This window comes from Bubalus bubalis, chromosome 4 (genome assembly GCF_019923935.1).
Source record: "Bubalus bubalis isolate 160015118507 breed Murrah chromosome 4, NDDB_SH_1, whole genome shotgun sequence".
Classification (NCBI taxonomy): domain Eukaryota; kingdom Metazoa; phylum Chordata; class Mammalia; order Artiodactyla; family Bovidae; genus Bubalus; species Bubalus bubalis.
The window spans coordinates 3,678,840-3,742,139 of record NC_059160.1 but is presented as its reverse complement, the minus strand read 5'-3'; the positions used below and the strand labels follow the sequence as shown (position 1 = coordinate 3,742,139).

The window sequence follows — 63,300 nt, the reverse complement described above, 5'->3', positions numbered from 1 at the left end:
AGGGTGCGGGCAGGGGCCAAGTGCACGCAGCCACAGCCCCCGTGTCCTGTGCCAGTGGGTCTCCAGGGGCACCAGGCACAGCCGGGGGCAGGGCAGTGGTGGCAGGGAACCCTCTCCTGCTCAGACCCACCTGGGCCTTCCTGGCCTTTACAGCGCTCACGCTGTAGGCAGCCTCCAGCCCTGACCCCTCCTGGGCAGCCTCGGGTCTCCCCATCTTCTCGTTTGCTCTGATGTTCCTGCAGTTCCCGGAAAAACACCACCCACATTCTGGACTCTGGGCTTTGGGCTCCTGGTGTTCCCTCCACCCGGGGCCCCCTTCCCTGCTCTCAGCTTCGTGCTGATCTGGGTCACTCTGATAGTCACTGGGTCACGAATGCTCACCCCATCAAGGAAGCCCTCGATAGGACTCCTGGCTCCATCATGGAGCCTGTTAGAAATGCCCTGCCTCGGTCAGGGGCCCTGGGGGCCCTGAGTCGCTAACACGTGTCCCTGGAATATGAGGTTCACTCCAGAGACTCTCACGTTCCCCCCCATCCTTACCCCACCCCCAACCCCCACAAGCCCATTTCCAGGTAATGGAAGAGACGGGTTGAAGGGGCCAGGGTGGCCCAGCCTCGCTCTCTCGATGAGGAAATAAGCCTGGGTGGGCTCAGAGTCCAAGGGTGGAGGCTGCCAGGCATGAGGGGAGACCGCATTGGTGGAGGGTGGGCAAGGGTGGGCCTCAGCTCCCCGAAGGAAAGTCCCAGCACACAGAGACTGGCACCCAGAGGGCCCCAGGTCAAAGCTGGTGCAGGGTCATCGTAAGAAACGTGAATTTCACCTGAAGTAGTAAGCCCCCTGTCCTGGGAAGCATACAAGCAGCAGCACCAGGAGCTGGAGAAGGAGTTAGAAGTTGGACAAGGTTGAACAGTGCCTTTAAAGGGTTTCCCTGCAGCTCTCAAGGTCTGGGCATGGCCCAAGGTCGCAGGCAGGACCTGAAGGGGGCCTGTCCCACCCACCCAGGCCATCCCCCCTCGCAAGGCCAATCATTAATTGGCACCGCTTGAGTGCCTGCCTGCCCGTCCAGAGCCAGGCTCCGATCCCGTGCCCAGGGCACCCGCGTGCTTCTGACACGGGCTGGCCTCACTTCCTGCTCGTGACTCCCAGCAGCTGAGCCCTGGCAGGAGCAGGGTGCCAGCTCGGACCACCACTGCAGCGCCCAGCGGGACTCTGATGGCCCAGGGCTCAGCCTGGCTTGGCCTGCGGCCAGGCCCCCCCTAGTTGAGAGCTGGGCCTTCCTTAGAGGTCAGCAGGGGGCCGGGGAGGGCGCCAGGCCCCGGGCGGAAGCCAGTCTGGTGGGAGGAATCCTGGCCACTGCGGGCAGAGTGCAGGGGGGCCTCGGGGCAGGGGCTGAGCGACCCTGGGAGGGTGAAGCTCCTGGACGTGACTTTGGCCTGGCTGTGGACAAGGAAGAGCCAGGGACGGGTGGACAAAGGCGCTCCCTGGCCAGTGGGGTAATCAGACACGAGCAAGCAGAGCGGAGGTGGAGGGCCTCCCAGGGCGAGAAGTGGTGGGAGCAAAGTCCCAGAGGAGGGAAGGGGCCTGGCCGGCTCAGGGAGGGGAAGGCAGGAGGCGACGGCTGGAGCTCGGCTCTCAGAAGGGATGGAGGGAGGCAGGGGTGAGGGAGGCAGGGGTGAGGGAGGCAGGTGCTACTCAGACTCCACGCTAAGAAGCTACCTCCATCCTGGGCAGTAGGGAGCTACTCCATGTTTTGGAGGAAGGGAGTGAGTGATAAGGCTGGGGTAAGTAGGAGGCAGAGGGAGGAATTGACAGCTGGAGAGGCAGACCCGGGGTCGGTGTGGAGGGAGGGGTAGAGACGGTTACTGCCAAGATGATGGGGCTGTCAGGCCAGCAGGGGGCTGAGGATGGAGCTTTCAGGGGCAGGACGCTGTGTGTTCAGCCGGAGGTGCCCATGATCAGCGTTACCTAGCGGTCCACGGCTGGGGGAAAGGGGACATGCTGGTCTTGACCCTAGGATAGAGCTGCCTGGGGCGGGGCTGCTGCTGCCGCCAAGTCGCTTTAGTCACGTCCGACTCTGTGCGACCCCATGGACTGCAGCCTACCAGGCTTCTCCGTCCATGGGATTCTCCAGGCAAGAACACTGGAGTGGGTTGCCATTTCTAGGAAGGAGCAACTGGAGAGCCAAGAGGAAGCCCATGGAAGCTGAGGCCAGCCAAGGAAGAGGGTCGGTCGGCCACATAAAGGTAATGAATGGCCTGGCAGAGGGTGCCAGGGGGCATCCCAGGTGGCACAGTGGTAAAGAATCTGCCTGCCAAGGCAGGAGGCAGAGGAGAGGCAGGTTCGATGCCTGGGTCTGGAAGATCCCCTGGAGGAGGGCATGGCAACCCACTCCTGGATTCTCGCCTGGAGAATCCCCATGGACGGAGGAGCCTGGCGGGCTATTGCCAAACGTCAGACATGACTGAGTGGCTGAGCATGCACAGGGATGACAGAAGGAGGGGAAAATGAGGGATGCGGATGGTGGGTGGACATCTCTGCCTAAAGTCTGCCTCTGAACTGCTCCTGAGAGTGAAAGGAGTGAAGCAGAGCCGGAGAGGCCTGATCCCAGAGGAGCTCAAGGCATGAAGAAGGTCACAGGCAGGGCCGCCCGCTCCCCTCCACCACATTGAGCAGTCCTTAGCGGTAGGCGCCTCTCTCCGTGGGCAGAGGGCTGGTCTCCAAGAAGGAACAGCTGGGAGCTGTTAGCCAAGAGCCTTGGAAGCACCAGGGGATGCTTTCAGGAAAAGTGATCTGGGTTCCCTGTTGGGGGGGTGGGCCAGTCCCTGGCGGGAGTTGGGGGGCAACATCACTCCTCTGGGCTTTGCAGGGTGCATCGGAGCCCAGCATTTCCTGGGTGCTCTTGGTGAACCTCCCCGCCCGGAGCGTGACCCTGAGGAGAGGCGCAGAGTGGCCAGCTCCCTCTCGCCGCCTGTGTCTCAAGGCCCTAAGTGCAGGGCAAGCTCCTACTTGTCTTCAGGCCATGGACCACGTCCACCGAGGTCCCCTATGCCCAGGGAGGCAGGCAGGGCTATCAGAAGGGGGGCAATCTGAACCCAGCTCCCCCGAGGGGCCACGACCACTGCACACCTCCCTTGGCCTCCATGTTCTGGGAGCCCAGGGTCTCGGGGGGGGGTGCCAGGCAGCTGAGTGGGCACCTGGCATGAAGTGAGCACCAGCGCCCATGCCCGGCGCCCACGCCCTCCCAACCGCGGCGGGTGTGGAGGCAGCCCCGCCCTCTCCCCTGGCGCCTGGAGAGGGGAAGCCGCTCTTGGGTGGTGGGCCCTCGGGAGGGGGCGGTCTCACCCTCCTGGCGCTGCCAGGTGCCACCCACAGGCTGCTCACCGCAAAGGGGCCCCTGGGGGTTTCCCCTGCGCCTCCCCCAGCCCCACGAGCTCAGAGCTGGCCTGGGTCCCGGCGGCTGGGGCTCCGCTCAGCAGGCAGGCCCAGGCTCCTTAGGAGGGACCTGCGGTGCGCACACATTTGGAGGCCCGCCCTGTGCCCGCAGCAGGGGCCTGGGGTCACAGCGCTTCGTGCCGGGCACTGCGCCCCGTCCTCACTCCCCGCCCTCTGACACTCCTGGAGGGGGCAGGCCGGCTCGCCACCCCAACCCTCACCCATGCAGCAGCTGATTATTAAGCACCCGCGGCTACCCAGGCGGCGCTAGTGGGAAAGAACCCACCTGCCGATGCCGGAGACGCAAGAGATGCGGGAGACTTTATAGGTGTGATCCCCAGGTCGGGAGATCCCCTGAAGAAGGGATAGGCTATCCACCCCAGGATTCATGGGCTTCCCTGGTGGCTCAGACGGTAAAGAATCTGCCTGCAGTATGGGAGACCTGGGTTCGATCCCTGGGTAGGGAAGATCCCCTGGAGGAGGGCATGGCAACCCACTCCAGTACTCTCGCCTGGAGGATCCTCATGGACAGAGGAGTCTGGAGGGCTACAGTCCACAGGCGCTCAAAGAGTCGGACACAACTGAGGCGACTTAGCCCACCCACAGGCAGGCCCTGGGAGAGGCCCTGGGAGGGGGGCCCGGACAGATGAGGAAACTGAGGCTCGAAGCCCCGAGCGCCAGGCCAAAGGTCACACAGCAGCTCCAAATCAGGTCGGACTCCGCAAGCCGCACGCGCTTCTCCCTTTAGTCCTCAGTCTCCTTCCCCGGAGAGCAGGCTCGAGGGAGCCTGCCCCTGGCCCACGCGGGGAGCCCGATGCTTGGACATGCATACACAGTGGGGCTCGGCCCCCTGAAACCCTGCCTGGCTGCTGCGGTGTCCCCAGAGGCCCACTCCTTCCCCACCCCCGGCTGCCCTGCACACCCACCCGCTCTGCCGTCCCTCAGCCGGATGCCTCCCTGCCCCGTGTATCCGCTGTGGTGTCCTGCACCCTCTGCTCGTGCTGACCCCTGCCTACAACCCCTTCTGCTCTCAGAATCACAGTGGCATTTACACAGCACATCTTGGGGGCCTTTCCCATCAAGGCCCCGGCTCACCCCCTGCAGGAGCTGCTACCCTTAGCTCATTTCCAGACACAGATGCAGAGACAAAGTGGGGAGACAGAGCCTCACGCCCAGGACTGCCCAGCGGCCACCGATCTGCAGGGCGGGCCTCTAATTGCCACCCCGCATCACCCCGCAGCCAGCCTGCTGCACACGTCCGCCCCAGGACACCGCAGAGCATCCATTCACAGGGGCTGGCTTCCAGAGACACCTGCCTCGTCCCAGAGCCTGGAGGGCCGGGCAGGCACAGAGCAGCACCGGGACGGCAGAGGAACCAGCCAGCAGGCGCAGAAAAGCGAGCGGGCGCGGCCGGCCTGGCCTCCCAAGGGCGAGGGTGTGCCTGGCCCCCGGCACCCACAGCCCGGACGGCAGGTTCCCACGGGCCCGGAGGCGCCCTTACCTACTCGGAGCTCTTGCCCAAAGACGGTCTTCTCGCCGAGGGCGGAGCAGTTCCAGCGCCCGAAGCGGAACTGGTACTGGCACTCGTTGATGCCCATCTGCGCCCCCTCCCCAATCACGATGATGGCATCGGGCCGGCTCTGACAGATGGCGCGCTGCCTCGGGGCCAGGCCAGGAATCTTGTTGCAGATGATGTTGGCTCCCAGGGCCACGACGGATGACAGGGCTCTGCGGAGGGGAGAGGACCGAGGAGGTGAGCCGCCTGCTGTGCCCGCCCCGCCCAGCCCCTCGGGCCACGAACGCGTTCCCTCGCCACACTGCCTGCTGGGGAACCAAGCGCAGACCCCTGCCCTCAAGGGACCACGTCCCACTGACCCCCGCAGGACTCTGTTTTGAAAAGACATGCATGCACCTCTTGAGTCCCCTCAGCCTCAAATTCACAAGAATGGGATTGGAAGGACCAGAGTCACAAGTCTGACGAACCGACAATCCTCCAAACACAGGAACCGCGCCTCTCTGAATCTCGGGATCAGACACACAGACTCTGCAGGCACTTGACGGCCATGAACTTGGGACTGTCTGCAGCTGCCCCCAAGCAGCAAACCCCAACTTCCCCATCACCTGGAGACCCCAACTCCCCTCTCCCCCAGGGGCCCGAAGCCAGGCAGGCTGCTAAGGGGGCCGCCCAGGCCAGGGGCCAAGCCCACCGGGTCCTGACTCCAGCCACAGCCCATGTGTAGCCTGCCCCTCTGAGCCTCAGTTTTCACACCCTCGATGTGGGGTATAAAGCACCTATTCCCACCACACAGGCTCAGACCAGAGAAGCATGGGGGAGAAAGGCTGCACACATGGGGGTAACCGTCATTATTTTATTCTTGTTTCTGGAAGTTGGGGTGCATGCGGAGAAGACAGGAGCTGGCATGAACCGAGCCGTGTGCCGGACTCAGCAGGCACTTTACTGCGGCGAGTCATCCTCAGAGCGACGCTTCCTGAAAATGCTCTGAGTTAATCCCCCAGCACCCTGCAGGAACCCGGGGCACTTTCTGGGCTCTTTCTCTCTTTGCTTGGGTGTCATCAGCCTGACTGTCTGTTTAAGGAGGTGGAATTCACATGGCAGGAACTCTACCGGTTTACAGTCCTGTGGCATCCAGCACATCCCCAACGTTCATCAACCACCGCTGCTGCCAAGTTCCAGGGCATCGTCACCACCCCAGAAAGCACCCCCTACCCCTCGGCAGTCACCCCCGAGCCCCCTGGCAGCCAAGACTCTGCTTTCTGCGCCTGTGGACATTTCATACAGACGGAATCAAACAACACATGCCTTTTTGTGTCTGGCTTTTCTCACTTAGTATAACCTGCTCAAGGCTCGTCCTCGTTGCATCAGGAACTTCCTTTTTCATAGTTAAATAATATTCCATCGTTTGGCGAGATCACGTGCTGTTTATCTGCTTGGCACTGACGGACGTTGGGTTTGCTTCCAGCTTTTGGCTCCTGGGAATAACCCTGCTCTGGACACACACGCGCAGGTTCAGTCTGAGTCCTCACTTTCCGTTCTCTGGGGCAGGTGCCCAGGAGCAGAATTGCTGGGTCACCGGGTCATTTGTCACTCTTTGAAGAACCCTCTGACTGCTTCCCACAGAAGCTGCACCTGCTGCTTGGCTTTAAGCACCCAGGGAAGGGACAGCAAGCTGGAAAGAGGGGAGCTGGTTTTCACAGGCCCATGGCAACAGCTGGTTTTAAGATGGAGTCTGACTTCCAAACAGCAGACCAGAGGGCAAGAGGCGGGAGTGGGGAGGCCACGAGGGGCTCCCCAAAGCCACTGCCCAGGCCCTGGTCTCCTAGCATGGTGAGCTCGCTCCTCCTGCCCAGGGCCTGCCAGCCCCTTTCTGGACAGGAGCGAGTCAGTGTTTTTCCAGGGCAGCTGGGCACCCACAGCCAGCTGGGAAAGTCCCCATGTGGCCTGAGCCCACAGCATGTGCTGTGCCCAGGACACTCCGGCGACACTCAATCCCCACGGCCCGCCCGCCCCACCCGCTAATCTGGCCAGGACCCCCCTGGGTCTCCCACGGGCACAATGGGCAGAAATGCCCGGGTCTGGCTTGGAGAAAGAGCATCTGGGCAGGCGGGGCTGGGAGCGGGCTGGAATCTGGGGAATTCAGCCCAAAGTAACCGTAGACGCTCAGAAAACCGAGCCGGGGAAACGAGATGGATGGGAACTCTGCCGGGTACCGGCCTCCAGGCCTCAGGTTGGAGCCTGGACGTGGAAAGCACATTCCCCGTCCTCGGATTCTTCCAGCAGGTTCTGGTCCGTCAAGGGTGAGAACCCCCGTGCCTAGGGACAGGGCTTCAGACAAACGGGGTCTAACAGGACGGACCTGGCGGCAGAAAGAGGCCGCGCAGCTCCGGCCCCCTCCTCCGGACTGGCCACCCCAGTGCCCCCTCCCCTCATCCCTCAACCCCTACCCCCCAATCATGCCCCTCAAAGCCCACAGCTCTCCAGGCTCCTTGCTCAGAGCCAGAGGCTTCCTGGGATCTGCCCGCTAACGACCCCGCTACTTCTGCTGGTGCTGGTCCCTCTGCCTGGGACGCTGGCCTCCCTCCCTTTTTCCTGTTCTGCAAGTTCTTCTTCCCTCCCAGGCCCCAGGGCAAGCCCCCCTGGGCTCAAACCCCACCGCCCGTTCAGTTCAGTTCAGTTCAGTTGCTCAGTCATGTCCGACTCTTTGAGACCCCATGGATTGCAGCACGCCAGGCCTCCCTGTCCATCACTAACTCCTGGAGTTCACTCAAACTCATGACCATCTCATCGGTGATGCCATCCAGCCATCTCATCCTCTGGCGTCCCCTTCTCCTCTTGCCCCCAATCCCTCCCAGCATCAGGGTCTTTTCCAATGAGTCAACTCTTCGCATGAGGTGGCCAAAGGACTTCAGCTTCAGCATCACGTGGGGCCGTTACCAAGGACAAGTATGGGGGACACTGGTCTCGTGGACACAGACCCCCACCCCGGTCTCACAGTCGTTATTTCCACACCTGGCCTCTCTCCACCCAAGACTGCAAACGTGTCCAGGGCAGTGCAGATGTGAGCTGACCCTGGGGCCTCGGGGCTGCCCCCATGTAGTCGACCACGAGTGTGCAGTGGGTGAATGAATAGACAAATGAGGAAATACTCATGGATTGGGACTTCCCTGGTGGTCCAGTGGTTGAGAATCTGCCTGCCAATGCAGAGACACCGGTTCGATCCCTTGTCCAGGAATATCCCACATCCCACGGGGCAGCTAAGCCTGTGAGCCACAAGAGAAGCCAGCAAAATGAGAAGCCCACGCACTGCAATTAGAGAGCTGCCTCTGCTCGCTGTAACTAGAGGAAGCCTGCACACAGCAACGAAGGCCCAGGGCAGCCAAAAATAATAAAATAATAATAATAAAAATACTCAAGGATTGTGTCTAAAAGAGCACCTACAACTCAGTAACGAGAAGGCAGGGCAATCTGAAAATGGACGAAGGACTCAGACATTTCTCCCAAGAGAGACAAATGGCCCCCGAGCCTGTGGAAAGATTCTAAACATCGCTCATCACCAGGGAGATGCAAATCAGAATCACAGTGAAGAGACACCTCCCGCCCGCCAGGATGGCTGCGATCAGACAACAGAAAACAGCAGGCGTGGGCAAGGACGTGGGGAAACCGGGACCCACTGCGTCGCTGGTGGGTGGGGCAGCCGTTGGGATGGTCCTCGAAAAGTTAAATATAGAATGACCACAGGACCCGGCAATTCCACCCCTAGGTGTGTATCCAAAAGAATGAAGCCAGGTGTTCAAACAAAAACCCGTTCACAAACGCTCACAGCATCACCACTCACAACAGCCGAAAGGAGGAAGCAGCCGAGAGGCCCATCAGCGGGCGAAAGGACAAACAGGACGAGGCCTCTCCCGACAATGGAATATTATTTGGCCATAAAAAGGAATGGGACTCAGATACACACTCCATGGATGAACCTCCAAAACATCATGCTCGGGGAAAGAGGCCAGACACAAAGGGCCACGTGTTGTAGGATCCCTTTGATAAGCAGCGTCGAGCAAAGGCAAACCCGCGGAGACGGAAGCAGCTGGGGGACGGGCAGCGGGGAGTCCCCGCTTCATAGCTGCGGGATTTCCACCTGGGGTGACGGGGAAGTTACGGACTCGACAGAGGCGGTGGCTACGCAGCACTGTGAACGCACAGGCGCCACGGAACTGTATGCTTCAACCGTGGAAGTGGACATTTTAGGTTAAACTCAATTTTAAACAATGCTACCTGTACACAGGACTTGCACACCCCGGCCGTGGGTGAGATGTGTGGAAGGGGCTGAGAGGGGCCTCGGCCGGCTGACTCCCTGCCTGTGGTCGCTTGTCTGCCTCCCCCGGGGGGGTGGTGGTGACGGAGGACGGGGACGGGGGCCCCAGCCGTCCCCCAGATGCCAGCGTGTGCCTCAGCGGTGAGACAAGGGCTTCCCAGGTGTCTCAGTGACGAAGAACTCGCCTCCCAGTGCGGGAGACCCAGGTTCGATCCCTGGGTCAGGAAGATCCCCTGGAGGAGGAAATGGCAACCCACTCCAGTATTCCTGCCTGGAGAATCCCATGGACCAAGATCCCTCATGGCACACCGTGTGGCCATACGTAAATAAGCAGATAAATGAAATGAATCCTCCAGGTCACTTGTTAGTTCATCGAGGTTTCTGGACAGCTTCCGTGGCTGGCCTTCAAGGTCTGGCAACCGGTCCACTCCCCTCCCGCCACTGACCTCCTTGAGCAGGCCTGGCCCCCCACACCCCAGGACTGTTCCTTCTGCCTGGAAGAGCGGGGAAGCTGCAGATGTGAGAGACCAGGGAGTTAGGAAACCAAACCATCCACGTGGGAAAGGGGAAGAGATACATGATCGCAAAATAGCTGGTGCCCTGCAGGAGACAGCAGGGCGGACGCAGGCGGCATGCTGGGGTAACTGACAGTTTGGGGGGTGCTGGACAGGCTAAGGGGACTCTTAGCAAGCGAGATGCCCCACCGGGGGCGGGGTGGCTCTCACCCTCCGAGAGGCTGCCCGCCCAGGTGCCCTGGGAGAGACTGGCAGGGCAGCTCTGTGGGGCCCCGAGCACAGAGAAGCAGGGCGGGGCGCTTGTGTTTCAGTCGCTGACTTTTTCCATGGAAAATTTTGCTCCGGGCTCATCCCCTCCGCTTTCCTGGGGCCTCGGGACACAGGCAAATGCCAGAGGGAGTGGGCAAAGCTGAAAATCCAGAACTTTGCTCACCCCAGCCAGGGTCAGTCCCACGGGTTGGTGGAGGGGAGTTTGGAGGAGGAAGGTTCAGGCCCTGCAGACAGGAAGCCCTCGCCTCTTCACTGGGGGCTGTGGACAGGGCTATCCGGTCTCAGACCAGAGGGTGCTTAGACCAGCATTGGCACAGGAGGCGGCTGCCCCTGAACAACTGGAAGATCTTTTACCTGCCAGAGCGGTCCAAGTGGGTGGGACCACCTGTAGGATGAGGGGCTCCAGTGGGGGTGGGGGAAGGCGTGCTGCCAGGTGACTGATGAGCAGGACATGGCCAGGGGTGGGCGGGGCTTTTGCAGTGCCCTTAGCCAGGCTGCCCGCCTGGCCATGCTGTGAGGAGGGGCTAGGAATGCGAGTGCCAGTGCTGGTCAGCTTTGCTGGAGCCCTGGCTCTGCCTTCCCCCGGCTCTGAGACCTCAGGCAAGTTTCTTAACCATCCCTGGGCCTCAGTTTCCACATCTGTAAAGTGGGAGTAATAATTGCATTGGTACGTCACAGAACTGCCTGGAGGGGTGCATGAGTCAAAGAACACGGTGTTTTGTAGCTGGCCTGTGGGGAGAGGTCAGCGTTAGCCATTAGTAACCAGCGCTCACGGCCTGAGACTGCACCCGTCACTGACGCTCTTCAGTGAGTCCCCAGGGTCCAGCCTCCTTGTGGGGACCAGGGAGAGACCAGCTGTGTCTCTCAGAGGACCAAAGCTTAAACCAGCAGTTCTGCAGCCAATGGGTGCCACACTGGCCACTGCACCCACCCACCAAGGGGTTCATTCCTGGACCAGCTTTCCCGTCTCCCCAGCAATTCCACTCTGGGGTCTATACACCCAGGAAAACCAAGCACTTATGTCTGCCAAAGGACATGCATGCAGGTCTCCAGCTCAAACTGAGAACAACCACCCACAATGACCAGGAGAATGACAGGCAAATTACAGCATATTCACCCTGCGGGACGAGACCACTTACACGTGTGACTCTCAGACGCCATGCTGTGTGAAAGAGGGGGCAATGCAAATGCTGCTACATAGGAGAAGCTCCAGGTCAGGTAAGACTCAGCATCGAGCCAGGAGCCAGGAGAGAGTTGCCCTTGGTGGGAGGTGCTTGGAGGGAAGGGGTGCACAGGGGAGCCTCCTGGGGGCTAGAATGCTCTCTGTCCCGAGCTGGGCAGTGGTTACACAGGTGCCCGTGTATATAGACATGCATCACACCGTCCATCTGAGATTTCTGCGTTTTATGTAAATTATACCTCAATAAAAAAAGTAAGCTGTTGCAGTACAGCAAGTCCCCTACAAACAGACCTTCAAGTTGTGAACTTGCAAAGATGTAAACATTCCTGCCAGCCCCTGGATGCCAACCGTTGTGCCGTACTACTTACTTATCAAGGTACTGTGAAAGTGTCAGTCGCTCAGTCATGTCTGACCCTTGGCGACCCCACAGACTGTAGCCCACCAGGCTCCTCTGTACTATTAGAATAAAACTGTCTTTATTTTTTGTGTTTGTTTTTTATGTTCGTATGGTTTATGTGGAAAGTATCATAAACCTATTACGGTACAGTACTATATAGCCGATTGTGTTAGCTGGGTACCTGGGCCAACTTTGTGGACTTACGAACACAGTCTCAGAACGAAACTCCTTCATATGTAGGGGTCTTACTGTGCAAGACTTTACTGGGGTGGCAGAACAAGGCAAGAATGAAAAATCAAGTTTTCTTACAAAAACTAAACTAAAAAAAACACCCTTAAGAAATAAAATGTGAATATTAGAGGACATCCCTGGTGGTCCAGTGGTTAAGAATCTGCCTTGCAATGCAGGGGGCACAGGTTCGATCTCCGGTCAGGGAACTAAGATTCCATGTGCTGCAGAGCAACTAGGTGCTTGGGCCACAGCTAAAGGGTCTGTTTCACAATGAAAGACCCCGCACGGGCCAAATAAAGAAATAAAGTATTTTTAAAAAACGTGAACCTTAAAGATGATTCCTGTGTGCTTGAAGGCCGCTCACCCCTCCTGCAGCACAGGCTTGTGGGGGCAGCTGTGAACTGGCCCCCTCTGCAGGCGGAGCTGGGCTGGGCCACAACACGGCCCAAATCCAGGCTCAGAGGCTCCGGGATCAAAGGGCACCCCCAGCCTGGCTCTGCTTAGGGCTCTCCCCTGCCTGCCCACCACCCTCTGCCTCTGCCTAGACTCTGTCCACCGATGTGGCCAGCCTGTGGCCATGGGGTTCTGGTCCTCTGGGAACCCTGAGTAGGGAGGCAGGCTCCGCCAGCAGCTCCCGGGGCAATAAGGAAGGTGGGCACAGGGACCCTGAGGGCCGTGGGGGTGGAGGGAGCCCTACGTGGTGGGGGGTACTGCACTAGGCAGGGCCTGTTGCTCTTGGCCTGCGCCTGGCCAGCACTCGGGGCCGGAGGCAGAGCTGCCCACCTGCTAGCTGTCCTCTGCCCAGAGGAGCCAGGCCAGGCCCTGACGGGCAGCTTCCTCCCAGCGCTGCCCACTAAGACCCCTGTTGGGGCCAAGCCCCTCTCCTGCCATGGCCCAGCCTCGGGGCTCTTCGGGCGTCCTTGTGAAACCACCTCAGGTATGCTGAGGACCCAGGAGGGGTCGACTGGGGGGAGCCAGAGTCTCGCCAGCGCTCAGGACTAGAACCATCCTGTCCTCCCCATCCCTGCGTAGGACGCCGCTGCTGCGTTCAGGAGCCAAAACCCTGCAAACCCACCCCGGCGGCTAGCAGTCTAGCCTAAATCCTTCATGCTGCTGGACTCAAGGTGGCATGAGCACCTGCTGTGTGCTGGACTCGGCTCAGAGTCCCCTGAGTAGTGGGGAGGCGAATGTTATAACAATAATAGTAATAGCGGTTGTTGTTATTCCTCAGAATAAACACTGAAAGCTCCAGAAGGTCCAACCACCTGCCCAGGGGCTCAGGGAGGGAGGGAGGGAGGGAGCCTGGTCCCAGGTGGTCAGTACCTCATCGCCTCATCCTTGACCCCAAAGACAGTTGGAGGGTCACCTGTCCACCTGGAGAGCCACAGAAAGCGGGTCCACAGAAAGCGGCTTGTGACGGTGAAGGGCAAGGAAGTCTCGCGTGCTGCCGTCCACGGGGTGGCAGAGTCAGACACGACTGACTTAGCGACTGAACAAGAGCCTTGCCACTTTACACACTGCTGAGTGAATGCCTGCCTCCATGTGAGGTCTAGCACTGCGGGCCCCCGGAGGTGGGCAGCGTGCTGTGATTCTGGGGGGAGGCCACCCCAAAGTGCCCTCCCCTGGGCCCTGATCCACTGGCATCCCTGTCTTCCTGCTGAAAAAGCCAGACAGAGGTGGTGTCACTGCCAGCCTGGCCCACGTGACGGAACAGCCTCTCAGGCCCAGAGGAAGCCTCAAGCCATCTGATCCGTCCATGGGGCCTTAAGGCGACGGCCATGGAGGCGGCCCTGGGCCAGGCACCTCCACCTCGGCATGCTGCTTCGCCTACAAAGTCCCCGACGACCAACCCCACAAACCACAGCCCGGGACAAAGATGCCTCCGCAGAGGGCAAACGCCCGCTGCGGCAGGGACCCCAGGCTCCCCCGTCACAGGACAGACTCCCGGCCCTGATGCAGCCCACCTCCCACCCCAGGGCTGGGGGTTCAGCCTGCCCTGAACCCACCAAAGGATCTTGGGAACGCCCCTGAGCCCAGGACTGGGGCAGCACTCCATGGGGGGCTGGGAGCCAAGGACTTTCCGGAACCCAGACCTCATGACTGAGCCCAGCTGGGCCTCCACATCCCAGACCCCTCCCAGAGCCAGGAGCGTGGAGTTACCGGGGGCGGGGTGGGGGGGCGCGGGAGACCTCTGACCCCTCTTGTCCCCCTGGGGAGGAAGCATGTACCCGTCTTGGGGAGGTGAGCAGTGAAGAAAGGTTTTTCCCGCAGGACGCCAGCCAGCCGGCCCCCTCTTGCCTCTGCGGATGCCCACCCCAGACCCGGCCTGCCCCTCTGCCCCGCCCCAGCACCGGCTGGGCGTGGCTTCAAGGCCTGAGCCCGGCGCTAGGCTGTTTCTCATTGGCCCTGGGTGCTGTCAATCATGAGGCTGCCACACCCCTTATCTCTCGGGTCACTAGCCCTGTGTTCTGCCTCTGCACCTTCACCCTCTGGTCCTTCTCCCAGACCTACTGACCTCCCCACCTCAGAGACCCTCCTCCGAGAGGCCTTCCCACCCCCACCCCGGCCCCCCAAGAGAGCCAGACTCTTAAGCCTGACCCCTCCGGCTTTTCCTGAGGCCATGTGGGGCAGGGTCTATCCACCACCACCAGCTGGGGGGGTCCCCAACATTGCCTGGCACCCAGCCAGACCTTGGACATGACCCCCCCTCCCCACCCCAGCCCTGCCCCCAGCTCCCTGGGAGACAGGGACAGGCTGGCTGAGCTGAACCAGATCCCGCCTCCCTCCAGGCCCCCAACCCTGGCCTGGCCCTGGGGGGCCCAGTGGCCCAGAGCTCCTCCAGCCCACGTTCCTGGCCCCGGGTGCTTTGTAATTCTTCCTTCTCGGGCATCCTCCGGCAAAATATTTGAAGAATGTTCTAATTATCTGCGATCAGCCAGGGAGGCGAGCCTGGGTCCACTTGTCCAGGAAGTAACTGGGCAAATACCTGGGAGGGAGGCACCTGGCCCCCACGCCCATCCACTGCTGTGTCCCCGCCAGCCTCTTCCTCGGGTGGCCAGGGGTTGGCCCAGAACTTGCCAGCCACAGATGAGCCGGAAGAGGCTCTCAGTTCTGGAGCCCAGCAGGGCCCCGGGGGGCAGAGTCGGGGTAAGGGACGCATGGTGGCCTCGGTGCTCCTGCTTGTCAAACGCGGACAAGAATGTCTTCCAGGTCAGGGACCACTCTGCAGACCATCACAGCCCCAGGGCTCGGCACCAGCAGGGTCTCCACAGCCTTCCTCGGTAGGGATCAGGAGGGAATGGAATAGCAGGCTAGGAGGCTGGTGCAGCCAGTGCGAAGGCCCAGGGGCACACAGGCCACTTGTCCCCGCTCTTGCATCTGCCTTGAATCTGCTCATCTCCTTCCCCGGCTGGGGTTCTAGGCTAGCTTGAGGGGAGGCATGTGACTTGGGGACGTCCCCAGACTTCGGGAAGGCCACTCCAAGGCTACTCTTCTGAGACTCAGTTTTCTCATCTGATAGTAAGGCACAGTCAGCCCTCTGCTGGCAAACGGCTTCTTCCTCTACTGGGTCAGGAAGTGCTTTAACCCCCGGGACAATCGGGGGGTGGGGGGGATGTGCAGAGGGCTGGCTTTACTGAAGTCTGCCAGGCCATCTGAGGCATCCCCTTGCCTGCCCTGTCAAAGGGCCTGCACCAGAAGAGAGGAGGGGGCCACAGGACAAAAAGACCACCCTTCCCAAGCAGCCTCCTCCCCGTGTCCCACGCCATCTGCAGCAGGTCTTTTCAGGGTGTGCCCTACCAGCCCCCTTTCCAGAGGGGGACACTGCGATTCCGAGAGGACACCCCGCGGGGAGCTCCGTGGTGGGGGGCAGGGAGAAGGGGTCCCCGATGGCCCCCCCCACCACGCCCAGGCCTCAGTGTCCCATCCGCGCAGTGAGGCTGGGCAACCATCTAGGTACCTGCAGCTGGATCCTAGAGCCTTCTCCAGGTCGGGATCCTGTGTTCGGGTTCGGCTCAGCCCCTGACTCTCGCTGGCCCCTGGGAGCCTCAGTTTACCCATCCGTCCCCTGTGGGGAACGGCCCCCACTCGTGGGCGGGGTCTCCTGCGGACTGGCTGCCCGTGCCCGGGTCCCTGGGCTGCAGTCTTTCCAGGCCACTGCCCCGCTCAGCTCGCTGCCCACAGTGTTCCCGGGGAAGAGAGCAGGGCGTCCGCTGGCTCCCTCGTGCCCCCGGCAGGTGGCGGCCCCCCGCCCTCCCCGCATAACTGGCATTCCTGGCTTGGCATCCAGGGACCCCACCCTGGAGAGAAACCGGGCAGCCTGAGAGAGAGCAGGCGGTGGGCAGGGGGTCCTGGGCAGGGGCTGCAGCCACCAGAGGCAGACATGCATAGCCCGCGCTCTCCCAGGCCCTCCCTGGCCCGGGGAGCTGGAGGATCCATCCAGCCCCCACATCAGCCAAATCTGTGAAGTCCGAACCTCACCTGGTCACTCAGGGCATTGACCTCCGACCTCAGAAACATGCCGACCTCTGCTGGGCGCGTGGGCCCTTCATGACACTCCCGGGGTTCTGGCCACATTGTGCCACAGTTACCCCTCCCGGCCACCCTGTCTCCTCCAGCAGCCAGGCAAGAGTCAAGGCCCAGCTTGACGCCCTCTCCTCCAAGAAGCCCACCTGGGTCTCTCCTCCATTCTCCCTTCCTCTGCCCAACGTGGGCGCATCGACGCCAGGCTCCTGAGGAAGCCTTAGGGGCTGCGATTCAGCAGCTCCTGTCTGCCCAGGCCACGGCCACGCTTCCTGCACCCTCTGCTGTGCCCAGACCTTCCCCAGGCCTGAGCCCTGACCTTTCTCCTCACTCCCCGAGGTGCAGGTGGGAATGTTGATACCCAGAGGTGCCCGGGCACCTGAGGGCCCACGCGAGCTGAGGCCCAAGCAGGCATGAGGCCCCCAGCCCGGGGCTCGGCCTCGGCCCCAATGCCCCAGACCTGTTGGATGCGGGGGCGCCTGCAGGCCTGGGTGACCAGGATGCAGTCTGAAACCTCACAACAGACAGATGGACGGACAGGTGGGCGGGACAGGTGGGAGGAAGCTGGCAGGCCCAGCAGGCCTGTGGCCAGGCTGGGAGTCTGGGCGCCTAGTGGCTTGGCCAGCACCGCGGCCTTCCTGACCACCCTGGACACAGTCTGAGCAGCAGGTCTGGGGGGCACGCTCCCGTCGGACAGTGGACAACGAGCCGTCCCCTCTGGGCAGACGGCGAGGTCCAGTCCCCAACCCGGGCGCCTCAGGCCGGCGTCCTGGAGGGTCCCTCTTCCAGGAGCAGGTGTGGGCGGGGGCCTGCCCTGGCCACTCAGCATCTCTGAGTGACAGTGACTCAGCGAGCCCCACCCACCCAGGCTCGCCCTCGCTCCATGGTCCACCCTCTGCTCTCCCCAAAGCTGGGCACCCCCTCTGGACCAGTCGCCCCTGCACAGCCCTCGCCACTCCCGTCTCTTTAAAGCAGCCCTCTGTTCTGGACTGCTCCCTCCAAGGAGTCCTGGGCCACCGGGGCCTCCCCAGCCAAGGACCTCCCAGGAGCAGCGCCTCCACCACCTGCTCCAACCCTGGCAGCCTGGCTGTAATGACCTGAACAACTGCCCTGAACAACTTCCTGGGGCTAGCCCGCTCAGGACACCTCCCCGAGCTCAGGGTTCTCCAGGGCTTGACCCAGGTGGCCAGGGTCCTCAGCACCAGCCCTGTCTCCTGCAGCCCGCTCCAGGTTAAAGGAGGGGGCAGGACCTTGGCCCCAGCCGCCCAGCCACCTGGAGGGGATTTGGTCTCGGAGCCAAGAGTGGGCTTGCAGCCTTTTCCCCCACTTCTGGCTCAGCCCCAGGCCCCGCCTGTCCCTTCAGCATCCTTCAGCTCCTGCCATCTTCTCCCGCCCCACCCCTCCCGCCAGAAGTCTCCAGAAGTCACCAGGCTGAGCAACAAGCATGGGGTAGCCCCGGGGGGTCAGCCAGAGCCTTCCCTCCTATGCCCACTGCTGGGGCAGAAGCTGGATGTCCAGGGGGACCCCCCCAGCCACTGGGGTCATCAGCCCTCAGCCCCTGCCTGCTCTTGGAGCCACATGGAAGGAAATGGGGAGGGGGAGGGGACAGGGAGGGCACGGTCCCTTACACAGCCCCTCCGGGACCTGCGGCCAGGAATGAAGCCCTGCCTGACCACACAGCCCTGGGCCGGCATCTCCAGGCCGCTGTCCCCCGGGTCCCCTGGGCCCTGGGAGATGAACCCAGAGTCCCTGTGTGCTCTGAACCCCTGGGAACAGAGGGAGTGGCCGAGCCCAAGGCAGCTGACACCAGCTTCACCGCCAGCCCTGGGCTCCTGGCCCGGCCAACCCCTGGGCACACGACCTGGGCACCCCCCAGGCCACCACCATCCCAGCCCAGTCCGTGGACCCGAGGCTCAGGAGGGTCACCATGGGAACCTGGGCAGGCAGGACCCCAAGCTCCACTCCCCGGGGGCGGTGGCACCATGAGAGGAGAGGACCCTGCCAGGGCGGGGCCAGGGGCATGGTTCGTGGGGGCCGCCAAGCCAGCACTTTGCCTGCCGCAGAGCTGACCCAGGGCAGCCGGGGACAGGGGACACAGGACAGGCCGGGAGGATGGGCGCAGTGAGGGGATGGATCTGGCTGCTTCCGCAGGGGGGTGTCAGCAGCCCCCGGAAAATCCCGGGTCTCCTGCCAGTCACCCTGGGAGGATGGGAGTCTGGGGAGCCTGGCTGTCATCCAGTCCCCCGGCGACCCCCTGGGCCCACCTGTGCCAACACACCCAGGGCCAGGAGGCCTCTGCCCCCGCTGGGCAGGGGGCCTTGACCAGGTCCGTGGGCTTTGCTGGGCCCCAGACACGCAAGCCGCCATTGGACCATCCGACCTGTGTGTACTGGGAACCGGCTGAGAGCCGAGTGCTGCGCTGGGCGCTGGGGGATCAGCGGTCAATCCCACAACCACAGGCCTGGCCTCTCGGAGGCTGGGTGCTGACAGGGCTCCCCTCCCACACTCGGCCTCCCAGCAGCCCTGCCGATCCGCCTCCCCTGGGCACCCCTCCCTCTGAGGCTGGCCGGACCAGCCTCCTCCCCTCCCCCACCAGTCACTCTGCACGCAGGGTCTTCCCTTAGCTCGGAAGGAAGCAGTTCACGCCTGCCCTGCAGCTCCCCAGGCCTGGGGCCCCCTGCCCTGCCTCCACGCAGCCCTCGCCCCCCACTGCCCCACCCCACCCTAACCAGGGCCACCTCCTGGCCATCCACGCCCCCCAGACCCCCACCCCCTTCTCCCAGCCATCTCGCTGCCACAGACACCATTCTCCTCTCTGGCACATTCTCTAGGACCCAAGTCAGAGGTCACCTTCTGGTCTACCATCACTGTTGATGGATTAGGGCTCCTGCTGTGGGTACCACAGGGCTTGGCTCAGTGATGGAGAAGGAAGCGAGCTTCCCAATCACAGCCGCACACGTGACCAGTATAGTCAAAGCTATGGTTTTTCCAGTAGTCATGTATGGATGTGAGAGTTGGACCATAAAGAAGGCGGAGCGCTGAAGAATTGATCCTTTCGAACTGTGGTGAAGACTCTTGAGACTCCCTTGGACTGCAAGGAGATCCAACCAGTCAATCCTAAAGGAAATCAACCCTGAATATTCATTAGAAGGACTGATGCTGAAGCTGAAGCTCCAATACTTTGGCCACCTGATGCGAAGAGCTGACTCATTGGAAAAGACCCTGATGCTGGGAAAGATTGAAGGCAGGAGGAGAAGGGGACAACAGAGGATGAGATGGTTGAATAGCATCATTGACTCAACAGACATGAGTTTGAGCAAGCTCCAGGCGATAGCGAAGGACAGGGAAACCTGGTGTGCTGCAGTCCATGGGGTCGCAAAGCGTCGGACACGACTGAGCGGCTGAACGACAGCAACGCGGCCAGTCTTGTTCCCCTGGCACAGGGGCTGAATGGGCCACATTGGTGTGCAGAGTGAGCTCGCAATGTTGGGAGTCCGCCAGCTGATGGCGGGAGGGCTGGAGGGGGCGGGGTGGTCCCTGAGCATCTAGCCCCATCACCTGGAGGGAGAAACTGAAGTCCAGAAGGAGGCAGGGTTGCCCACAGGCTGCCTCAAGTCCATGGCACAGGGCACTGTACACATGCTGACCCAACAGAGGTCACAAGCTGGCAAGCTAGGGCCACCTCCTCTCTGCTCAAGCTGGTCTCAGAGGAGAAAGGTTGGGGCCCTAAGGCAGGGAGAGACCCAGGGCAGGAACAGGCCTTCTTGGCTTCCCGCACCCACTGGGAAAGCGTCCCCGCTGGCCCCAAATCTAAGGCAGCCCTCACTTGGACTCTCAGGACTCCTGGTCAGCGGACAGTGCTAGCCAGCTGGGTTAGCTGGTTTCTCCACCCATGTGAGGTTACAGGCAGGGAATTGGTGGGTGGGGGAGTTTGTGGCAGGCAGGAAGCCTACATCAGCAGGACGCCTTGAGAGACAGCACAGAACCTAAGAGTCAGGCAAGGTGTGTGTATGCTCAGTCGTATCTGGCTCTTTGTAATCCCATGGGCTGTAGCCCCCCAGGCTCCTTTGTTCATGGGGATTTTCCAGGCAAGAGTCCTGGAGTGGGTTGCCATTTCCTTCTCCAAGGAGTCTTCCCAACCCAGGGCTTGAACCGGGGTCTCTTGCATCCCCTGCACTGGCAGGCAGGTTCTATACCATCTGAGCCACCAGGGAAGCCCAAGAGTCAAGCAGATTCAGCTTCAGTCTGGGCTCAGCCCCACTGAGCATGACCTAGAGAGTTACTCCGAGCTCTAACCTTCAGGTTTCTCCAAGTGGGGGGCCTTTCCTAGCTCCCCTTTCTGGCAGGCCAGGAGGAAACAGATTCAGAGCAGACCCCAGATGTGAGAGTAAGCCTTTCTGAGGAGCCCTGGTCCCACAGAAGCGGAATGCGAAGCCCTGGTCCCCCGTCAGGGGCCCACGGAGCAGGTAATGAAGGAATTCCCATTCAAAAGCATTTTTCATCTGTTTTGCAGCTCGGTTCACTGAGGGCCTACGTCCCGGCTCTGGACCCCTCGGCAGCCTTGGCAACACTGCCAGGTGCCATGGGAGGGAGAACCCAGCCCCCATCCAGACTCCCGCCAGGGTGTGGCCCCTTCACAGCTCCAGTGGGCATGGCACTGGGGCTTTCCAGCACAAGGAATACCTCTGGCCCAGGAGGCACGTAGGGAAGGGTCGGGAGCAGGGGTGGCCTTGGTAAGTGGCTCCAGAAAGGGATGAAAGCCCACAGGTGTCACTGGGCTGGGACCACCAGGACGGCTACTTGGGCTTTTTCTGTTGATGCGGGGGAGCTGTTTGCTGGGCAGGGCCACGTCCCCCGGGGCCCGCTCTGGGCAGCTGTCAGGCTTTAGGGTCTGCGGCTGCAGTGGCTACTGCAGAATTGCAGTGTCTTCCACTCACAGCCTCAGGCCAAGCCCTTCTGGCATCCCGGGCGCCTCAGAGGCCACCTGCTCCAGCCCAAGGCTGGGCGAGGCTTTGGTGGGCAGGGTGCCAAGCCTCCGTCGGTGCTCCGCTGCTGAGGCTGCGAGATGACCTGCTGGGGGCCTCAGCAGCCCATCCACAGAGCAGGTCGGCCACGCCACGTGGCTGCCTCGCACAGAGGACCAGGAGTGCTGGCTTCCTTCCAGGCGAGGCCTCTCCCCGTCATCCCTGAGCCTCCCTCCTGCAACTGCTTGTATGCCTCCAGGGCCAGAGAGCTCACTGCCTCCCTGCCAACCGTGGGGCTGGCCCAGAAGCCGTGGATGCCCTGGGTGGGAGGCCAGACTGGGAGGGGGTGCCTGGGCAACTGCAGGGGCCCCTCCGTGAGGGAGATGGGGAAGATGGGGAGAGGGAAGAGCGCGCACCTGTGCCCACCCCCCTCTCCCGCCGGCCAGCCTGGGGGGAGGCCCCCACCCTGAGCCAGGGAAGGAGGACAAATGCTGGTTTTGTCCTTGGCCAGCGGGCGGCCCGCGCCACACAATGACCCTTTCATCAGGCTGAGGGAGCCCTGGGCCCGGGTTTCATCTGACAAGGGAGGGCGCCGGGCTCCCGTCCCCTTGCTGGGGGGGTTGGGGGGAGCGGAGCCCTATCTGAGCCGGACCCAGGGCCCCGCAACTTGGAGGCCTCAAGAGTCAGCTGAAGCCCCACTATCAGCCCCGGGGGGGCGGGGGCCCACGAGGTGAGGGGCTGCCCGCAGGCCGCACGGAATAGCCTGTTCCGGGGATCCCGATCCTGAGCTGACAGGGTGCCTACCTCTCTGCATTCGAGACCCCCATTCCCCACCCCCGCCCCTGCTCCAGAGCACCCCCAGCAGCGGCTCACCCTGGGGCCCCAGGGCTGCCGGGCTCCTCTCCCTATTGGACCAGAGCTGGCAGGGCTGTCATCCTGGGGCCTGGGTGACCTCAGCAAAGGGTCTCTCTACTGGACCCTGGCATTCGTGTCTTCCCACCTCAGGAGGACGCCGTGAGGCTCCCTGGAGAGAAACCCGGGGTGAATGTTTTTGACAGTGAGTATTCCTTCTTCTGGGAGTCTCTCTCCCGCTCCTGTTTAGCCCGGGAAACTCCTATCCATCCGTCAAAACTCTGTCTACATGTCACCTGCTCCGGGAAGCCCTCAGAGATACCCTAAAGAGTTCATTACTCTCTCCTGAACAATTACAGCCACAGGGCTCCCCTCTGTCATGGGTGGCCAGCCTCTCTGCTCCTAATAACTGCAAATGGCCCCATCTTCTGAGCACTAACTATATACCAGATACCCAGCTGAGCACATCCCTGCATTTGCTTGTTGAATTATTACACTCCTCTGAGTTAAGGTTCCCCTGCCCCTCACTGTACAGAGGACATAGCTGAGGTTACGGGATGCACCCAGGCGATAATAGAGCTGTGAGCCTGGTATCTGGGTCACCATCAGGCCCCTTGGTCTCATAAGGACCAACAGGGACAGCTAGTCAGAAAATGGGCCCTCCTGCAGGCCTCAGTACACCGCTGAAGGGCCTAATGCGGCCACAGGAGGACGCATGTGGGAGACCCACCTTCCCCTGCCGACCCTCCACCCCACACACAGGGGGTCGAAGGAGCTATGTCAAAATGCACGCTCCCCCTGTCGTGGCTGCAGAGCCTCACGCACACGTCGTCAGTGTTCTGAAGTTCTCTGTGATCAAAGCACCTCTATTTGTGCATCTTGAGCTGGGGTCCCTTGGGGGCTGAGATTTCATCGGGACCCCCGGCTCCCACTGCCTGTGTGCACACCCTTCTCCAGAGTCACAGGTACTTTTGAATTCCAGTGGCGTGTGGGCCTGACCTGAGCCTGCGAAGCGACCGAAGACAACAAGCTGACTGAGGCCCAGAGGCCACCCAGCGGCGTTCCTCCTGCACCTGGACAGACACGGTCTCCCCGGCTGCGAGCTGCTCCTCCTGAACCCATGGCCCCTTTCTGCCCCTGCCTGGGCTGGTGATGCCCCAGGAGTGGGCCTGATTCAGCAACCCCCACCCCCCAGGGTCATGCCCACAGGGCCTCTGGGCCTGCGGTTGGCACCACCAGTAAAGCCACAGCGGCAGAGCCGGGAAGAGGCCAGTTTGGCAAGGCAGCGGTGAGCGCCCCTCACCCCCCGAAGCCAGGTGGTCGGTGAGTAATTGCCCCGTCACCATGACTCACCCGGCTCCCCAGAGCGGGCGGTCATCATGAGAAACTCCTACCGGAAGGTCTGGGGGGATCGCTGCAGCCAACCCCCGCATCTGGGAGCAGGAGGCCGAGGCCGCAGGGACCTGCCTGGGATGGCGGGCCAGCCTCCGCCTGGCACGAGGCCTCGGCCGGGCCCCCCTACCAGCCAGCCGGGTGCTGTGGGTCCTCCCCTCGGCCTGGGGTCTCCCACCTGCCCTCCCAGAGGCCCTGGGGACCCCCACGGGCCCCGAGAGTGCCTGTCCTGATGACATGGGAGAGCGACAGCTGCCTGGTTGGCCAGCCGGGCCGAGCTCAGAGTCCGGCAGGGGCTCAGGGCTCTTCCAGGCCAGCACACCCGTCCGACCAGATCAGTGGCAGCGGCCCAGGCATGCATCTGGGATTCGCTGTGCGCGGACCACAGCCCGGGACGGGGAGCTGGGAGAGCAGCCCAGATGAAAGGGGCAGGATCAATTGTCCGCCAGTGCTTGTGATCCCAGCCATGGATGCCTTCTGGAAAGTTCTCTGGAGCAGAAAGACGCCTCCGCCCAGGGCCCCTCCTGCCCCTGGCATCCGCAGATCCCGCAGTGCTAACCTTACAGCTGACCCTCAACACTGATGGAAGCACTTTGTACTTGGGCGCCTCACCTGCAGCCTCACCTGCATTCAGGCCAGGGCTCGTAGACACCCCGCAGCGTCTTCTCACACACTCACCTTTGTTTGCATTACTGAGGCCCTGCTCCCACCCCGTGGCGCCTCACACTCCTAACCCTAATCCAAGTCAGCCCAGTGCCCACCAGCAGGTGGGGAAACCCCAGAGATGCAGGAGCCTCCCTGGCTCACTCTTGGGAACCCTGGAGTTAGTTTCTGCTTCAGCAACCCCCCACCCCCCACCCCCGTGCTGAAGACCAGCACCCCACTGGGGCGGGGGTGCTGAAGGCAGGGCAGGGGGCAGAGTCTGTCTGACTGCCCTCCCCACCACCACCCACCCCAGACCCCAGCACTAGCCCAGGAACGTTCCGGAAAGCTGTCGACGGAGGAGAATTTCTGCCAACAAAGCTGGCAGCGCACACTCTGAAGTGTGTGGAGTGAGCCTCTGTGGGCACAGATGGTCGTCACTGCAGGCCTGGATCTGGGGTGCCAACCCCAGTGGAAAACTCTGGGTCCATGGAGGTACACTGGCCACCACCTGCCCCTGAGCCCCTCAGCTGCGGCCTGGGCACCCCACTCTCATCAGCTCCTGAGACCGAGAATCAACCCCCCTCCTCCCTGCTTCTTGCTCCAAACCACCCTGGGAGGACTCCTGGTTTCCCATCCCTGGACACCACCGCCCCATCAATGCCAGACCTCAGCCAGCTGGCCCCGAAAGTGATCTGTTAAGCAGAGTAGCTGCTGATTCTCCAGCAAGGCTTAAGACAGACGTGCCGGGGGTTCTGGGGAGCAGGAGCCGTCTCCACCTCCCACCTCTAAGAACCAGGGCCTGAGATTTCAAGACCTCCGCGAGTTCACCCCTATCCCCCGAGGGACGCCAGAAGCAGGACTGTCTAGCCTGGCACTTTGCTAGCCTGAGTCCCCGACCATCAGGCGGTCCCCACCCGGCTCTAAGCCCTGCCCGGGGCGGCCTGCCCCCCTCCCTGCTCCAGGCGATGCCTCCGCAGCCAGCCGGGGCTGCCCGCCGGGCCTGGAGCGCTCTCTGCGCCGGGACCTTGTAATTATGTCCCACAGCCCGGGAAACCGCGGGCCTCGCAGCATCTGGCTGCGGTTGCGAACTTTTGTTTCAAGATGCGCGACTATTTATAGAAGGAAAACTGGTAGGATAGTAATTTCCTAGGAGCTGGAGGAGAAATTGGCTGCGTCTCTATTAAAAGGGGGTGGGGGAGCGGCGATTTATTAGGACTGCGGCCGCGCGGGGGGCGGGGGTGGCACACGGAGCGGGAAGGCAGCGGCTGCCCCCTCCGGCCGCGTTAGGCGACCCCGGACGTGGCCCGCGTGTAAAGGAGGGGAGGGGGAGGGGAGGCAGCACTGGCCCTGAGGTTTAATCAGTAGCATCCAGCTTCAGTTCCCCCAAACGGCGGTTCCATAAATCAAACGTCTTTTTTAAATCGGAGGCCAGGGCATATGCGTCCCATTAGAGAATCCGGCGAAGCCACCGCTGCGCCGACGCGCCCCTCCGCTCCCTGGGCCCGGTCGGGCCCTGCTCGGAGCTTCCCCGAGCTCGGCGGGCGCTGCCCGGCCCGACGCGCACGCGGGCCCACGCGCCTCGCGCTGCCTTGCCCGGGACAGCCGGGCGCACCTCGGCCGGCCGCACGCGGGCACTGCGCGCCCCGCCTCGCCCCTGGTGAGGTTCCGGCCGCTCGGCTCGGCAGGAAGCCGCGCGAAACCTCGCAAACTCCGGGGACAGCTTGGGTGCTGTCTGGTGGGACGCGCTGTGCACGTGTGCGCCAGTGTGCACGCGGGGCAGCGAGCGTGTGCGTTCGGCTCTCCCGAGGGTGGCACGGCCGTGCGGGCCGCGTGGGTTTATCTAGGAGGGGGACCTTGCTGGTCCAGGGCTTTGGCTGGGACGCGCCGGGCATCTTCGCGCTGCCCGCGCGCCCTCCGTACCTCGCGCTCGGTGCGCGCAGTCGGTCCACCGGCGCCGTCAGGCCTCCAGCGGGTAGCCCTTTCTCTGACCTCAAACTGCCTCAGCCGCCCCCCGCCCCAGTTCCTCAACCTTGGCGGCTGAGCCCGGCGAGGAGACCCAAAGTATCCCGGCTCCCGCGCGTGCCGTGAACCCGGCGCCCCGCCCCGGGACCTCACCGCGGCGTGCCCCGCGAGCCCAGCTCCGCCGCCGGAAGCCCAGGAGGGGGGCCCGCCCGCCCGCCCCGCGTGCGGCCCGCGGCACTCACAGGTAGCTGCCGCTGGACAGGATGAGAAAGAGCTGCGGGCAGTACACGGAGAGCAGCGCGCTGCGCGGCGACAGCAGGAGCATGGTGGGCCGGCGCTCCCGGGGGGCCGCGCAGGCCCCGCGGGCAGAGCGCGGGGGCCGGCTGGGGCCGGGGTCTCCGCGGCCCTCCCCAAGGCAGGGCGGCGGTACGGGGCGCTAGGGACCCGAGCGCGCCGGCCTCGGCGCAGCGGTCGCCCGTGCCCCGCCTCCAGGGCCTCGCATCTCGCCGGGGCTGGGGCTGCCGCGCGCGCTGAGGCTGGAGGGCCCGGTGGGGGCGCGGGCCGTGGGCGGCGGGTGCGCCTCGGCCGCCGTCCGGCCCTCCGTCCGTCGATCGGTCGGAATCAGCTCTGTCGCTCGCTCAGCCTCACGTCTTCAAGTCTCCTGAGGCGCCCAGCTGCCATTGGACGGGCCACCCCTACATCCGCCTCCTCCGCGGGCGGGTTTTTTTAAAGGGGAGGCTGAACGAAGCGTGCGGCGGGAGCCGCCTCCAGGGCTTGCCCAAACCACCCTGGCTCGGACAGCTCCCCCACCGACTTCGGCGAGCCCCACCGCTCTGGTCCGCTCTGGAGGGTGCAGCTGGGGGGCAGGCACGGCGGGCTAACCGCGCGGGGGCGTGCGCTCTTCTGGGGTGTTGTGCGAGGCTCTGTGCTCCTGTGTGCATGCACGTGCCTGCATATGCCTGTGCGTGCCTGCGGCGGCGTGGGCGCGTCTGTGAGGGTGCAGGTGTGTGCGCCCAAATGCACTGTTCGCTGCGCCTCTGCCTGCGTGCGCCCCTGGGTCTGGGGAGACTGGCTGTGGGTCGCAGACGCTCACTGCCATGGCCAACCGGGCCCAGCGTGGTAGGGCTCACCTGTGCACCAGCGCACCGGTATCTCTGCAGGCTCCGGCCTCCGGGCCTCTTTAGAAAGCCTGACAATGGAAACACACCGCCAAACAAGTGCACAGAAGCCCCCAACCCTGGCTTCCTCTACCTCACTCTTTTGCCCTCCTCTTAGGGGTTGGTTGGGACAGGTGTGGGGTGGAGCCCACCCAGGAGAACACCCTTTTCTGAACTTCCAGTGTTTTTTTTTTTTAAACCCCAAACGAAAAGCTGTTTTTGAGTCCCATCTCCTTTCGGCCGCCCACCCGGGCTGCATACGAATGTCTCTCCATGCGGTGCAGATCCCTTAAGCAGGAGTCAAGGCACAAAGGGGGCCAAGGGACAAGAAAAGAGAGGCCTGTGCGTGGGGCCAGCGGCCCCAGAGGGAGCAGGCTTCCTGGCTTCTAGAGCTGGCATGGAGACTTGTCCCCAACACCCAGGAGGAGGGGCTGCCGCCTCGACCTTCATCCCTCTGGGCCCTTCTGCCTCTCCTGAACCCCCTGAACCCCAAGAGCATGGGGAGGGCAGGAAGCAAGGTTGCTCCTGGGACTTCACGACCCCAGTTCCAGGGGCAGAGGGTGCCTGGACCCCAGTTGGCTCGGTCCAGCCCCGGCTTGGCTTCCTTCAGGGCAGCATCCTACAGGTTGCTCAGAGCCATTTGTTTGAAATTGCCCAAAATCCAAGGCACGTCTACTCGTGGGGCCACGATCAGCAAAAGGATTCCAGGGGCTGAGCTCTCCCCTCTTGCCAGCCCAGAGGCTCCCCAGGGCTGCACGTCTGCACTGGCATCGGGGCTGTGGGGCACGTGTGTGTGTGTGCATGCACACAACACACATGTCGAGGTGGGGGTGAGGGAAGCTTCCCTGAACATTGATAAACATGGTACAGGCTGGGGGAGGCGGCTGTGATCACGGAGTAGTCCTCCCAATATACACAATCTCAGATATTTACTTGGAACTCTAAAACTCACCCTTGTGACCCTAAAACCCACACTCCTGTGATTCGTGGTCCTGGAGGAGTCCCCGGGTGCCTGCGGTGGCTGTGATGTCATTAACAACAAGAAAGAGTTGACTTGATTGGGACCTCTTTCACCCCCAGAGTGAAGGCCCCCACCCCGGGACTGACCTTCCCAGAGCCCAGGGCAGGAGGTGTGAGTGTTACCCCAAGTTTCAGATGAGGGAAGGTGAATTGGCAGGTGAAAGAGCTCGCCCAAAGCCGCCCAGTGAGGTGTGACGGGCGTGGAGCCCCAGACCTTTCCTTGGGCACTAGGTTTCAGGTCCTCGAGCCCCTTAGGCCACATCTGGCCCAGCTGCCCCGCTCCCCATCTCATGCATCCCCTTCCCTCCCTAACGTGGGCACCATCGATGCCATGGGGGCCAGGGCTGAGTCCCCTCCCCCTGGTAGACCACCCCAGGGTGACTCTCTGGCTTCCTGGATGTGCTTCCACAGGGGCGTATGGGGACCGGTCTTCTCGCCCCTCCCAGGACTGGGCAAGTGTATGTTTTAAGGGGCACGCCAAGGGGAGGAGTTCCCCCTCCAGGGCTCCTTGGTGCCGGCGGAGGATAGAGCTGGGGCCCCCGCCTGGCTGTCTCACGGACTCCCAGGGAGGTTGGCACAGGTGCCTGGGCGCACAGACTGGTCTCACTCCCTGGGTTCTCTGCACGGACACCAGCTGCCATCCTGTCCAGGGCAGCCAGAGCTTCAGTCCCATTGCCAGAGGGGAGAGGGGGGCTCAGGAAGAACTGGGGGTGGGGGGACCCTGGCCCCAGCTCTGGGAGCTCAGGCTGGGCACCCCCTTCAGCTCCTTCCACTGTCCAGGGCTGGGGAGGTGGCGGTGGCTTCACAGAGCCCTTCCCGCAGCTGGGGGAGGGGTGCTTTCAGATGGCCCCCTGCTGAGGAGTGGGTGTTAGGGGCATGGTCAGGGTGCCTGTCCCGGCTGCCTCTCACCCTTGTGGACAGTGGCTTGGCCTCCCTTGCCCCATCGTTTCCCAGTCTTTACAAGGAGAAGAGCGAAGGTACCCACCTGCAAGGCCGCCAGAAGGCCACAAGGCCTGGGTGCTGAGGACCAGGCAGCAGAAGGCAGGACCCGCAAGAGGGTTGCCTTATTACTGTACAGGGCCTAGCAAGAGTAATCCCAGGGGCTGCCTACTCCGAGGGTCGGGGAAACAGCGCCTCCTCCCCGCCCCCACCCGAGTACAGTCGGTGCCCTGCACGCTCACCACCCATAAACAAACAGCCAGGGACACAGCCGGCACACAGACCCACGATCAACAGAGCCACCAGCAGCCGCAGGCACGCCCGCCCAGGCCTGCAGACTGAGGCTGGGGCGGGAGTCTCCAGGCTGCCTCTGTGGCCGCTGGCCTCGGTCCCTACCGGCCCCCGGGCCTCGGTTTCTCCATCTGTAAAATGGCAGAGGAGGCGACGGACCAGGGGCGATGGATGAAATGGCTCTCGGGCCTGCTTCTACCTCTCCGCCTGGGAGGCTGCGGCGCGGCCGGCCCTGCCTCGGGGCTGTTCACTGGCTTTGCCCGCCGCCGGACCGGCCTGCCTTCCCACCGTTGGCGGCGCACAGTAGGCTCGCAGCGCGCGTCCGGGCGATGGAGGTACACCGCGCTCCCGTCGCGGTCATCCTGCGAGCCCCCCACCCCGCCCCCGACTTCGAGCGAGGCCGAGACAGATTCCGTCTAAAGGAGATCGCAGCTCAACAGGTAAGGACTCGGCTGGCTTCAGGAATGTGGAAATACGACTCGGAGCAGCTACTGCAGCGAACGCGGCCCGCCGGGCGCCCGCCCGCCCGCCCGCCGGGCCGCGCGAGGGGGAGCGCGGCGAGAGGGGGCCCGGCCGAGGGTCCGGGGCGGGCGGGGCCCGGACGGAGCCCGAGGCGGCCCGGCCGCCCGCACGGCCCGTTCCGAGCCAGCCCGACGAGTTGTCAAGGTAATTTCAACACGTCCGGGTGATGGATAGAGACGAAGTGCCGTGGCGGGTGCCCAGGCCTGCGCGCTCGCTCCTGGGGGGTGCGCCCCCCTCCCGCCCGAGGCCCTCGGCAGCCCGAAGCCCCCCGCCCCCGCCCCGGCGCGCCCTCCAGGCGGCGAGCCCTCGGCCCGGGCTCCGCGCCCAGCGCAGCCCGGAGGAGGGAAGGCGCGTCCCACCCCGGGGCCTGGAGCCCAAACAGGTGAAAGTACGCGCCGGGCACGCTCGCCGCTACCCGCGAGCCTGGCCGCCCGCGCGTCCGGCTCTCCCTGCCCCGGCCCTGAGCCGGGCGCCCCTCGCGAGTACCCGCCGCTCAAGGGGCTCAGCGGTGTCTCCTCCGGGCCGGGCCGCGGGTTCAACACACAGGCCAGCCCGGGATCCCCGAGAGCTGCCCGTGTCCCCCTCCGGTCCCCGCGGGGAGCCCCTGGAGGCGGCTCCTACCGGCTGCTCCCATCCTGGGCGCCCGCCCCTGCCCACAGGGCTACTCACCCGAGCTTCACGTAGAGAACGCCAAAGCAGAGAAACACGTAGAAAATCCACTTGCGAAAGTTTCTGTGCATGATCCAGGGAGGGGGGCTGCGCCATAGACCGCGGCGGCCGGAAGGGACGCGCGGGCCGGGCGAGGGACGGGCAGGAGCGGGGGGCTTCGGTGGACAGCGCTCAGCCGGCGCTGCGGCTCCGGCGGCCGGCGACGCGCGGGCACTGGGTGCGCGCTGCCACCATGGTGAGCCCGGGCCGCCGCCGCCGCCGCCGCGTGCGCCTGTGGGAGTGACCTGGGACGGGGGCTGCAACCTCGGAGCCGGGCTGAGTGACCGCGGGGCCCCGGGAGCACCAGCGGGGGCCGGGGCCCGAGCGCGGCGGGCGGGCGAGCGGGCGGGCGCTGCCTCCGCTGGGCGCAGCCGCCTGGGGCCGTGCGCGCCTCGCCGAGCGCCGCGGCGGCCAATGTGTCCGCACTTGTCGGCCTCCCCAGGTGACTCGCGGCCCCGGCAAGCGAGCTGCGAGCGAGCGAGCGCGCCCCAGGTAGGAGGACCCGCCTCCCGCCCGCCCTCCTCGCTCGCCGCGCGCTCTCTCTCCCTCGCTCCCGGCCTCTCCCCTCCCTTTTCTCCTCCCTCCCCCGTGACACACGAACGCATCTCTCCCCCGGAACCCCCTCCCCAGGCCGGCTCCCTTCCGATCGCTGAGCTCAGACTGGGAGGGAAGAAGGGGGTTGGGTGCGCGGGGAGGGGGCTGCGCCGGGGAGGGCGCTGCACCGAAGAGACACCTGCGGAGGGGCCCGCGAGGTTGGGGGTGGGGGCCCGGCAGGAGTGGCCCCATAGGGCGGTGTAGCCACTCGGCTTCCAGTTTCTAGGGAGGAAGGGAGAGACCACCCATACCCATCCCCGTTCTGGGCACGTTTCCCCTACCCCTCAGAAATTACCCCGTTTGGGGTCCACCCGGACCACGCCCTTCGCACAGGCATTTCTGCCAGCCCCCGAGGACCTCAATCAGAGCCCCTCTTCCAGCCCCCGGGTCCCCACACCTGTCAGGACCGCTGCCGGTGGCGCTTACTGAGAGCAGGGACAGGAAACAGACAGACAGACAGGCCTGGCCAGATGCAAGGGACTGGCTCCATGACCTCCTTGGGAAGCCGTTTGGCTGAGCACCGTGGTGGAGACAGATGGGAGGATGCTGAGGTGGGTTCCTTGGCTCTGTGGGAGGCTCCCACCCCAAGGATCCCCTGCTTGCTCTCCCCCTCACCTCCAAACTCCTCGGTCTGCACCGTCTCCTCTGCAGTGCCCAGAGTGCAAGGTCAGAACCAGCGTGGTGCCTTGCATACCAGAGCATCTGACTTGGCTCAGTGCCGGCCAGCGGGCACCTGGGTGGGCACACGGCCTGCCTTTGGCTGAAGCTCTGTCTGGAGAGGGCCAGTCCGTGGCCCTCTGCCTAAGCACCGCCCTGGGCGGACGCCTGTCCTGCTCGGGGGGGTATAGATCTGGACGCCTCTTGGGCGAAAGGATGAAACTGGGAAGTACTTAGTTTCAGAGGACCAACAGAGGCCTGACACTCGCAGGGGTGGCCATGGCCGTGGGAGTGCAGGCGCGGGAAGGGGCAGCGTGTGGCTTCCAGCCAGCCTGGGCCCCATTTAGCCTACCCGCCCCCACACTGAGGGCCCTGCTCCCCTCACCCTGCTGCGCGACCCCCTGCTCTTGATCCCCTCTTAATCCTTGCAAATCCCCTAAACCTTTGCCACCACCAAGGCGCGGGCCATTCCTCGGCCTCTGATCGGAGGCTGCCGGTGCATCTGAGCAGAGCGAGCAGACAGGGAGCGTTCACAGATAGATGAGAGGGACGCTGAAGAGCCTCACAGGCAGGAAAACTGAGGCACAGAAAAAGAGACGTGACTATAGCAGCCTCACCCCCAAGTGTTCTCTGCGTCCCAGCCCCCCAGATGTCACCCCATTTCACGGAATGGGAAGCTGAGCCCTGCAAACCGGAGGGTCGGGCCGAGCCCTAGCTGCCAGTGGCTGGAGCCGGGGGTGTGCCGGCTGGGGCGCGCGAGCCGATGCTGCCACCCGGCGGCGACGTGAGACGCGAGGCTGCAGGCTCTCCACGACCAGGATGGGAGGGGGTGTCGCGGGACTCTGGGCCACGCGGGGCGCTGGGACTGCGAGGCGGACAGCGTGGCCCCATCTGGGCACAGATTCCGGGGCCCACCTTGCCCCCAGCCTCAGTCTCCGCCTCCGATAATGGGGCAAATCCCGGGGACCTGCGGAGTATGTCTGGACTTCGAGAAAAGACACACACCTCCCCCGCAGTGGCCGCCTCTCCCCGGCCCGGAGCCTCGGCGACCGCCCAAACCTCATGCCTCGTGGACCCCGGCCGCCGACCTCGATCGGGGTCGCGCAGGGAGACCTCCGAGGTTGGGCAGGCTCCTGGACAATGCGGGCGTGGTGGGGCCGGGAGAGGAGGGGGTGACGGCCGGCGGGTGAGACGCCTCGGTTAGTCCACCCCTTCTGCCTGCTGCTCCCGGCCTCAGTTTCCCTGGGAGAACCGGGCGCAGAGCGCGCCTCTCTGGACTCGGGTACCGCTGCGCAGCGTCGTGCTGCCCCCTGCTGGCCGCGGGGCCGAATGTCGGCCGAGCAGGTATGTCTGGGCGGCTTCCAGGCCCGGCCGTGTGGGGTCCGGTTTCTTGTTGGCATCTCCAAGGGGATTCCTGAATAGCTCCACGGTTGGCGGAAGTCTAGTGTGGAAGAGCTCTATGAATCCTTCTCCGTGTGTCTGTGCGTACACACACACAGAGGCCGCATGCTTGAGGTCCCTTCCTGCCTGGGTCCCCGGGGTCCATTCTAAAGGCTCTGAGGTCTGAAGACACAGGCAGTTACCTGCCTCCTCCAGCCCCACCCCTCCTCCCCCCACCCCTCCTCCCCCCACCCCTCCTCCCCCCACCCCTCCTCCCAAATGGGTTTGCAGCTCCAGACATCCTGAACAAGGTGGTGGCCCGGGTCTGGCTCCAAGGGTCCCTCATCTGTTTGGGGTGGGGGAACAATTGGCTGAAGGCAGACAGGGTGCTTCTGCTAGGAAAGGGGTTCTGGCACTCAACAAATGTGGAGACATGCTGACCCCCAAAGGAAGAGTTATCCAGGATCAGGGTGCCCTGGGGACCCCAGATGGGTCTTAGGGCACCTTAGTGGGGCTCAGTGGCCTCAGCCCCTCTTCCCTGTGTGACCTCAGGCAACGCGCTCAAGCTCTGCGACCTGGGTTTCCTCATGGCTACATGAGACCAGCAATAGTGCTTACACCATGTGGGCTTCTGACGTCTGACTGAGTTAACCCTCATGGAGGGGGCTGGCACCTCTGGCCCCTCCGTTCAGTTCAGTTGCTCAGTCGTGTCCGACTCTTTGGGACCCCATGAATCGCAGCACGCCAGGCCTCTCTGTCCATCACCAACTCCTGGAGTTCACTCAAACTCACATCCATCGAGTCAGTGACGCCATCCAACCATCTCATCCTCTGTCGTCCCCTTCTCCTCCTGCCTTCAACCTTTCTCAGCATCAGGGGCTTTTCAAATGAGTCAGTTCTTCACATCAGGTGGCCAAAGTATTGGAGCTTCAGCTTTAGCATCAGTCCTTTCAACGAATATTCAGGACTGATTTCCTTTAGGATGGACTGGTTGGATGTCCTTGCAGTCCAAGGGTCTCTCAAAAGTCTCCTCCAACACCACAGTTCAAAACATCAATTCTTCAGTACTCAGCTTTCTTTATAGTCCAACTCTCACATCCATACATGACTACTGGAAAAACCATCAGATCAGATCAGTCGCTCAGTCATGTCCAACTCTTTGGGACCCCATGAATTGCAGCACGCCAGGCCTCCCTATCCATCACCAACTCCTGGAGTTCACTCAGACTCACGTCCATCGAGTCAGTGATGCCATCCAGCCATCTCATCCTCTGTCGTCCCCTTCTCCTCCTGCCCCCAATCCCTCCCAGCATCAGAGTCTTTTCCAATGAGTCAGCTCTTCGCATGAGGTGGCCAAAGTACTGGAGTTTCAGCTTTAGCATCATTCCTTCCAAAGAACACCCAGGGCTGATCTTTAGAATGGACTGGTTGGATCTCCTTGCAGTCCAAGGGACTGTCAAGAGTGGTCTCCAACACCACAGTTCAAAGGCATCAATTCTTCGGTGCTCAGCTTTCCTCACAGTCCAACTCTCACATCCATACACGACCACTGGAAAAACCATAGCCTTGACTAGACGAACCTTTGTTGGCAAAATAATGTCTCTGCTTTTGAATATGCTATCTAGGTTGGTCATAACTTTTCTTCCAAGGAGTAAGTGTCTTTTAATTTGATGGCTGCAGTCACCATCTGCAGTGATTTTGGAGCCCCAAAAAATAACGTCTGACACTGTTTCCACTGTTTCCCCATCTATTTCCCATGAAGTGATGGGACCAGATGCCATGATCTTCATTTTCTGAATGTTGAGCTTTAAGCCAACCTTTTCACTTTCCTCTTTCACTTTCATCAAGAGGCTTTTTAGTTTCTCTTCACTTTCTGCCATAAGGATGGTGTCATCTGCATATCTGAGGTTATTGATATTTCTCCTGGCAATCTTGATTCCAGCTTGTGTTTCTTCCAGTCCCGCGTTTCTCATGATGTACTCTGCATCTAAGTTAAATAAGCAGGGTGACAATATACAGCCTTGACATACTCCTTTTCCTATTTGGAACCAGTCTGTTGTTCCATGTCCAGTTCTAACTGTTGCTTCCTGACCTGCATACAGATTTCTCAAGAGGCAGGTCAGGTGGTCTGGTATTCCCATCTCTTGAAGAATTTCCCACAGTTTATTGTGATCCACACAGTCAAAGGCTTTGGCATAGTCAATAAAGCAGAAATAGATGTTTTTCTGGAACGCTCTTGCTTTTTCCATGATCCAGTGGATGTTGGCAATTTGATCTCTGGTTCCTCTGCCTTTTCTAAAACCAGTTTGAACATCTGGAAGTTCACGGTTCACATATTGCTGAAGCCTGGCTTGGAAAATTTTGAGCATTACTTTACTAGCGTGTGAGATGAGTGCAATTGTGTGGTAGTTTGAGCATTCTTTGGCATTGCCTTTCTTTGGGATTGGAATGAAAACTGACCTTTTCCAGTCCTGTGGCCACTGCTGAGTTTTACAAATTGGCTGGCATATTGAGTGCAGCACTTTCACAGCATCATCTTTCAGGATTTGAAAGAGCTCAACTGGAATTCCATCACCTCCACTAACTTTGTTCATAGTGATGCTTTCTAAGGCCCACTTGACTTCACATTCCAGGATGTCTGGCTCTAGGTGAGTGATCATACCATCGTGATTATCTTGGTTGTGAATATCTTTTTTGTACAGTTCTTCTGTGTATTCTTGCCACCTCTTCTTAATATCTCTGCTTCTGTTAGGTCCATACCACTTCTGTCCTTTATCAAGCCCATCTTTGCATGAAATGTTCCCTTGGTATCTCTAATTTTCTTGAAGAGATCTCTAGTCTTTCTCATTCTGCCGTTTTCCTCTATGTCTTTGCACTGATCGCCAAGGAAGGCTTTCTTATCTCTTCTTCCTATTCTTTGGAACTCTGCATTCAGATGCTTATATCTTTCCTTTTCTCCTTTGCTTTTTGCTTCTCTTCTTTTCACAGCTATTTGTAAGGCCTCCCCAGACAGCCATTTTGCTTTTTTGCATGTCTTTTCCATGGGGATGGTCTTGATCCCTGTCTCCTGTACAATGTCAGGAACCTCCGTCCATAGTTCATCAGGCACTCTATCTATCAGATCTAGGCCCTTAAATCTATTTGTCACTTCCACTGTATAATCATAAGGGATTTTATTTAGGTCATACCTGAATGGTCTAGTGGTTTTCCCTACTTTCTTCAAAAGTCTAAATTTGGCCATAAGGAGTTCATGATCTGAGCCACAGTCAGCTCCTGGTCTTGTTTTTGTTGACTGTATAGAGCTTCTCCATCTTTTGCTGCAAAGAATATAATCAATCTGATTTGGTGTTGACCATCTGGTGATGTCCATGTGTAGAGTCTTCTCTTGTGTTGTTGGAAGAGGGTGTTTGCTATGACCAGTACATTCTCTTGGCAAAACTCTATTAGCCTTTGTCCTGCTTCATTCCGTATTCCAAGGCCAAATTTGCCTGTTACTCCAGGGGTTTTTTGACTTCCTACTTTTGCATTCCAGTCCCCTATAATGAAAAGGACATCTTTCTTGGGTGTTAGTTCTAAAATGTCTTGTAGGTCTTCATAGAAAAGTTCAACTTCAGCTTCTTCAGCGTTACTGGTTGGGGCATAGACTTGGATTACTGTGATACTGAATAGTTTGCCTTGGAAACGAACAGAGATCATTCTGTCGTTTTTGAGATTGTATCCAAGTACTGCATTTCGGACTCTTTTGTTGACCATGATGGTTACTCCATTTCTTCTGAGGGATTCCTGTCCTCAGTAGGAATTCTGGCCTCTACCTGCCCCTCAACTCCATCACACATGTGAGCAGCCTTCTTCCCCTCCCCCTTGCCTGTCTTCTGCTACTTGAACACACCAAGCTAGGTCACCCCAGGGCCCTTGAGCATGCTGTCTCCTCTGGCACAGCGCTCTTTCCCTGGTTCTATGTGGCCTTACCATGAGCATCCTGCATCAGGGGGGCCTCACGTTCCACCCCCCAAACGTACTCACTGGTGTTCTCTGTCACAACTCTGCTGTTCCTTTTGTGACACTGGGGACATAATGTCGTGATTCGTTTCCTAATTATTCCTTAGGGCTTCCCTGATGGCTCAGTAGTAAAGTATCTACCTGCCAATGTGGGAGACCTGGGTTTGATCCCTGGGTTGGGAAGATCCCCTGGAGAAGGGAGTGACCACCCACTCCAATATTCTCGCCTGGAGGATCCATGGACAGAGGCTCCTGGTGGGCTACAGTCCATGAGGTTGTTGTTGCTCAGTCTCTGAGTCATGTCCGACTCTTTGTGACCCCATGGACTGCAGCACAGAGGCTTCCCTGTCCTTCACTATCTCCCAGACTTTGCTCAAACTGATGTCCACTGAGTTGGTGATGCTGGGGGGGACACAAAAAAGTCAAACACCACTTAGTGACTGAACGACAACAGGTGCTCCTTGGGGACCATCTCCACATCTGCTTTGGCTCCTGCCCTATTCCCAAGATAAGAGGGAACCTGCCATATAGCGCAGGCTCTATAAGCAGCTGTGGAATAAGTGACTTTCCAGGAGGCAGCTGCATCCATGACTGCGGAGCGGGGACCGAACACGGGCTCCTTTGAGCCTGGAGTCTGAGCTCCGCCGCTTCTCCCGCGTCGGCCACACCCGTTCTCGCGCACGTCCTCCTGCCTCATTCTTGCATCTTGTATTGGCTTCACTCTTAAGTGTTTCCTGAACCCCAGCAACTCCGAATGTGTGTTGGCCCCGTCTAGATAAGCAGTGAGAGGATTCTAAGCCCAAGAAGGATCTGATGTGCTCCTGCTAGCTTTGAAGACAGAAGGAACTTCATGGTGAGAAATTCAGGTAGCCTCTATAAGCTGAGAGTCTTAGAACTGGAGAAAGAAGAGAGGCTGAAGCCCCATCTATAGGAGGAAGGCCTGTTGGGCTAGATGAGGTTGAGAGAAAAGGAGCTGCAACCTTCAAGGTTGGCAGAGGGAGGGGGACAGGGCTAGACGTTGGCATTGGGAGGATGTTCAGGTCAGTCCTTGGAGAGTTACATGGGCGTGCTCCGTCACGTGGAAGTCCATCCAGTATCCGAGAATTACCATCAGGCAGGAGAATGCCGTGTGCTTGCCCAGGCGGAGGAGAGGCTGTTAGGTTGACCAGCTGTGCTGGCTTGCCCAGGACAGAGTGGGGTCCCCAGGATGAGAGATTTTCAGTTCTAAAACCAGATAGTCGCAGGCAAACCGGGTCGAGTTGGTGGCCTTCGCTAGAGCACTTCCTTTTCTCATTGCTGTGGACTAAGAGCCTCCGTCAGTGCCTGCTGGGACATCCTTACCTTTCCTCATGGGGTCCCAGCCCCTTTCACTCCCTCTCCAAATTTCCCCATGCAAGCACCTTCTCTTCACTCTTTTCAAAGTTCCATAGTCGTCAGAAGCCCCACAGGACAGAGGGTGGAGACAGGGATGGACAGTGAGTATGGAAAGAAAAGTCCTCATATCGGTACTCGGATGGGAGCAGACAGTTGAGAAACTAACCACCATTGATTTACACAACTTGCAGAAAGCAATGAAAGCCACACTCAGAGGCAAGTGTATTGCTTTCATCACTAAAAGGAAAGACGACAATAAGTGAACCAAGTATTGAGATTAAGAATTTTTATAAGTAATGCATTAGTCCAGGATTTAGCAATTAAAAAAAAAAAAAGGCCAGGTAGTAAATATTTTAGACTTTTCTAGGCCACATGCAGTCTCTTAACAGTCTTCTTTGATTTATTAATTTTTAACAACTCTTCAAAAATGTAAAATCCATTCTTAGCTTGGGGCTTTGGCCCCCAGCCATAGCTTGCTGACTCCTGTGTTAGTCAGGATATTTTCCATTGCAAATGACAGAAGCCAAGCTGTAGGCAACTTAAAAAAAGGGGAAACTGTTGATTCACGTAACTCAAGAGTCTAACGGTGGTGTGGCTTCAGGCATAGCTGGATCAGGACTCAAACAAACTTACCAGTGATTTTTTATCTCTCTGTCAATTCTGCTAACCCAGAAGTCGGCCTCATCCCAGGCAGGCAGCGGCCCCTCACTGCTGCAGGGTTCTGCCGGGCAGGGTGACAACCACAGGAAAAGAGAGCTTCTCTTTCCCAGGGGCCAATAACTGTCATTGCTTTTGGCTGGCCTGGCGGGGGCTACATGCCTATCCTGTGGCCAATTACTGTGGCTGGGGAGGGAGGCGCTGGCCTAGGATTTTGGAGCCCAGGTTGGGGCCATTCTCATCAGCAGTGGCTCCGAGAGGAAAGTGGAAGAAGGGAGTGAATGTTGGGTGGGAAAATGACCAGTGTCCACTGCACACCGAAAGCTCTGTGTTTAATGAACACTTACATAACACAGCCACTGTTATTACTCGTTTACTCTTCATCACAGCCCTGTGAGGGAGGTTTTATTATCACCCATTTACAGATGAGCAAACTGAGGCCTTGCTCAGGGACTTGAGGGTGATCGAGTATTGGAAACTCACCATGGCCGGTCCTATCAGTGGCTCAAAGAAGAAAGGCCACAAGCTCATCTCCAAGGATGCTAAAAAGACATTGAGAAAAATTGAAGACTCCTTGATTGGAAAAAACAAACAGAAACTCTTAACAAACAGACAGAAACTCTTAGAAAACGTGGACCCTATGCTACTCCATTAGCATGACAGGAAATACTTGGACTTCATCATCTGCCTCCCTTACTCTCTCTCCCCAGAGCCGGTCTTTTGAGCCCCTCACTTGCTCCTCTAAAGCCATTCAGCCTGGAGACTAGGCAATCGTCTGGTCCATGATTTGACGCTGCCTCTGTGCCTTTTCCGTGCTCCTCCATTCTGTCCCATCTGAAACTCCTTTCCGTCTCCTTTCTACCACTATCTACAGCCTGACTCTGACCGCTAATCTCCTGAGCCCTTAGGCTGGGTCAGGTCATAAAGGGTTCCGAGAGCCAGACCAAGACCTTGGACCTTGTCTTTGGCAAGAGCCAAACGCTATGCCCTCAGGTGCCTGAGCGAGCTGGGGTTTCTCAATGGCGGCACCACGGGCATTCAGGGCTGGACCATTCTCGGGGTGGGGGGTGCTGTGGTAGGTGCTGGAAGGCGTTTAGTCGCATCCCTGGCCTGCACCCACTAGAGGCTTACAGCATCCCTCCCCTCCCTGGAACAACCCAAAGTATTTCCAGATATCCTAATGAGAACCAGAGGTGTAGGCTACAAGATGTGGACTTGTGGGTGTGGAGGATGCAGGTTCTGTCCATCCTGTGGCTCGGACATCCCCAGGACACGGCTGAGTCAGCCAGGCTCAAATAAGCACGGGTACATTTGCAATCCTGCTTGGCGGAAGCAGAAAATTCCAAATAAGCAATTTCCTTTTAAGCCCGTGACGCAGCATCTGCATTCCCTCTGCCCACATTCCACTGATTCTGGCCGGATTCTGCTCACCCTCAGCTACAAGGGGCAGGGAACCCAGGTCATGAGCTGAGCTGATGGCCAGGCCGATTTCCACTTAGAGGACAGGTGGGCACACAGACCCAGGCTGGGGAGAGGGGGACAGTGGGTTTTGGAGGACAGATGACAGTCCTTCACATTCCTTTAGGCTCTGGTCCCCCCATAGCCACTTTCTGACATCCTCCCATGCTATCCATCGGACTCCCGTGGGCCCCTCTAGGCCTTTGGTCCAGAGGGTGCAGCCTTACTGCCTTACCTTCGTGCAGGAGACCTTGTACCCAGAGTCAGGTCCTGACCCAGTCGGTCGTGCACTAGTCTTATGTGACCGACCCAAACCACATGCAGTCTTTCAGCCTGATCACGCCTCTGGTTTTCATCTTGGTCTCTCTTCTTCAGGACTTCTTCCCCACTCTACTAGGGTTGACTGCCTATAACAGCAAAGCTCGAAACTGCAGTGCTTAAACAAGGTAAATGTGTGTTTTTTCTTTCCCATAAAAGAACTCTAAATGTGGGCAAGCTAGGGCTGCTGTCAAGGCCATACATGTCATCAGGGACTCAGGGTCCTGCCTGCTCATCGCTCTACCTTCCTGAGCATGTGTTCCTTCACCTCAGACTCCAACGTGGCTGCTAGAACTCTGCCATCACATCTGCTTCCAGGCTGCTGGATGGACAAAGGGCCAAAGAAGGGCATGTCTCTTCCCATTCCTGGATGCTCCTACTTCTCATTGGCCAGAACTTGGTCACGTGATCATACCTAGCTGCAAGGGAGGTGGGAAATGTAACCTTTCAGCTGAGTGGCACTAGACCCAGGTGAAACTGGAGCTCCATTACTAAGGCAGGTGGGGAGATGGCTATTGGAGCGCACGGTCCCGGACTTCTCCCCAGCCCGTGATCTACTCGGACGTCCTCATCCCCAGTCCATTCAGACTGCGGACAACTGGTTGTTCAGACTTTCCTCCCCTGGGTCTCAGCTGGGCCCCAGGCTGCAGTCAGATCCAGAAGCTCTGAGCTGAAGGAATAAAGGAGCAGGTGGACACCCTGCTCTCCCCACCGCACCCCCAGCCACCCCTGTTCATGAGAAGAGTTTTGAGTCAGAGCCAGCCCAGGCTGATCTGGGCAAAGCCACTGACGCAGGGCCGGGGCGCAGGTGAGGCCTCATTGTCTGATGCAAACGCTTTCGTGTCTCCTGGTCGTGACTCTGCCACTGCGTTTAACGTCATGCATTTTTCATGCCTCTCAAGCCAAGTATTCTTTAGAAAACAGGACTGAGTCACTCGCTTTCCCAGCCTCTCCGAGAATGACTAGCCAATCATGTGGGGGAGGGGGAAGCTCACTTCTGAACCGGGGACTCATCCTTAAGAAGTTGGATTAACTGTCTGAAATGTAATTGCATCTGAAGCCATAATCCTATTTACCAGGTTGATCTCCTAAAAGCAATGGGGTGTTTGTTCTTTGTCTTGGGCACCAAGAACCAGAGCACCAGGGCCAACCACTGACCACAATAATGCCTGAGAATCTGCATTCTTACCCCACACCCCATGTGACTCACGAACAACAAAGACTTTGACTCATGGCCCTCATGGCTTTAAGGGTGGGAAGACTGACAGTCAGGGAGGAAAGGACCTCCAGGGTCACCCAGTGGCCAAGCAAGGATTGGAGGGGCCCACGTGTGCTGCCCCAGTACCCAGGGTGCCTGGGGGTTCTCAGCCTGCCCCTGCTCCTGTAGCTATCACTGGCAGAGCCAGCATCCAACCCTGGGGCCCGGGGCCCTGGCCTGGCTATATGGACCTCCTCGCCTGGATCCATCCCACCATGCAGGGCCCTGGGGAGGTGGCATGCTGACCCGGACTCCACAGAGGCCTCTTACATTGGCCTGAGATGCACACAGGCCACCAGACGGCAGCACCCTGGGCATCGGGGCTGTCTCCAGTCCTGGCCCAGGAAATGCCTCGGGATCTGGAAAGCTCTGGGCCTTGGCTCTCGGGAGGTTGTCCTCAGTGCTCAGGCCTTGGCCAGCACTGACGCCCGGTGACCCCTGAGCGCTGGTGGCATCTCCGCGATGGTGAATGAATGAATGAAGGGGTGAAGGAACAAATGAAAGAGGTGATGGCCCCGCCTTGGGTCCGCCAGACCCTGCTTCCTTCCTCGGCATCTTCACACAGCAGCCCCCCAACCCTGGCATGGTGCTAGGGGGTTCTGGGACGGGCGCCTCACAGCTGGCTCCTAGGCCTGGAGACGGGGGCTGTGGGCACCAGGCTCTGTGACTCTGAGCCCCAGTTTCCCCTCCACGAAATGCTTGCTTGTTGCCTCCCTGGTTGTCACCCTGAGAGGGGCCGGGCACACATTTCATGGCCTGTGAGGAGAGGCATCTTGCCAGCGCAGGCATGACTGCAAACACCGGGGTGTCTCCAGGGTGCTCGTGGTACGGAAACTGCTCTGCTCCATGACGCTTCCTCTTTTTTTTTCTTTAAGATTTTTTTTTTCCGATGTGGACTATTTTTAGTCTTTGTTGAATGTGTTACAGTATTGCTTCTGCTTTAGGTTTTAGTGTTCTGGCTGCAGAGGCCTATGGGAGCTTAGCTCCCTGACCAGGGATCGAACCCTCACCGCCCCTGCACTGGAAGTGGAATCTTAACCGCTAGCCACAAGGGAAGTCCAGACCCTTCCTCTTGTGAGGAGCTGTGCCCAAGAGAGAGCGGGTGGGCACATGGGGAGGGCAGACCCACCCGCATCCTCTTCCTCCAGGGGGGCACCTGGGACCCCTGTGGAGGGACGGGGTAAATCCAGGCCAGGACCCGGGATAGAGCCCTGCCTCCGGGAAAGTGGGTCCTGCTAGCACACTGCCCCCTTGCCCGCCACCCGGGACACGGGGAACAGCAGCTCCTGGGCCCTGCTACATGGCCCTGAAGCCACCTGAGCACTCCGGCTGGCTCTCCCATCCCTGCCTGTGGGTGGTGGACATAAAAAGATGCCACGGTACCTGGGCCTGGGGGCCACGCTCAGCCTCCCCTCCCCTCCCCTCCCCTCGGCACGTCTCCCCCCTTCCCTGGTGCTGGTCCTTTCACCCGATGATTGCTTCTTAAGACAGTCTGCCTGGCTCATCCTTCAGGGCTCAGCAAAGGCTGCCTCCTCCAGGAAGCCTTCCCTGATCTCCCCCATCTGGTCCTGGCCTCCCTGGGGCTCCCACAGCCCCAGGCTCCTGTCTGTTTCTGTGGCATCTCCCCGGAGGGCAGTGCCACCCAATTTCTTCCTGGGGGTCTGGGGCTTTTACGACATTCTCTCCAGAAACTGGAGACAACATAGCAAAGGGTTTTTAGAGGGTGGAAGTCAGCATGGTGCAAGTGAGTCTGCCTCAAATACACACCTCACTGGTTTCCTGGCTGGTGAAAGTGTCTGCATCTGGTCTTCTCTCAGAACCAGGCCAGGAGGAACCTGAGCCTGACCCAGAAGAGAAAAGTACTGAAAATTCACACTGGGTGCTGGATGAGCTTATGGCTGAGTTACGCTGCAAATGATAACCACCCTGCAGTCGTTTGGTTGACGGAGTCAACGTGGCTGATGCATCCTTCTCTGCCTGGAGAATCCCATGGACGGAGGAGCCTGATGGGCTACAGTCCATGGGGTCGCAGAGAGTCAGACATGACTGAGAGACTTTCACTTCACTTCTCTGGCCAGGAAAAGAGCCTTTTCTGGTTGTTTTCTTTTTAAATTAATTATATTAATTGGAGGAAAATCTGGTTGCGCTTTAAAGAGCCCAGAGAAATGGGTGAAGACTTTATAAGGTTCTGAAGCTTTCTCTATGCCTCCTTGGACCTGGGCCACGGGCGCGTGGAGGAGGCCAGAGACGGGGCACACACGGAGGGGCCTGCTGTTCCACCCAGAGGGAGACCACGGGGGAGGCTCCAGCATCCCTGGGCCCAGTGTCCACACCCATCTGGGACAGAGGCTCGTTCAGGGCACTGGCAACAGCCCTAGAAGAAAGGGGACCACCAGTCGTGTTTGATGGGCAAGCCATGCTGTCCAGGGCCCCGGGGTCCAGAAAGAAATCGGATGACTCTGCCCTCCTGGGAAGATGCCCCAGAAACTGACAAGAGCCCAGGACCCCGGGAGCCCCAAGGAGGCCAGACAAGGGCGTTCAGGGAAGGCTTCTTGGAGGAGGACAACCTTTGCCGAACCTTTTAAATTATTTTTAAAAGATTTTGGCCAGCCTGTGGGATCTTAGTTCCCTCATCAGGGATCAAACCTGTGTCCCCTGCATTGGAAGCATGGAGTCAACCACTGAACCGCCAGAGAAGTCCCTGTATTTCTTACTATAAATCTCAGCGTCACCCTTCCCGGCTGGCCCTCAGCCCTGGACTCCAGGGCCTCTTTGCCCTGAGTGTGGAGGGCAAGGGTCTCCCTCTCCTCTTGGGTGAATCAGGATCAGGGTTGGGTGATTGCAGCCGGGCCAGGCAGGGGGCTGGGGAAGCCTGGAACCTCCTGGGTGTGGAGGGCTTCCCGGGGTGGCAAGGTGGCCCCAGCCTGGCAGCAGAGGCGAGGCAGGGGAAGTGGGTCCCTGGGGTGAGGGCCCTAGGGAAACCTCCCTTCCTGGCTCCCTCTGAACCGTGGGGACAAGAGCAACATTCACTTCTGACAAGTCACAGGTCTCTGTCTCCTCCACCGCCCTGTCCAGAGTGTCCCCGCCCTGGTCCCTAGGATTCACACGGGCAGGTCTCTGTCCCCAGACAGCCCGCGGCCCCTTGCCCTTGACCTTGGGGGTCCAGCCCAGTTCTGGGCTTCTCCGGAGTCCCTGACATCCCCCAGTGTTCCCACCAGAGGGCGCCTTGCGGCCGGGAATGGCTGTGGCTCCAGGACCGCCGGGGCTTAAGGCAGGGCACTGGGGGGACAGACTGGCGGAGGGCTGAGATCGGGCAGGCCCCTCCCTGGGGGTGCTGCCGGGGGGCTGGGAGGTGGACGGCAGGGGGCCTGGGGAGGGGGCTCCTCCCCCAGGCGGGGAGACTGAGGCGGGACGACCATTTGGATGCGGGGTCCCCATGGGGCTGCGGGGCTACATGAGTCCCCGGAGGACCTCGAAACAGACACAGCAGAGGCCGGGTGAGTGTGGGGCGCGTGGGGCGCAGTGTGTGCGTCCCTTCGTCGCTGGGGCCGCCGGGGTGTGTCCTCTTCCGGCCGCTACGGCTGTGGACGTGCCCGGGGGCGGGGCATCCAGGGACTCTGCTTCAGGTTCCTGGGGCACCCCAGGACGGACTGCCGGTCACCCACCAGGCTTTGCCTTGAGGAGCCACCAAACTGGCGTCCACCGTGACGGCCTGGCCACCCCCGCACCCCCAGGCCTCCAGTCTCCTCCTGCGACCTTCTCTGCTGTTCCATTGCTACTGTTCTTCAGCCTCCCAGTGTGCAGGCACCTAGGGCTTCATGCCTTTTACAGCTGAATAATACCCAGGGCTCTTCCTCAGGGGCTCAGGGGCAGGAGGGAGACACCCTGAAGCCAGGTGACCCCCCAACAGGGTCAGGGGCTGCCAGGGTGGCAGGGGCTGGGGGACATCAGTTCTTCCGGGAAACTTCCAGGATACATGGCAAGCAGGCCAGCGGACCAAGTGTGGAGTCCAGCGTGCTCCAGGCGGTGGTGGAGCACACACACACACACACACACACACACACAGGCACACAGACACACACTCAGAGACACACACACACACACACTCAGAGACACACACACACAGGCACACAGACACACACTCAGAGACACACACACACAGGCACGCAGACACACACTCAGAGACACACACACACAGGCACACAGACACACACTCAGAGACACACACACACAGGCACACAGACACATACTCAGAGACACACACACTCACATACACACAGGCGCACACAGACACATGCACAGGCACACACATTCACACATAGCCAAAAGGGTACACACTCACAGAGACAGACACACACACTCATGCATTCACAGACTGACACACACACTTACACAGGCACACACACGGAGACACACATACACGTTCACGTACTCTGACACACACACACTCACAAGGACACACACACACACACACACTCATGCACTCACAGACTGACACACACAGACACACATATGCCCACATGCACTCAGAGACAGCCTGATGCACGTGCAGACACATACAGACATAAAAACCGACATAGACAGTCAGGGCTGCGCGGTCCCCAAGCTCCCTCAGTCAGGGGTCAGCCAACGAGTATCTTTTTCGGGCCTAGTGTGTACCAGGTTTTATGCTAAAGGGTTTGGAGAATGCAGAAGTAAGCAAAAAGTTAACTCCTTCACCTTGAAAATAAAGAGCAGAGCCAAGCCTGGCAGGAGAGGTGAGACCCAGCTGGAGTTGCACGAACCACGCTTCCCACCCACCCGCCAATGCAGACTGACGGGGGCTCCCTGCGGCCCGTGGGGCGAGCGCAGGTGGGGAGGAGCACCGCTGGCCCGGGGCAGGGGCGTTCGAGGCCCTGGGGGGCCTCTCGGCAGAAAGGAGCCCAGGAGGCTGGGGGCCTGGCGAGGGCCGTGGGGCCTGCAGGCCTGGGAAGGAGCCGGTCCTCTGCTGGGGGTGGGGAGGTGGGACGTCTGGCCAGGGAGCAGGGCCCAGAGAAGGGCTGCCCTGCTCTTTGGAGAGTTTGGTTCTCAGCTCCTTCCATCTGGTTCAGAGGGGCCGGCCTCCTGGTCCGCAGGCCTGTCTCCAGGGGCAAGCCCTGGGGGTGCAGAGGAAAGGGATCGTTGGTGACTTTGACCCCGACAGCCACTGGGGTATGCAGCCCCCAGCCGCCTGGACCCTCACCCCAGCCTTTGGGCCCCTTAGAGATGGGCACACGGGGGTGGTGCGTGTGCTACTGGAGGGGCCCCGGGGCTGGGGGTGCACGTGAGCTGAGCATGCAGGGAGGCGCTGGCTGGAGGGGGTGGGCAGTGGACACAGGGGTCGGGGTGGTTGGGGGGAGCTCACCCAGACCCACTGGCGACAGAGGGGACTAAGGCAGACAGGTCCAGCTCAGGCCTGAGCTGGTGCTGGGGGCTGGGGTGAGGGAAGAGGGGCGGACGGCCCGTGAAACCCCGACAGGAAGGGGAGACGTGGGCCAGGAGAGGCCCCTGCAGCTGTAACCAGGAGGAGGTGGCCTTGAAGGGACCTGGAGGCCAGCATGGTGGGCAGAGGGCGCGGCCAGTGCAAAGGCCTCAAGGTTAGGAAGAAACTCAGCATACCCCGAGGGCGAGGACTGAAGTCCCCCCACCCCCAGAGGGCTCCGGGGCCCCGTCATTTTAAGGCTGGAAGAAATCAGTTTGATTCGACTAGAGGCGCCTCCTCTGGGAATCAGACGCCTTGGACCGCAGTGCCTGCTGGAGGGTTCACTCCAGGACACGCTGTCTTCCGAGTTCCGGCTTCCTGTGTGGCTGGGATGGGGGTGGGGGATCTGGCCAGGGGCCACGGCTCCCCAGCCAGCTCATTGTCTGCCCTGTGGCCGGAAGCGGCTCCTGCCCAGGGCAGGCGGGGCCTCGGGGACCTTGACCCAGCTCAGGCTCCGCGTCTGCGCGGACGCCACTGGGCCCCCCCCGCCCCCCGACAACGCCCAGGGGCCTGGATCGTGGGGCTGGGGAAGGGCGACCCAACTGGGCCCCCTACAGGGCCACCCCAAACCTAAAGTGAGGAGGCTGGACACCTCAGGCAGGCCCCGCCTCCAGCACAGCCTCCCAGGCGGGGCCCCCCTCCCTATCCTTCCACCCCCCAACTCTTCCCACAACTGTCAAGTCACCCAGCTTGGGGGTGACCAGCCCATCGCTGGCCGTACTGCAGATGGTCACCTCCCAGCCAAGGCGGAGGCGGGGAAGCCAGAGACGAGAAAAGCCAAAACCTAATTTACAAGTGAAATGACTCCGGGGCTGGCCGCAGCCTCCTCCCCGAAGAAAAAGAATCCAGCTCTTAGGTTCCCACCGAGGCAGTGCGGCCGCGGAGGCTTCAGTTCCGGTCCCCAGAGAACCGGACGTTAGACTGCGGGCCCAGGGGTTGGTGGGTGGGCCGGCGCAGAGGTCAAACCTGGGAACCCCGGTGTTCTTTGGACTCCATGGTGCCCAGCCTGGGCAGGGGCTGCAGGGTCCGAGACATCCCAGCCTGAGTCTAGCCTCCCCCAGGTCTCAGGACCACGGAGCACTCCCCCCGCCCCCACCTTGAGCATCCCTGAGGAAAGACAGCTGCATCCAGAGGGGGAAACGGAATTCGTTTGGATCTGGTGCTCTGGCTTGAGCAGACCCCCAACTCCAGTATTCTTGCCTGGAGAATTCCAGGAACAGAGGAGCCTGGCAGGCTACGGCCCATAGGGTTGCAAAGAGTTGGACACGACTGAGCGACGTGGCACGCAGCAGCAGCACATCTTGGTCAACAGGGTAAAGTGAGGCAGCTCAGAGTCCTCCTTCTCCAGTAGCATCTGACTCCTGCAGCCTCACCGCCAGCGGTGCCCAGCCTCAGACGCTCTCTGTCCAGGCAGGCAGACTCGGGCCCTCCTTTCAGCCGGGTGCCCCCGGGGTCACTCATGGCTCCATCCCCGCACAGCCCTGTCAGGAAAGTCGCTCAGTCGTGTCCGACTCTTCGTGACCCCGTAGACTGTCCAGTCCATGGAATTTTCCAGGCCAGAATATTGGAGTAGGGAGCCGTTCCCTTCTCCAGGGGATCTTCCCAACATACGGATCGAACCCAGGTCTCCTGGGGCATCTGAAAAGGTGGACCTGCTCTTGTGGCCACTGCAGGACCGCCCCGCCCCACCTTCCGCAGAGCTGGGACCAGCACGTGGCTCCACTCATCGTGCTCCCAGGGCAGGGGACCTTGGGCAGCCCCGCCCTGTCCTGAGGGTCTGGGCCCCCCTCAGTTCCCAAGCCCCCTGGAGGCCTGCAGCTGTGCAGGTCAGGGTCACCAACGGATCGTCTCCCCAGAGCCATTGTTTGGGGCCTGAGCTCATGCTGGCTGGGGCGCTGGCTTCTAGAAGCTTCTTTTGTTGTTTTTCTTCCAAAACTGTGGTCTCAGCCATACTTTTCAAAGTCTATTTTAACGTCAGAAATCTGGCCAGAATCCGTTATCCTTTCCCCAAATCATCGCCATTCTCTCTGCTGCTACCCGGAGGGGTTGGGGGGTTTCGGTGCCAATCTTGGGGAGAAAGACACACTCCCTCCCACACCAGGCGAGGGGGGCCAGGCTCCTGGGTCAGAGGGGTCCTCAGGCCCGACTGAATGATCGGTCAGAACTGTGCCCCAAGTAAGTGTCTGAGAGCCCGGCACACCCTCCTCCCGGAAGCTTCCGTGTGCCCCCCGAGCCTCCTGCCTGCTCCCTCCTCCCCAGGCACAGGGGAGCCTTGCCTCCGCTGATCCAGGCCCCGGTACCCCAGGGCCAGCTTCGAAGGACCTTCTCAGCTCCTTGGCATTAGAAGGGCCATGGACCCACCTGTCTTGACCGCTCCTCACAGCCTCCTGCCTACCTGCTCGCCCCCACACCCCATTCTCCCGATCAACCCTATTCAGCTTCAGGTCTCACCTGTGAGGCCCCCTCCTCCAGGCAGCCTCTCCTGATGCCTCCCGCCCCCCAGGTGCTCACAGCCCCAGGACTTGTTCCATCACCTTGTCTCCTGGTGAGCCTGAGTTCCTCGGGACAGAGGCCTGGGGTGCCACCTACCGGGGACCGGTCAGGGTGGGGTGCGGGGGCACTTCTGCCATGTGTTTGCTGCCTCCACTACTCAGACGCCTGAGGGCCAGGCCGAAAGATGAGACAAGGATCACAACAGGAGGAGCGCACGTCCCTGGTGGCTTCAGTGGTGAGGAGTCCACCGACCAGTGCAGGGGACACCGGTTCGATCCCTGGTCTGGGAGGATCCCACGTGCCTCGGAGCAGCTGAGCCTGGGCACCACAGTTATTGAGTCTGTGCTCTAGAGCCCGGGAACCACACCTTCTGAGCCCATGTGTTGCGACTGCTGAAGCCCGTACACATAGAGCTGTGCTCTGCAGCAAGAGAGCTCACTGCAGCAGGATCTCAGGCCATTAGAGAGTAGCTCCGGCTCACGGCAACTCCAGGATCACGGCAACTCCAGGAAAGCCTGCACAGCAACGAAGACCCTGCACAGTGAAAAATCAGTAAATAAACTATGCAAAACAGGAGGAGAAACAGAGGAGACACTGGCAGCTGCCACCCGTGCCGGGCCCCGAGTCCTTCCGTTCTGCAGCCTCACTGGACGCGCCCACCCCCAGGAAGCAGGCGTGCTGGTGGAGGGGCAGCCTGGACCCGGCGGGAGGTAGGGAGAAGGGGTCTGAGCCCGAGCCGAGGGTGTGAACATCCCAGGCCTGGCAGGCGTGCTCCCTGAGGGCAGGAGTCCGTGTCATCCTCGGGTGGGGGGGGCCTCTGCAGGGCTGTGGGGACCGAGGAGCCTGAAGGGAGGACTCAGGGGTCCCTCGCTCAGAAAGGATTTGGTTGTGCAACCAAGAAGCCACAGGGCGTGGTATGAAAAGCAGAGGCAAAAGATGAAGGGAAAGAGACTTCCCTGGTGGTCCGGTGGTTAAGAATCCACCTTCCAAAGCAGAGGACGTGGGTTTGATCCCTGGTCCAGGAAGTAGGACCCCACGTGCCGGGCAGCAGCTGAGCCCGTGTGCCACAACCCGAGCTGCTGTTGTGCAGTCGCTCCGTCGTGCCCGACTCGTTGCAACCCCATGGACTGCAGCACACCAGGCCTTCCTGTCCTTCACTCCCGGAGTTGACTCAAACTCGTGTCCATCGAGCCAGTGATGCCATCCCACCATCTCATCCTCTGTCATCCCCTTCTCCTCCTGCCTTCTATCTTTCCCAGCATCAGGGTCTTTTCAGATGAGTCAGTTCTTCACACCAGGTTGCCAAAGAATTGGAGTTTCAGCTTCAGCATCAGTCCTTCCAATGAATATTCAGGACTGATTTCCTTTAGGATGGACTGGTTGGATCTCCTTGCTATACAAGGGACTCTCAAGAGTCTTCTGCAGCACCACAGTTTGAAGCCATCAATTCTTAGATGCTCAGACTTTTTTATTGTCCAGCTCTCATATCCATACATGAGTACTAGAAAAACCATAGCTTTGACTAGATGGACTTTTATTGGCAAAGTGATGTCTCTGCTTTTTAATACACTGTCTAGGTTTGTCGTTACTTTTCTTCCAAGGAGCAAGTGTCTTTCAATTCCATGGCTGCAGTTACCATCTGTCATCATTTTGGAGCCCAAGAAAATAAAGTCTCTCACTGTTTTCATTGTTTCCCCATCTATTTGCCATGAAGTGATGGGACCGGATGCTATGATCTTCGTTTTCTGAATGCTGAGTTTTAAACATTCACTTTTTCACTCTCCTCTTTCACCTTCATCAAGAAGCTCTTTAATTCTCTGCTTTCTGCCATTTGGTGTCATCTGCATATCTGAGGTTATTGATATTTCTTCCTGTAATTTTGATTCCAGCTTGTGCTTCCTCCAGCCCAGCATTTTGCATGATGTACTGTGCGTATAAGTTAAATAAGCAAGGTGACAATATATAGCCTTGACGTACTCTTTTTCCTGATTTGGAACCAGTCCATTGTTCCATGTCCAGTTCTAACTGTTGCTTCTTGACCTGCATACAGATTTCTCAGGAGGCAGGTAAGATGATTTGGTATTCCCATCTCTTGAAGACTTTTCCACAGTTTGTTGTGATCTACACAGGCAAAGGGTTTAGTGTATGTAGTCAGTGAAGCAGAAGTAGGTGTTTTTCTGGAATTCTCTAGTCTTTACTATGGTCCAGTGGATGTTGGCAATTTGACCTCTGGCTCCTCTGCCTTTTCTAAATCCAGCTCATACATCTGGAAGTTCACAGTTCACATACTGTTGAAGCCTAGAGAGAAGGCTGCAAAGGCAGCAAAGACCCGCATAGCCAAAAATAAAAGAATAACTGAAAATGCAGTTAAGTTTTTAAAAATGATTTTAGTCTAAGTGGAGCCAGAGATAAGCTCATGGCTTTGGTTCAGAGCTCCCCAGCAGCCAAGGCAACAAAGCAAAGTGGCTATTTCCACAAATTGTTCTCTATGGTTAGAGTCAAAGGTGTCAGGTCTCAATCCGAATCACACCACTGGGGCACAGTGGCCCCTGCTTGCCAGGCCCTCAGCACGTGCCCATCGACCTGACCCCAGCGCAGCCCCCCGCCTGTCACTCCTGCGGGCGTACAGACGGGGATGAGGAAGGGAGGCAGGCTGTCGTTCACGCCCGGCGGGCCTGTGGGTCCTGGCGCCTCACCCCTCAGCCTCAGCCAGCAACTCACTCCACGGCCCCCTTCCGTCTCTCCTCTTTGGCTGATCCCTTGATGCCGTGACCCTGTGATGGGAACACGGAGCTCCTGGTCACCCCGCCATCCCAGCGGGGGCCTCCAGAGGTTGGGTCTGTGCTGGCAGACTTGCCTCCGCCGGACTCCCGGGTGCTGCCACCCCATCCTCCCCCTCCTTCCCTCCCCACCACTGCCCAGCCGGGCCCAGGTCCCTGCCCCGCTGCAGACCACCAGCGGGGCACCCGTGAAGGTTAGAAGGCGTCATTCGGAGTAAAGAGAGAGAAGCTGGCGGGTCAAGACTGTCCAGAGAGATAGCGCAGAAATTCCTTCATTTCCAGCGCATTTTTATGTCGTGATGCCCCTTCCAGGTGCTGGGTGAGCTGCTAACAGGTCGCCTCAGAAGACGGGGGCTTGTCGCGGGTGGTTTATTACCCTCAGGGGCTCCCTGGGTCCAGGATTTGAACTGGGCTCAGTGGGAATGCCTCACCACTGTTCCACCAGGTGGAGGGCCCTGCTGGAGGTGGCTTGGGGCCCCCGGGGGGCCTGGAATCAGGGCAAGCAGCCTTGTTCACACGTGCGGCAGTGTCAGCTCTCGCCTGTGATCCCTGCACCTGGCGTCCCCTCACCCACTGGGTTCCTAGTGCCGGTGAGAGAGCCAGGCGGAGGCTGGGGTAGGCACAGCCCGGCCTCTGAACCCACCTAGTGCCCTTCCACACTCTGTACTCACCCGGGCCATCAGGGCCTCCCCCCAGACCCGAGGGGAAGGGACTCAGACGCCACCCCTGGACGGGACTTCAGCAAGCTTCTAAAGAAAGACCACAGAGCTTCATCCTTTGGTTTGGCTCCAAGCGGGGTTCTCTGCGCTTATGTTGCAGGAAAGTACTGTGGCTCCCCCTCTCCAGCCCCATGAGGAATGTTCCACAGGCACAGGCCCCCTTCCTCGGGAGGCTTGCTGCCCCCTTTTCTCTTCGCATCTGCAGACCCACTCTCCGCCCACTCCAGCCTCCCAGAGGCTGACCTGGATGGAGGGAGGCATCGACAGCCTCCCTGAGTGCTGACATCCCTTTGGGCTCAGCCACTGGGAGGCGCCCCGACAGGACTCGGAGTGGGGGGTCCTCTCCTGGCAACCGGCTCCAGGTTTGGGACCCAGTGCCCCCCTCACCCCTCCACCACCAGCCCTAGAGGACTGCTCATCCCCTGCAGCTAGTCCTTGGCTCTGCGCCCACGTCCCTTCTTTAAATGCTCCTCAACCCAAACCAAGGATGCTCTCTGCTTCTCCTTTACAGGGACTTTGCCCGACGGGGAGAGGAGATGCTTCCTCTGGCTCGGAGAGGGTGGCCCCCGGGGTCCTGCAAGCCGCCCACAGGGGACTCCGGCTCTGAGCAGGTCACTGCCCGGCGGTGGGGACAGGGCCGAGTGTTTTAACTCCAGAAGGCCCAGTGGGGGAGCCGGCGCCAACTCAGACAGCTGAATAAACAGCCACGGTCAAGTTTCCAGGCCCCCTGCAGCCTGGCTGCCCCGCGCGCTGGAGGCCACTCAAGGCCAGGAGTCGGGCTGTGTCCCTTTGGAGGTGGTGGCGCCCCGCACTCCCGGCCCCCCAGCTCCCGGGTCCCATGGGCCTCTGTCTGGTGGACACTGGGATGGAGTGGGGGTTGGTTGCCCCCGATGGGGGTTCAGACCCTGCACTCAGGCCTGGCTCTGCCACCTTCACCCTGGGACCTTCGGAATGTTCCTTCTGCTCCCTGGCCTCAGTGTCTCCACCTGTGAAATGGACTGAAATGACCCCCAGCTGTCATAGGACAAACAAGGAGGTGGGTGTCAGAAGCCATGGAAGTTGGGATGCAAGGAGGGGACTGGACTAGGGAAGCCTTGAGGGGTACTGTGAGGCCTCCCCAAGGGCCAGGGGTCAGGGCTGGGCCATTTGGAATTTTAAGAAAACCGCTCAGGTGGTGGACAGAGGCAGAGGAAAGGTCAGGGAGACCCCTGTGGAGGCCAGGCAGGGCTGGGCCGACCGACAGTGAAGCCGGGCCAGGGCAGGGCCTTGGTGGGAGGTGGACGGGGCTGGGACTTGGAGGGTGGGGTGGAGACCCCCATGCCCTGCTGTTCCCACCGGAGCAGCCCTGGGAGGGGGGCAGTGGCACCCCATTGTCATCTTTCCTCACATCCTTGGAATCCAGGGGCCCTGCTTCCTGGCGCCTAAGAGGCTACATCAGGGGAACACACCCTTGAGGTGTCTGGCCGTCACCTTGGGGAGATCAGTTTCGACTTAACCCCAAACAATAACTTCTCAGCTTTCCTAACTGCATCCAGCTGTGCAGGGCCTCCTGCAGGCTCACGAGGCCCCTGCCTCCCTCCAACCCCCCCCAAGATGGGAGACTCCAGAGCCATGGTCCCTCACCTCGTGGTTCCAGGAACAAGTTTCATGGAAGACCATTTCATCAGTTTCATGGCAGACCGTTTCTCCACGGCCAATACTTTGGCCACCTGATACGAATGGGGATGGGGGGGTGGTGTCGGGATGATTCAGTCACATTGCATACTGTGCCCTTTACTTCTGTTGTTAGGACATCAGCTCCACCTCAGATCATCAGGTATTAGATCCCAGAGGTTGGGGACCCCTGCTCCAGGGCACAGGGGCAAATGAGAGCCAGGTGCCTCCTGTCTGTACCATGCTCTAGGGAGGCACAGTGGTGCTCTTGACCAGGGCTCTTAGGGAGCACAGCTGTGTCCCTGTGGGCGCCACACATCTGTGGGTGTCTATAGTAGGTGGGTATAGTAATCATGTATGGATGTGAGAGCTGAACCATAAAGAAAGCTGAGCGCTGAAGAATTGATGCTTTTGAACAGTGGTGTTGGAGAAGGTTCTTGAGAGTCCCTTGGACTGCAAGGAGATCCAACCAGTCCATCCTAAAGGAGATCAGTCCTGGGTGTTCATCTGAAGGATTGATGCTGAAGCTGAAACTCCAGTACTTTGGCCACCTGATGCGAAGAGCTGACTCACTGGAAAAGACCCTGATGCTGGGAAAGATTGAGGGCAGGAGGAGAAGGGGATGACAGAGGATGAGATGGTTGGATGGCATCACCGCCTCAATGGACATGAGTTTGTGTAAACTCCAGGAGTTTGTGATGGACAGAGAGACCTGGTGTACTGCAGTCCATGGGGTCGCAAAGAGTCAGACACGATTGAGCAACTGAATTGAACTGAACTGACGGGTACCCCAAGGTCTAGGGATGTGGACCGCCATGTGTGACTTTAGCCACCAGGGGGCAGCAGAGGGGAGCATATCCGCTCCGGGAGCCTGTGCTTTGTGCAGGGGGAGGCGGGAGGGGGACAAGGAGGCCCAGCTGAGTCACTCTGGGCCAGCAGAGGAGGCTGGGTTCAGATCCTGGCCCTGCTGCTGACTCCTGTGCCCGGCCCTTCTCTGCGCACGGGGTGCCGCTCTGTGGCCGCTGGGTCTCTTCCAACACAGACATTCAAGCTGAAACCCAGAGACAGGCTGCCCCCGCATAGCTGCGAGGCTTGGTCCTGGGTCGTCAGGCCTGGGGGTGGCCGAGCCTCCGGTCTGCAGATGGGAGCAGGGCTTAGCCGTCACACAGCCCATTGGAGGCGGAGACAGAGCCCCGGGCTGCAGACGCCGAGGCCTGCTCTCTCGCTCTGCACACCCCCAGCGTCCCCAAGCCGCCAAGGGCAGGGGTCCTGCCGGGCCTCCAGCTGGGCCCCGCTCAACGGAGGTGACCTCCTCCGGCTCCCAGGACCCAGGGAGGACCCAAGAAGGCCTCTGTGAGCCTTGCCCCGCCGGCCCTCATGGGGCGGTTTCAGATCTTAAAGTCCATTCCTCCCCACGAGAGGCCCTGGGGGCTGTGTGGTCAGCCGGTTCCTGCGGCCTCTGTGCGTGGGGAGGGGAGTCACCTCTGGGGACACTTCTGCAGTCAGTTGCCGTGTCTCTCCAGCTCCCTGCGGGCAGGTTCCATTTTGCAGGGAAGGGGGCCTGGCTTCGAAAGAAGAGGTGCAAGAGGGACGTGGGTGGAGGGGCACAAGGGTGGGCCCCAGCCGGCCTCCGCAAGGGCCCCCTCGGCCCCAGCCCTGGAAGGCGGTGGCCTCGAGCTCTCTGCCCCCTGGCCGGAAAGAACTCACGCTCCAGGAACACGCAGCCTGGCAGGTCGGAGCCCGCATGCCAGCCAGGGCCCTCCCTCCCTCGTGGCCCAGCGAGCGTCCACTCCTGCCTGGCCAGCCCCAGCTCCCCACAGGCGCTGCAGCGGTCCCAGGCCCGGCTCTGGGCTCAGTGTGAGGCCCTGGGGCCACGGCATGGAGGCCGGCAGAGGAATGAAGGCCCCGGGTCCCGGCCGCCCCAGGGGGAGGCCACCAAGCATGCCGCCCCACGTCCTCTCCCCGCGGGGCCCTGTCGGGTCCTTCGGGCAGCGGGGCCAGGAGGCCGCGGGGAGCCATCTTCCAGGCGAACTGGGGCCCGGCCAGCAGCATTTCCCAGCGGCCTCCTCCCTCGCTCCGAGCGGCATGACCTCATCGGGAAGCCATTCCGGAAAGGAGCTGCAGAGCCCCTGGGAGTGGGAGTGGAGGGGAGCTTTCCAAGGGCCCTCCTGGCAGCCTCCGGTGCCAGACCAGGGCGGGCGTCACGCCTCCGGGTGTCTGCCTGCTGGGCGACCGCTGGGAGGGCAGCTGGCTTTTGTCAGCTCCTCGGGGTGACCGGGCCAGGCGGGAGCAGGCAGGCAGTGGGGCACTGGCCCCGGGGCTGGCTGGCTACCTGGCGGGCGGAGGCGGGCTTTCAAGAGCCAGAAGCGAAGGGCTGGATGGGAGGGGAGCCGGGCCCAAGCTGGTGGCAGAGGCCTTGGTTTCCCCTCATCCAGCACCTCTCCCCCCGAGTTCTCGCCCTCCCCCGCCCGTGGCCCCAAGGAGCAGTGGACGTGAGTGAGCACGTGACCAGGCTCTCTGCTGCCTGCTGATCTAAACCAGAGGCCCGGCTGGCTGCAGCTGGCTCTGAATCAGCCTTTCTGGGCCATGTGGTCAGGGCTGAGAGGGGTGGGGAGCTGCGGGGGCAGCTGGGGTGCTGGGGGGAGAAGAAGAACTTCCCGCCCTGCCTGAGCTCAGTCCCGAAGGATGAGGCTGTGGGGCAGACCAGAGGAGCTCCCAACCCCTGGTCCCAGCCCTCCCACTCCACCTGGACTCCAGAGGAACTGCTCAGAGCGTCGGTTTTCTCATCTGTGAAATGGGGCTAACAGCGCCCACCTACCTACCCCAGAGAATGCTTCAAAGGACTCTTGAAACCACGTAAAGCAGAGAAGACAGGCAGACCGGCTTTTTTGGGGGTGCCCGTGGGCAAGCACCAGCACCAGCTTGTCCTGGGCCAGCTGCCAATCTTCATGCAGTTGGGGCCAGAATGGTTAGGGCTAGAGTCTGGGCTGTTTGGTGCACAGCCCCACTAAAACCTCCTTGCCCCAGGGTAAGCGAAACTCTGTCCTCCAGCCACACCTGACTGCGCATGTGCTCAAGCTTACCGCACCTTCTTTCAAATTCTGTCTGGAGAACTCCTACTCATCCTGCAAAACTCCAGGTGAGATGCCCCCCTCCTCTGCAGAACCAGAAAAGAACACACGCGTGTGGTGCACAGGCAAGGCAAGGAGCACCATGCCCAGGGCTGTCCCCATTATCCGCTAGAAGGGGTCCTAACCAAGGGCGAATGTGTGAGCAGAAAGTGCTACTCAGGAGAGGGGTTATCAGGATGGTTTTCTGGCTTAAGATTTAAGCCCAGCCTTGGCTGACGGCCGCTTCCCTGATAGGTCAGTTAATAAAGAATCTGCCTGCAATGAAGGAGACCCCAGTTCGATTCCTGGGTCAGGAAGATGCGCTGGAGAAGGGATAGGCTACTCACGCCAGTATTCTTGGGCTTTCCTTGTGGCTCAGCTGGTGAAGAATCTGCCTGCAGTGTGGGAGATCTGGGTTCGATCCCTGGGTTGGGAAGATCCCCTGGAGTCCTTGGAGAAGGGAAAGGCTACCCATTCCAGTATTCTGACTTGGAGAATTCTATGGACTCTATAGCCCATCGGGTCGCAAAGAGTCGGACACGACTGAGCGACTTTCACTCACTTGGCCGACGGCAGTTTTCAAACCACAGGAAGGTATTGGAGGCTAGGAATAGGCAGTTAAGCAGCAGTGTTAAATATGGCTGCCAATGCCCTGCCTCTCCTCCCGTAGAGAGCGGAGGTCTCTGTCCTCTCCTCGCGGGTCTGAGGGGCTGGGGGCTCCTTGGGTCTGTAGGCCGTGATGCTGCCCGTATCCCCCCAGCTGACCACATGAGGCTGCACAGCTGCTACTCCACAGTCCTGAGCGACCATAGAGGAAGGGTGTTCGACGCCTCGGAGACCTCCGTGCCCTGGGGAAGCCTGAGCCACGTGGAGGGGCCACACAGAGGGGTGCTGGGGGACAGTCCTGGCCCAGGGACCAGACATGGCAGAGCAGAGCAGAGGTGTCCCCACTGTGTCCTTTCAGGATAACTGGCCCACAGCCCTCATGAGGAGAATAAAATGGTTGTAGCTCTACATCTGGAGAAGGCCACAGCACGCCACTCTAATACTCTTGCCTGGAGAGTCCCACGGACGGAGGGGACTAGCACGCTGCCGTCCACGGGCTTGTGGGGAGTCGGACACGACTGAGCGACTCCACTTCACTTTTCTCTTTCATGCATTGGAGAAGGAAATGGCAACCCGCTCCACCGTTCTTAACTGGAGAATCCCAGGGACGGGGGAGCCTGGTGGGCTGCCGTCTATGGGGTCGCACAGAGTCAGACACGACTGAAGCAACTTAGCAGCAGCAGCAGCACCTCTACATCGCTGTTTTGGGGTGCTTTGTTATGCAGCACTAGCTGACTAGAGCAGGGGAGAAGTTCAGAACGTTTTGACCCTTCAAGCCAGCCACATGGCCCCATGAAGCACGTGTGAGTGGTCAGTCCCTCAGTTATGTCCAACTCTTTGTGACCCCACGGACTGGGGCCTGCCAGGCTCCTCTCTCCATGGGATTTTCTAGGTAAGAATACTGGAGTGGGTTTCCATTCCCTTCTTCAAGGGCTGTTCTTGACCCAGGGATCAGACCCGAGTCTCCTGCATTGCTGGCGGATTCTTTACCATGGAGCCACCTGGGAAGCATGATCGTCCTAACCTGGAATACTGTCCCAGGAGCAGAGTCTGCTCAGATGCTCGTGGCGGTCCTCAGCCCAGCCTGACACGTCCCCAGTTCTTCTAGGGCCTCGTTGAATAAATACACAACATCCAGCCTCATTCATGGCGCTGCTCCCGAGTCACTCCCCAAATCTGGAGAAGGGGCTCCCTTCCTCAGAAGTTCCCAAGGCCTTTGCCGTGGGGGTGTCCATGGACCCGGAGCTCTGGGGTGTTATCCAGGTTCCGGGTGGCATGGCCACCCCCTGTGCCTCGGTTTCCCCTCCAACAGGATCTGGCACTGAAGTCCTGACCTCTGGGACCTCTCTGGGCTCCCAGTCTGCCTGGCTGGGGGCAGAACATGTGTGTCTCCCCCGACGTCTGCTTATCCACAGGCCTCTGCCTGCCATAAAGGCAACAGTCATGACCGTAATGTCACCCACCTGCCCAGCCCTTGCCCGTGGACAAGCCCAAAGGTGGGCAGTACTGGTGTTCACTGAACAAAAGAGTGGGGCAACAAACCGTTGAGGGAAAGCCCTTCCCACGCTCATTCATCCCGTCAGTTATTCTCCACACCCCCCAGGCTGCCTTGGAGCAGCTCCAGGAGTCTACTCTTGCACATCTCCCGTGATGGGGAGCTCACCACTTTTCGAGACAGCCTGTCTTATATTGGGGCAGTTCTGATCAGGGAGCAAGGCTCTGAGCTGGCCCCCTGCCCGGGCCCCAGGGGCGAGCGGCTGGAGAGAAGGAGGGGCACGAGGCAGAGGAAAGAGCCCTCAGTACCCGATATCCTCGGAGCCCTGAGTGCCAGGAGCAGGTGAGGGGACCCTGGGGCTCCCGAGCCCCCGGGCTCCCTCTGCAGTGGCCCAGCTGAGGTCCCCGGGCAGGCAGGGCTGAGTCTTGGTCTGCCTGGAGCGCAGCTGGGCCCAGGCCAGCGCACCAGGAGGTCCACAGAGACTGAGGCAGCGGCTGGGCAGAGCGCAGAGCGGGGCGGGACAGGTGGTCTGTGTGGTTTCCATGGCTGCAGGGCTCCTGCCTGCCCGGCTTGGCCTGGGAAACACAAGCTGGGCACGGAGCGCGGCGCCTGTGACCAGCAGGACAAAGGCTGGCTGCTGGGTGCCCACGGCAGCCCGCGGGCCCGGGGGGCGGAACGTCGGTCCAGACCAGGCCCATCAGGGCCAAGCTGCCAGCCCCTCGGCCTGCCCCTCGGAGCTCTGGGGCTAGGGGCCAGAGTAGACGCCCCCTCCCCAACTCTGCCCAGTGCACGGCTCCCTGGCTGAGGCTCCCAGGACTGGGGCCTGGCAGAAGCCCCTGGGATAAAGGAATAGGATGTCCCCTCCATTGCTGGGCAAGGAGCCGGGAGACCAGGCTGTCAGCACCCACACACCCATGGATCCCCTGCCCCTCCCAGGGGCACCCCCCGGAGGGCGTCTCTGCTGCCTCTGCAGACAGACGCTGTCTCTGGCTCTGAGTCAGACAAAGCCCAGATGCCCAGAAGCAGCCCCCCACTCAAGCATGTCTGGAGCAGGCAGCCGACTGCCTCCGGCCAGGGCCACACCAGCCTGTGCCCACCCCAGGCCCCCAGCACTCCCCAGGGGCCTGGGGACTGAGCCCCGGAAGCCTCAGAGGTGACTTGCCTGATGACACCGGCCATAATAGCTGGGTTCCCTCCTTGCCACCCTACTTCACGCCCTCCGCATGTCTCCTGGGGTCCCCTCCTAAGTAAGCCTGTCTCACACAAGAGGTGCTTCAGGGCTGGCTCCTGGGAAGACCTGGGGGGAGCCAGGGGCTCCCAAAGGGGTCTCCCCCAGTGTTTCGGTTACCGGGCTTTGGGGTGTGCAGGGGTGTGTGGAGGTGGGACAGGTCTCCAAGCAAGGAGTCTGCACAAATCACAGTTCTCAGGCCTCCAGAAGCCCCTTGCTGACCCTTCGACTGTGCCTCCGCTGCGGGTGGGGCAGTTCCCAGCACCCCTGGCCTGGGCTGAGCTGCCCTCTTTGCTGGAGTCTCAGCCCCTCCCCTGGGGGCGGGCACTGTGGTTGGGGGGCAGCGTAGGCAGTGGGGGGAAGCTACTCCGGGTGGGCTTCGGGGACCCGGATGTCAGTTCATGATGGCCCGGGGTCGGCACTGTGGCCAGGAGGGGAAGGATGCAGGCCTGGACAGAAGACTGACCCCGCCGGAGCTCTGGAACTAGAGGGGCCACCAGCGCGGGCAGGAGTTGACTGCAGTCAGGCAGACCCGGTGCACTGGCCTGCCAGTATCACCGGATGTGGCCTGCCTGGGAAAGCCACAACCTAGGGCTAGGCAGGTCTCCACATCTAGAGGCCAGCCTGAAGGGGCCAGGGCCTGGGACTGAGCATGCTGCGGGGAGACCTTCGGAAGCTGGGGCAGAGGAGGCTCAGCACCCATGGTGAGGCCCTGCCCCGGGGCCTGTCCTGTCCAGCTGCCCCGCTGTGCCCCTGGCCCCTCACCCTCAGCCCCCAGCCCCAGCTGCATCCCTCCTGCCTCCTGCCGCAGGTCTGGGGAAGCTGCGCTTCCACAGTGCCAGCCTGGCACCCCCTGAACCCCTCCCCACTTCTGCACCCTCACCCTAACCTGCGGCCCCGATCTCCCAGGCCTGCAGCCTCCACTCCCCAGGCCTTGCAGAGCACAGTCCCTGTCCGGGGTCTCCTCCACTCACACCCCGGCTTCAGCCACCCGCACGGTCTGTAGAGCTTGACCACACATCCCACCCACCTCCACCTGTGCCCCTAAAACCCTCCTCTGCCCTTTCCCCAAGTCACCCTTTTGCTCTCAGCTGAGGTCTTTAGCTGAGAAGGCAATGGCACCCCACTCCAGTACTCCTGCCTGGAAAATCCCATGGACAGAGGAGCCTGGTAGGCTACAGTCCATGGAATCACT

At 60.6% G+C, this 63,300-nt stretch overlaps 1 protein-coding gene across 1 annotated transcript; it reads right to left on the bottom strand.

Moving 5' to 3' along the window:
* Positions 1–4,406: 4,406 nt before the first annotated feature.
* WNT7B (Wnt family member 7B) lies at positions 4,407–26,896 on the bottom strand. The gene is made up of 2 exons (XM_045165192.1): positions 26,432–26,896; positions 4,407–5,160 (listed from the first exon to the last, which is right to left on the bottom strand). The coding sequence occupies exons 1-2, from the start codon at positions 26,512–26,514 to the stop codon at positions 4,719–4,721; spliced, it is 525 nt and encodes a 174-aa protein (XP_045021127.1). The 5' UTR covers positions 26,515–26,896; the 3' UTR covers positions 4,407–4,718.
* Positions 26,897–63,300: the final 36,404 nt, after the last annotated feature.

Excerpts from the sequence above, each read along its gene's own strand:
- WNT7B (XM_045165192.1), bottom strand. The coding sequence starts at position 26,514 with ATGCTCCTGCTGTCGCCGCGCAGCGCGCTGCTCTCCGTGTACTGCCCG. Across the intron at positions 5,161-26,431 it reads CTGTCCAGCGGCAGCTACCT|AGCCCTGTCATCCGTCGTGG; the intron begins GTGAGTGCCGCG and ends TCCCCTCCGCAG.